The 72,089-nt window shown below is 46.9% G+C and overlaps 1 protein-coding gene and 1 long non-coding RNA gene across 2 annotated transcripts in view; both read right to left on the bottom strand.

Annotated features, from left to right (window-relative positions):
• Positions 1 to 23,438: 23,438 nt before the first annotated feature.
• LOC144166982 (uncharacterized) lies at positions 23,439 to 28,027 on the bottom strand. The gene is made up of 3 exons (XM_077696406.1): positions 27,930 to 28,027; positions 25,777 to 26,188; positions 23,439 to 23,617 (listed from the first exon to the last, which is right to left on the bottom strand). Exons 1-3 carry the CDS (start codon positions 28,009 to 28,011, stop codon positions 23,491 to 23,493), a joined length of 621 nt encoding a protein of 206 aa, XP_077552532.1. The 5' UTR covers positions 28,012 to 28,027; the 3' UTR covers positions 23,439 to 23,490.
• Positions 28,028 to 65,304: 37,277 nt separating this feature from the next.
• Positions 65,305 to 72,089, bottom strand: part of LOC144168740 (uncharacterized) — a 13,321-nt gene continuing 6,536 nt past the window's right edge. Inside the window, exon 3 of the long non-coding RNA XR_013322217.1 lies at positions 65,305 to 67,963. This is a non-coding gene — a long non-coding RNA (uncharacterized LOC144168740). The remainder of the gene's footprint in view (positions 67,964 to 72,089) is intronic.

Here is a 72,089-nt window from a genome sequence, read left to right as displayed (position 1 = left end):
TGGGAGGCAGGTGCAAGCAACCAGCGCACCGACGACATGCTGAGCTCATTTCATTTCATTTTCATTTAATTTCATTTATTGAAGCCTTAAAGGCCCGGAGGTATTACATTAGGTGGGGGCAAACAATATATGAGGGACTCTTCATCACACAAATGGCCGAAAAAAGAAAGAAAAGACGATGAAAGGGAAGAGAAACATCGCTCAGAAAGGAAACAAGATGAAGCGTATTCTAATTTAGGCCGAAGGTATGTCTGATATGCAAGTTTTTTAATAGCTGGCGATGCAGATCTGAGATTGCGGCGCTAAAAGCCAAGTGTGCGTGAGGCGTGTGCGCATATTCTTTCAATGTGAGTGACCCATGGTAATGACGATGTCAAGTGAACGCCTAGATACTTATAGCAGACTGTTCGAGTTCATTCGAACTGATATGGCATGCGTGATTTGTGACGCTGCGTTTGTGACGCTACAAGACATGGATTGCCACTTATTAAGGTTAAGAGGCATGAGCCATTTTTCACACCATGCAACGATAGTGTCAATGTCTTCCTGAAGATCAGTGGAATCGCTAGGGTTACGAATGACATTGTAGATGGCGCAGTCATCCGCAAAATGTTGAAGTCTCGTTTTTGTGTTATATGGCAGGTCGTTGACGTAGATTAAAATTAATAGGGGGGATAAGCATGCTCTCTGGGGGACACCGGATTTAACACTAGAAATTTGCGAGTCATGACAGTTAGCAGTTGTGTATTGTACGCGTCCTTTTAAGAAATGTTCTCTCCAAGTAATCAGTTTTGAAGAGTAGATAATTTTGCAAGTAGCCGATTGTGTGGGACACGGTCGAAGGCCTTCGAGAAGTCAAGGAAGATGGCGTCAATTTGTAGGCGATCGTCCATATGTTGCAAGATATCGTCGGTGAATTCTGAGAGCTGAGTTCTAAAACCATGCCGATGCGTATAAAAAAAGTTAATTGATTCGAGATAGTTCATTAAATTGGTTGGTATAATGTCTTCTAGCAGTTTGGATGGTATGCTGGTTAGGGAAATCGGACGATAATTAGGTGCTTTTGATTTGTGCCTTTTTCCAATCGTGGAGAACTTCACCAGTGGGTAGCGATTGTTGGAAGAGCAAGGTTAGTATTGCGCTTGGAAGGAAAATTGTGTTTTTTGTGCTGTTGTGCTGCTGATTTGATCGCAACCGGCCGAGGGCGATAATTCGAGAGAGTTTATTAACTTAGCCATTCCGCAAACGTTAATCTGGTCGGCGAGTGGTGTGGTAAAGCTTTGAGCAGGTGAAAATACTGACGTAAAGAAGTCGTTAAGGGCTGTAGGACATTTTTTCAGTTTCGATTAATTCGTTGTCTGCGCTTGATAGCTGGAGCTGCGTTTGACGATCTGGAGGGGAGATAATTTGAAAGATTTTACGAGGGTTAGACTGTAGGATTGATTTAGAAGAATTTGTCGTTGGAGGCTTTCAGTTCTTTAATACATTCATTAGCAATCAATTTGTACTGATCCCAAACCATGGGGTTATTAAGAAGCTTTGCTTTCCGATAAAGGCGTTTTTTCTTGTTAAGTAGTCGTTTTAGACGTTGCGTAAACCACTGGTTATTTTTGTCTGTATTTACAAGGATAGTGGGAATATGTCTGTTTTTTAAATGCAGAGCATTTCAGTAACTCACGATGTCACCCGCGTTGGCGTCCGTAGTCCGCGTCCGCATCGCTCCCCCTACACTATATAAAAAAATAGTACTTGCCGGCGCAGGTTTCGATCCTACGACTCTGCGGGCGGAACGCAAGGTGCACGGTACTCTACCAACTGAGCCACAAAGCCGACACAGAACGGAAGGTTACGAACGTGCCTTATATCCTTGACTCATTCAACCGTCGGCCAGAGGTGCGCCCTCTCCCCCGCGTCCTCCTCGCCTTCTCTCCGCTCTCAACGCCCTCTCTCGCCGCGTTCGGTTCGGGCGCACAACAGGTGGGGACGTGCGCAACACCCTCTCTCGCCGCGTTAGGTTCGCGAGCAAGACCAGGTGGGGCGCTCGCATCGCGCTCTCTCGCCGCGGTCGGTTCGCGCTTAAACCACATATGTCGTTCGCGCGCGCTGCGGTCGCTAACATCTGTGGCGTGATCGTGACGTCAGCATCACGCGTTCGCGTGGTGGCGATTTCGGCGCTATAACACTCTCGCGAGGGGCATTGGATTGGATTCGATTGGATTGGCTTGGATTGGCTTGGATTTTGATTGGATTGGATTAAAGTGGATTGTGTTGGATTGTGTTGCGTCATAGCCGCGCCACGTTGCGTCATAGCCGCTCCACGTTGCGTCATAGCCGCGGCAGGGGGTTCACGGCACGTTTCACCATCGACTTCATCGACAATGTCTACGCTGGAAGACAACAATTACAACAACAACCAATACATAATCCATACGACTTGCAGGCGCCCCCCCCCCCCCCGCAGAAATGCTCTGCATTTGATCGTGCCCCTCGCGAGGGGGATGTTTTTACGCCACTCCGTTGGTTGTGCGCATGTTCCGGGTTGTTTGCGCACTACACGTATTTGTACCATCTCACTGTTCATAACACACGCGCGCACGGGCTCACGACGCACTGACGCCACTCTCGCTCTTCGACGCGCGCACTTCACAGTAATCACCCTGCGCGGGCGCTCGTAGGGGCTGCGTCCCTACAAGCTTCATCTCTGAAACTGACGGAAGCGTTAAGATCCTTGGCTGTCAGACCGTTTTGGAGTAGTTTGGCGCAATTTTTGCAATTTTAAAGCTTTTGGAGCAGCCTGGCGCAGGAAAACAAAGTTTTACGCACCCCTGTGACATGAAAAATTTTGGGTGGGGAAGGAGTGCATGTACCCGTTTTTTTTTTTCCTCCCTGGCTATGCCCCTGTTGCAGTTGCACATCCTATTCGATGCAGCGTTCAAACACAAACACAAGATCAACCTCAAACACAACGAGAAACCACCACCAATGTACGAAGGAATAACTTTGCGCAGAAGACGAGGACGAAGAGACGAAAGGACAGGACGGGCGCAACTTCTAACTTTATTTTGCGTGAAAAAGCACGACACAATATATACCCCCACCGGTGTCCCCCTCTTTCCTATCACCATTTGCACCACCCGATAAGGCGTAACAAAAATCTCAAATCAAACACAACAAACAAAACAAACCTATAAAAGGGCGTAACATAACAGCACCAGATAACAGATACGACTTTGTACGTCTTCCAAAAACCGTGACGCACTTTAAAACAAAGATGATCGGGTAAAATTAGAGCCAAAAGGGCATAAAACCTCTAAGAATAGATGACATGAAAAACACGGGTATAAGAATCGAAGTTAAGAGCAACACAGCTCGCGTTTGCTAGACTTATGAGCAGTTAAAACAAATCAAACTTCGAGTTTGCACACGCTGTTTTGTATTAACATGTATCCACCCTAAAACAAGCATGAAATAATAAAAGCATAAAATCGGAGCCAATAGGCATAAAAACGCTAAAAATAGAATAACAACGATTATCAACGAATAGAATAACAACGAATAGAGTAACGACTGCTGATACTGACCTTCCAAAACGGGCTAGCGATATTGTCAAGCATTTTATTAAGTTTAGCATTGTGTTTTTATATAATTCCCAATTGGTGACGAGCGAGCGAGCAAAGTATAACCGTCGAAAATCGTCGTAGAAGAGTGCAAGTTCACGCTTAAATGCGTCGAACTGAACTTTTTTGTGATTAATTTTTGCGTCTGGGAGTCCTTTTTTATAGGCAATGAAATGCTGATATGAAGTAGGCTGTGGTCGCTGAGGCCAGGGAGCAAAGTCACATTTTTTATGTTATCAGGGCTAGATGTTAATAAGAGATCTAGGGTGTTGTCGCCCCTTGTAGGGCATGTTACGGTTTGGTGCAGATAGGCTAGGCTCGTCCACAGTAAATTCAAGAAACTGCTTCGGTTCGCTATATGGTGATTTGTTGGCGGCCAATTTATGCTGGGATGATTAAAATCTCCGGAAAGGAAGATTGGTGCCTCAGGTATATCTTTTTTTATTTGTTCTAGGCAAAACGTAAGTTATCGCAAAAGGAGGGGCTACTATCTGGTGGACGGTAACAGATTCCAAACGCTATTTTGCCAATGATTGTATACCCATGTTAGTTCAATGTTGTCGTCGTGAGTCATTAGTGACGATGATAAGCGGTCTCTAACGGCAATCAGTACTCCTCCCCCTCGTCTGTCATGGCGGTCACGTCGATATACTGTTAAACTGGGGTTGGGTGGAAAAACTTCACAGTCCCCGACGTCCTTGTTCAGCCACGTTTCGGTTAACAAGACGATATCGGCTGCGGTATCATCTTTCGAGTTCGTCACGCTTTGGGATGTTGGTGGGAATGAGTCAGGTCGGTTTTTGGAGGAAGACAGGGCAGCATTTCTTGTTCGTCACTGGGGTGGGTCAGATACGGTATCTCTAGGGGCTGTTAGTGTATTGCTGTTTGGTGCTGTGGGGTGTTCAATAACGCTATCGGATGCAGCGTCGTAAGAGTAACATCAGCTACCTGCGTGTAGTTTTTCCAGGCTAAGCTTAAACGCGCATTTTTGGGGCTTGATGAATTTTAACAATTCAGAGCGTGCAAAGCGCGTACTCGGGGCAAAATCTTCTCTTATTGCGAAACATGCATCTTTCAGCTTACGCCCGCAAGCCAATATGTTTTCTTTGTCTTGAAGTGAGCCAGTTTTACTATTATAGGGCGTTTTCTGTTGCAGAAAATTTTCCAAGGCGGTGTGCACGCTCTTTTTGCACAGGTCTAGAGTTTTGTCCTCTGTATCGCTCCAAGGTTCTTTATCGGAATCATCAATGCCAAAGAAAACAAGGTTGTCTCGGCGCATACGGTTATCACCAATGCCAAAGAAAACAAGGTTGTCTCGGCGCACACAGTTGTTGGTGTCAATGTTTGCGGCTTTTAGGGTAGTGATGGCATGCTCCAGTCGGTCGATAGTGTTTACAGCAGCCGAGATACTTTGGTTTCGTCTAATGTGTTAGAGCGGCTCAGAATCTCAGCTATAAGGTTTTCTTGGGCAGTCTGTGTTGATTTGATTTGTTCAAGATCTATGCGAATTGCGGCTTGAACACTCTCTATTCGTTTGATAGCGTCAAGGATAGGTAAAAGTTCAGCACTAGGGGAGGGTCGGGGTCCGGGCTCAACATCACCGGATAGTAATAACTAACTTTCGCACAACAAATGGAGGACAAACGCATCGCGACACAACGGTACCACTCCGTGACACTTCAAGTCGTAGGGGCACGACACTGCCACTATACATCTGTCATCACTTCTGAATTCTTTTGAGCAGATGAGGTAAAAAACCTGGAATTGTAGAAGCGCTGTGAGCATCGTAGATGTCGCGGTGTTGGTGCCCCGAGCAGTCGGCGATTCCTGGCTGTTTATGTAGCGCTCGATCCGGTCCCGTGGTTGCTGACGTCGGAGAGGGCCAAGGTTGCCAGGCGGTGGGCTAGGCTCGTACTAAAAGCGGTTGGCGGGTGGAGAACTTTCTTTGTGCAGGTAGGTGGTTCCGGAGGGACTTTGGACGGTGACCTAAGGGCAAGCGGCTCCAGGTACCAGGCACGTCAGCACCTGGAATTGTAGAAGCGCTGTGAGCATCGTAGATGTGGCGTTGTTGTGCCCCCGCCACAAATGGGTCACATTTTTTTTCAAATGTGGGCCATTTTTCACATTGTTTGCAAATGGCTCACATTTTTTTTGTCGATGAATGTTGTAGTAGATAAAGTTCTTACCAAGATACCTTGTGTTCTCGATGTAGGTGTCTTGTGTTTTTATTGTGTTGTTGACGTGTTCACACGTATTTACGTAATTTCTATGCAATAAATTATGCAGAAAACAAACTTTTCAGGCTTTGCAATTCAACGTTTGAGGCGGAAAAAAAAATTACGTAATCCTAAACGAAAACTGAAAATGCGGCCCTACAGCGCTTATATCAAGCGCACAAAAACAAAAAAAAATTCCCCCGCATTTCCCCGAGGGGGAGAATGTGAAAGTGCGAATGCACGGTTGTCGGCCCGCTTGCGGCGCTTGCGCTCGGCCCCCGCAGCCCACCGCCTCGCCGCCTTCTCTTCCATCTCTTCCATCGGGTTTGTAGTATCACGTGTACACCACGCAGTTATCAAGCCGCTATAACGCCGCTGAGTCGCCAACGCACGCCGCTGACGACGTAGTTTGAATGTGTTAAAGATATAAAGCGCGTTACTAACAATGATATCAGCGTCGCGTCGGTGGCTTACGTCTCTCGTACCCTCAAGGCATGAGATGAGAGACGTGAGATTCACACATTTTCAGGGGTGCAGCCACGCACGGCTAGATAGGTTTTATTTTTCGCTAAATTTAATCCAACAATGTCATGGCTATGATGTACAGCCGATTTCTTTCTCGGACCACTGTTTGGTTAAATGCAGACTGGGTAGGAAAAAACAGAACACCCCTTTCTCGTGGGATCTGTGGAAACTGAATGAAAAGCTGTTACATGACGAAATGTTCATGGGTTTTGTAGTAGAAAAAATTACGGAAATAGCTGAAGGCCACAACGGTAAAATCGGGGAGAAGTGGGAGCTGTATAAGCAAGACGTTAAAATAAAAGCCATAGAAAGGTCTAGCTGTATAAAATATGAGGAAAAAAGAAAAGAAAACCTGTTGCGAGCGAACCTACAAAAGTTGATTGCGTTGGAGAACAAAAATCCAGGAATGTTCAAAGGCGACATAGGGCAGATTAAGCACAAACTCGAAGTCATTGACCAAGACCGCTATCGCGGAGCGCTAGTACGGGCGAGGGCGGAACATTGGACGTTCGGGGAGGCACCCACAAAACGGGCGTTAGGAATAGAAAAGACGCAAGCCCGGCGGAATATGATTAAAGAAATAGAAACCAACGGTTATGTAACTTCGGAAAAAGAGGAAGTGGAACGCGCATTTTTCGATTACTATAAGGCACTGTTCGCGTGCAGAGAAACCGACATAGAAAAATACAAGCGAGATTTTATCGGTGCGTTGCCACGCTTGGATGACGAAACAAAGGAATGGCTCGAACAACCCTTCTCGGCCGAGGAAGTTAAGTGTGCCATCGAAAACCTGAATCCGGGCAAGTCACCAGGTCCTGACGGGCTTAGTGCGGCGTTCTATAAACATCTGAAATCTTTGATATCTCCTGTTCTTGCCGACATGTACAATCAAGGCTACGAAATTGAAGCGCTTCCTCCATCTTTTTCTACCTCCCATACAATACTAATTCCGAAAACAGACGACAGGCAAAAATTAAGGGATGTTAAAGCATACCGACCAATCTCACTGACAAACGTTGATTACAAAATTTTTATGAAGGTTCTGGGGAAAAGGTTACAAATGGTAATCCAGAAAATTGTAGGTCCACATCAGACGTGTGGCATCAGGGGTCGTAACATATTTACGAATATCCACAAGGCGAGGAGCGTACTGGAATGTTGCGATGCAATGGGCTCGGGCGTGGCGATTCTCCAGCTCGACCTGGAGAAAGCCTTTGACTGCGTCTCCCACAAGATCCTGTTTTATGTTTTAGAGCACATCAACCTTGGTTCTGTCATTGTACGGGGAGTGGCGATGGCGTACCGGAACTGCACTACACGGTTGATAGTGAATAAGGAATTGGGAGCGGTCATCGAGGTGCAGCGTTCGGTGCGCCAGGGTTGCCCCCTAAGTCCTTTATTGTTTTGTGTATACATAGAAGCGCTGTGCCTCAGCATCATTCATAGTGCTAAAATAAGCGGATTTAAATTACAGGAGACAGAGGTCAAACTTCTCGCCTATGCTGACGACATTGCCGTTGTTTGCTCGAACAAAGAAAGCGTGATGTTCGCCGTGGAAACAGTGAAGCATTTTGGGGAGGTCACGGGGAGTCTGGTAAATTGGGGAAAATGCCTGGGGTTTTGGCACGGTGAATGGAGGTCAACGCCAGCGATCTTTGCTAATGTAGCTTGGGTAACCACCCCAGTAAAGTACTTGGGAACCCCTCTGGAATACTATCGCGACAGTGAGCCCTACTGGCGGGGGCAGGTGCAATCACTGAAAGAGAAAGCGGAAAAAATGAAAGCAACTGGGCTGTCAGTGTTCGCGAGAGCCACGACTTGTAATATTTTCTTCGTGGCAAAGCTTTGGTTCGTTATGCAAGTGCTGCATTGTTCGCGTTTGAATGTCCAGAAGCTGCATCGCGTATTTGCTGTTTTTGTGTGGGGGTCCACGTGGGAAAGGAGCAGTAGGACGAATTTGTTTCGGCGAATCCGTGAAGGCGGATTAGGACTGACTCATCTGTATGTACGGCAACTCGTAAATCGATTTTTATTTCTACGCGATGTACACGACCCTTTTCTACGCACTGTAATCCAAGTTCGGTTAATGCGTGCTTTGCCAGAATTTGTGGCTTCTTCAAGTTGCATGCCAGGTGGTGTCCATGGATATTTTAAAGAAATTGTTTTGTGATTCCGATTTTTAACAACGCGTTTTTCGATGCAATATCTGGCCAGTGTAACTAGGAAAAAATTATATAAGGATGTATGTGACGTAGTCTTCCCAGTGCCACTGTATAGAGCTCTGTACAGCAATGGTCCAGGACAAGATGTGTTAAAAAGAGTCAAGCGAATGGAAGTGTCACCTGGGGCAAAGACTTTCTTTTTTAAATTGCACACGGGTACACTTTCAGTCGCTACTTGGATGAATGAAAGGGGGCTCTCGGTTCCATGGGGTACCGACTGCCCCATTTGCAAACAACCCGAAACTGTGGAGCATGTTTTTCTTCATTGTTGGGCCGCAGTGTTCCTTTGGGATGTCCTCCAACGGTCACTCCAGAAAGATTTTCCACTTAGTCCACACGGTATTCGTTTTTTGTGCATTGATAGAGAGGATGGTGTACCATTTGACAGTGTCATGTTGTTAGGTCTGCACAGCATTTGGCGTTCTCGCATGGCTTGGCTGCATTGCGATGTCGACGCGCGACCAACCAGACAGTATTTTAGGGAAAGTGTGTCACAGTTTGTTGAAGTTCAGAGAGCGAAGAACTCTCCGCCAGAGTGGTTGTCAAAAATTGAACCCCTTACTACGCTTAGGGAATTTTAAATGACAACACCGGCCCTGGGGGGCATGGCGGCATTACTGTGATTTTTTTCTTTGTCATTGTACCTGGTACCTTGTGTTGCTGTCCGAGATGGGCAATAAAGAAAAAAAAAAAAAAAGCGTCGGTGGCTTAGTCGGTGGAGCGTCGCGCTGCGGCCGCAAAGTCCTCGGATCGAAACCTGGCGCCGGATGCTGATTTTTTTTTTTCAGTGCCGCGGCCTGTAGGGGCGCCACTGAAATCCTCCTAGCGGCCCGTTTCGAAAGCAGGCGCGGGAGTCGCCGTCCCGCTCCCCAGTGTCGCCGCTGCTTTTGCGGCATGTTCACGACTGAGATTTAGCGTTTGCGGGCGTTGGAAATCCATGTTTATGTGGAGCAGTCACTCTGTTCGCAAATGGGATGTGTTTACGAGAGTGTAAATGTTTCTGACGCGATCTTAGTGTGGTATATTCGGTCTGCATTCGGTCTGCATATTCGGTCTGCACAGGCCAGCATCGCGGAACCGGCGTATCATGGAGCCGATTGTAGTTACACTGCCCCGAATTTACTAGCAGTGTCTCCGTAACCACCGGTTCCTCAGATGTTCATGCTACGGCTGTATACACTGCGATGTAGCGCTTACATATTCAGCGGAACACTGATACCTGACGGCACGCCAGTTACGTTTGCCAATATCATACCTCATATATTGATCTCCACCATTTACCAGCCAATGTGCGTTAATTTCGGGAATATTCAACGTAAATACGACGGATAATGCAGAATTACAATCGGGGATCACCACACGACAAAAAGTCATCTTGTCGTGAGGTGAGCGCCCGCAAACATTCATCTGCTACGTACATCCTCTGCGAGCAGCGCGCAGACGGTCTTAGAATATAATCGGCGTCCGCGACTTAACGCTTCTTCGAAATATCGTCACATGGCACAGGGAGCCTGCAGAATAAAGGAGAAACTGAAATCAGATGGCCTTATGACACTCTTCCAACGACACCTTTCATCGCTTGTGAACTTCCAAAATGCGTCCGCCGAACGATCAGCTGTTCGTTGAAGTCGAAAAACAAAACGACAGTGAACGCGAGGTTTGTGTGTGTGATTACTAAAACGTCCATTGCTTGATTCCGCTTTGCATTTGTACACAGCGTCCCCCTCCCTTACCCCCCCCCCCATATGTCTCGCGATATAGCAGTGCATTTTGCGTATTGTTGGTCTGGTGAGCCCTACCTGGCTCAAGTTGGTGAGCCCTGGTGAGCCCTACCTGAGCCCTACCTGGCTCAGCTGCACTGTGTTTTTTTTTTCATTTCCGTTAGAGATGTTTCTTCCGCACTTGCGCAGCATGTATTTTTCCGTGGTCTCATATTAGATTGCCTTGGAACTTTCTATAAGGCATGTGTGGGCACATATTTAGCGAAGTACAGGCTTGGAATATACTTAACATTTTCGCATGGTTTATATTCTTATAAAAGGCATAATGTATTGTCCGGGATTGGTTGATCACATCCCCGAAAGATATTTTTCTGCGACGTATATATTCGAAACGAAGCCGCATTCGTTGTCCACGCTGCAAAATGAAGCCAACCTCTCCCTGTGCAGTATCAGGTCTAAACGAGGCGACACTAGAATTCATTTGTGCCTGATATATTTGGAGGTGACAGGGGTGATATGTTGCTGCCGCCGCCGACGCCCGGAAGAGCGGCGACGATGCGCGCAGAACCGCGTCCCCGCGGGTGGCTCTTGCAGGCGATCGCGTGCTCTACGAAGACGCAGCTGCCTTTTAAGTGACCTAAACGTACTCTTTGCTTATAGACGTCATCATAACAAGTTTTGTTTAGGGCGCCTAAAGGCGAAAAAAAGCGAAACAGAACCAAAACACTGCACGAGCCCCTATCAGCCACGCAGCACAGATGCCGTCAACGCCGCGGAGAAGCGGCGGCAGGCGGCGCAGCGATCGCGAAGCTCGAGGCGTATAGAGAGGAGGACTGCGGACGCCGCCGCCGCCGCCGGCGGTGGGAGGTTTGGGGTCGCTTATCAAGTGCATTCGCACTTAAAAAAACCTCGAATGCAGGCCAACACTGCTCCCAACGCGCCCCCTGAAAACTCCCAGTTGGAGGAAACAATGGTACCCCTGGAAAGTGGCAGTAAAGTGAAACTCCCATATGCTACTGAAAAAAACTGCGGAAATAATAGGAGTAAGGCGAAACACCCATTGGAAGAAGTTTTGAAAACTCCGAATTGATCTGTTGCAAATATTTTATTTTGTACTTTGATTCTTGCTTTCGCCCATGTTGCAGACACGTACATTCTGGTGTCCACTTTTTTTTACTACGGTTCATTTTTGTTGCTGCTATTCTGGGTGTATGTAGGACGGAAGTTATTTTTGTTGTAACCATTTAGATCGACTTTTTTTTTCGATTGTCACCTGTAAAAATGATTTGGAAATACAGCACGCAACACCACGATCGTATTGTCACTGCGCATTTAATTGGAAGATACGAGCACCCTCGGATAATTTTTTAAAGTGTCAGAAAATATGCGTCCGTTAGCTAAGTTGTCTTCGAATATCAGAAGTAGAGCGGATGCAGTCGCCTTGTGCTCGATAGGTCTTTGCTACTTCGGGCATCGCCCGATTGCGCTACAACGGATGCTGCTGTGTCCTCAATGAAGGACATCTAGGGGCCAAGGTAATACGAAATCCACCGGGGGATGTTCATTAAGATGACCTTCCTGAAGCGACGTCGAGATTGACCGCAACAACAGCCCCCATGGTAGAGCACTGCACGGGCCCGGGCCAGCCCGACCCGGCCCGCGGGCCGGGCCGGGCCGCCCGAAGTCGATTATCGTCGGGCCCGGGCCGGGCCCGATCTCAGTGCCACGGGCCCGGGCTGGGCTCGGGCTCAGTTCCGCGGGCCCGGGCCGGGCTCGGGCTCGACGCCACGGGCCCGGGTCGGGCTCGGGCCGGCCGGTTATAGTTCCGACGTGAAGTGTAGAAAATAGCATAAAATTGAATATTCTGAGTATACTTTTACGCGCTTCTTGATGTTAGTTGTACACATTGCTTTAAAAACGTGTTTTGCTACTGTAACTTTAATGACATTTCATGTACTGCATCAAGCTTTTATATTTTGGTGTACAACATATCAAAGATTACAAGGAATGCCCTAGCGGGGAAGGAATTAATTAGGCCACCCTGGAGCTGTGCACATGTGTCTATGTACGTGTGTTTTAGATGTCGAACCAATTTAAATGCGGCTGCCGTGGCTGGAAATCAAACTCGCGTGCTAGAGAAGCGCCGCCGCTTAACAATCACTCCAGGGAAAATATTTCAACGCGCGCACATACTCGTGGGTTCAAATGGAGAGCAAGAAATTTCATTAATACCAACTTGTGACCGAAACAACCCCATGAAGTTGCCAAGTCTGGTGATCAAATGTGATGGTGTCTCTCGTGTAAGAATACGAGCTATTATTTCGCCCATATGGCGTGAACTGCAGACGGTGTGAGCTAAACTACGTGTACTTTTAAACCCTTATTTTTTGCGTTGCAATAGACCCTATGCAAAATGCGCCCCGCCATCTCACGTCGACTCCGGTAACTAGGTCCGCCATTTTGGTACGGTCGTTTGAAACCGAAACCAATTAGCAAAACATAGAAGGCGGGCATTGACCGCTCTTGGTGATGGACTACAATGCCGGAGCATTGCTTCGTGCCGCAGAGCACGCAATGCGGAAATACCGGTTCAAATGGAGAAAAGGTACGTGAAGTTCCACGCTTTTGAACAAACTTTGTGACGCGAACTGTGCCGGCGCGAGCAACCTTTGTGACACGCTGGGCGCGGTGCGCTTGGAGCGAATATTTGTCGTTGGTTCGCTAAGCGCGGGGTTCCGTATGTCGCTGTCGGTATGAAAAATACAGCTGTGTTGAAGTTCTGTTGTCCAGCCTTTTTATTCTAAATGAAGACTGAGCGTGCGCCGCCTATTCACGCGACTGACAGCGGCGCTCGACCGGGAAAACAGTACCACACGTTGCCAAAATTAGGCTGTTTCTTTACTCGCCCGCTTCATTTCATTGTTAAATGGCACCGCTTAGCCCTTACCTAGGGCTGTAAACAAACTTTTCTTGCCGCACTACACCGTCACGGCGCGGTTGAAAATTTCCTCTGTGGCGGGCGCGCACGGTATGGGAGTGTGTTGTTGGTTTCTTTACGTTGCATTTAGCCGCGTGTCGTTGCAGAAGTGGCGAACACTGTTTTATGATGATCTGACGGTGGAAAATTTGAGCTTTTGCACTTGGTTCCCGATTTTCCGGGCTGAAAGGTTTGTTGTTAAGTCAAGTTAACTTGGTGCCCATTCCAGCAACGATGTATTTACTGTCGAATATTTTGCGACTAAAATACACACTGACTCCTCTAGTTTGTCACATGCTGCATGCATGCCTCCGACGTAATGATAGTGGCCATTGATGTAAGTAGCTGAGACAATTTTCAAGTTTTATTCAAAAAGAAAAAAGACAACGGCCACAGTTGCATCAGGCCGCCGCGCATCAGCTTGAGTGCTTTTGCGTTTTTGTGGATATAACTGTGGATATAAATGGAACAAAAAGAAGCATTCGCGCACCCCTGCATGTCGCGGTCTAGTAAACACGACGTTGCCCAGCCTCTGCGTGCTTGCGAGATGAACACGGCGAAAAATACTGGTAGCTCATAGGTGACCCTTCAGGTGCCATGCCAGTTCTTGTTTCTGTCACCGGGAGGGGGGGGGGGGGGGGAGGAGCGGGAGGCCAGCACAACTGGGGCAAAAAACTCATTCCCAAGGCTACCAAGTTTTCTCCCAAGCGCCTGCACGGCACTTTGTTGCTGCTCGCATTGCTCCTGTACTCGACGTGCATCGAACAGATGCATTGGCAAGGGAAGGGAGGGGCCATTTTATCGCGGGGTTCTTGATGCTGGCTTGACTCGCTGGCTTGATGCCCTGCTGTCTCGGACGTCCCCACTGTTGTGGCAGCTCAGTGCACGCAAGCTCCGGTGGCGCCTCTTAAAACCTTCGGCTTGCAAGAGGGCGAGTAGGTGCACAGCAGCCAGGATGTGACTCCATGCTCCACTGCAACCCGCCGGGCACTCGCACGATGCCTCCCCAATCGCCCCACTGTCCGTCTCAAAGGTGAGGCACACAACATAGGGCCGGCCACTTTTCTTCTGGGAGCGAAAGCAGCTGCTGAGCTCATGGATGAGGCCCAACCTGCAAGAACAGAGAGAGTATCAGTAAATAACACTCAGGGAAGAACAGGACTAGTCCGCTACAGTTTATGGTAAAGGGACAGAGCAGAGAGAAGTGGCCGAAAGGAACAGACTCAAAATGACCAGATTTTGTGTCTTGCTTAACACTGTTGCAAGGGCAATAATCTACACCTCAAACAGGAATGATGTCAAAATTGTTTGTCAAGTTCGAGCGTGCAAGTATCTCTGCATGCTTTGTTAATGCATTTTTCAAGAGAAGGAAGTTTAACATTTAAAAAATTCCCCCGCATTTCCCCGAGGGGGAGAATGCGAAAGTGCGAATGCACGGTTGTCGGCCCGCTTGCGGCGCTTGCGCTCGGCCCCCGCAGCCCACCGCCTCGCCGCCTTCTCTTCCATCTCTTCCATCGGGTTTGTAGTATCACGTGTACACCACGCAGTTATCAAGCCGCTATAACGCCGCTGAGTCGCCAACGCACGCCGCTGACGACGTAGTTTGAATGCGTTAAAGATATAAGGCGCGTCACTAACACTGATATCACCGTCGCGTCCGTGGCTTGGTCGGTAGAGCGTCGCGCTGCGGCCGCAAAGTCCTCGGATCGAAACCTGGCGCCGGATGCTGTTTCTTTTTTAAATATAGAGGAGCACTGCGGACGCCGCCGCCGCCGCCGGCGGTGGATGGTTTGGGGTCGCTTATAAAGTGAAACCTCAGCGTGGGTAATGATACCGGTACCCGCATAATCGTGTTCGTCATAACTTAAGCAAGCAATAATATGATTATCTGGAACTCACTTCCAGAATCTTTCGAGATAAACAGGTAAACATTCGGGCTATTCCGATGACCCATCGAATTAAAAAAAAATCTTCTAGTTCAGTTCGAGCTAACGAAGTTTTACTGTATTATCTATTCGTGCACACCAAAAACATGCGCTTTAGAAACAAACACAACCACCCCACCGCCAAAAAAGGAGAAGAAAGACACACAAACAGATTTTTGCGCAGAACATGCGCAATAAATAATGAACACAGACAAAAAAAGAAAATTCAAGGCGTATGTGCGCTTTTGTAGTTGACTTCGCCGCAAAGCACGATTGCTTTGCGGCAAACGCGCGGGCGGACGACCGTCACGGAAAACGGCCGCAAACTTTCCGTAAACATCGTCGCCAAAAATCACCCTGTAAATTCCATGTACAGCATTTGAAAATACCTAATCCACCCACTAGCGGTACGGTCTGGCGATTGTCGCTCTCCTCTTTCATACTGCAACAGGGTCGCCGCTACGCATTTGCGTGGTAAACAACGATGAACAAAGTGCTCTACAAATGCTCATACCGATTAACTCGCGTCAAGTAAAAACAAAGAAGGATTTACTTACTGCGAGTCGCACGTGTTTGTCCGCACCGATGAAGGCGAGCAATGCGCCTCGGTATGCCCTGGCGGCATGCCCTGCTCCGCTGCCGCTCGGATGGGTCTTTGGCGCGGCACCACGAGTGGTATGAGTCTTCAGACACAATCGGCAGCGCAGGCAAGTCCTTCGTCCACAATCCGCGGTCGAGAGCCGGAAAGCACCGTCCAGTTTGAGCCATACCGCGTTACCGTCATCTACTCTTCCACAGTAAACAATACGAGACTTCCCGGTCGGCGCCCGTACCAATATGGCCGACGGTCTCGTTTACATCAGTGTTGCTAGATCACCAAGCAATTTCGCATAGGGTCTATTAATGGCGTGCTTGTACAGACTACATGCTCCGTCTGATTTCCCGCTACGAAGACACTCGACCAAATATAATAAACAAATTTTCTTCAACATCTAAGACCAGGCCTGGTCACAGACATGCGGGCCCTCCCTAGGCTCAAAAAAAAAAATAGACCGTGCCCGGGCTGGGCGTGGGCTTGAGGCGACGGGCCCGGGCCGGGCCTGGGCTCGGTGTTACGGGCCCGGGTCGGGCTCGGGCTTCACAAAGCGGGCTCGTTCCCGATTCTCCCAGCGCCATAAAAAATGAGAAAAATGCTGATTATCTGTGAACAGCATGCTTACCGCACGCGAGCGTGACATCCTTTTTCTTTCTCTCGAGGTACAATCTTAAGGCACGAGTCAAAAGAACTTGCGGCTTCCCAACGGTGCGCGCCGTTGCGGAACAGACGAAATTTCCCCGCCGCCGCGGACTAGCAAAGCGGGCCGCCTTAGCGGTGACTGCTCCGTGCACCGCGAGATGGCACTGCGTGATGGTGTTGCCTAAGGTCCCTGAAAGAACTAAGGTAGCGCCAACTGCTCCCTCCTTCTCCGCTGCCCTCCTCTTTTTTCTCTCCCCTCACCCGCGGCGCCGCCGTCCCTTTAACTCCGCGGCGGGGCCGCCATATTTGTTGGCCACTTGAGAGCAGACGCCCTCGCTACGCTTCAGGGCGCTCGCTGCAGTTTGCTCTTGTTTTCGCGCCGAAATCGCTCTTTGGTAGCATTTATAGGATTTCTAGAGCCCCGTTAATTTCTAGAGGATAGGATTTCTAGAGCCCCGTCTAGAGTTAATTAATCATGCAATACGTTTTTTCACCGGGCGCGGTCGTTTACAGCCGTTATTAATGGAGGCGCCTGGACAGAATTGTTTTGTGCTGGGATATATTCTGGCAGATTTGTACATTGCACTAACACAGGGATACACCCGAAAGAAATTCGAAAGAGGACCAATGTCACGATGATTATCAAGAGAAAACAATAAATCACAAAAATGAATTGGTGCCAGCAAATAGATATTTTATTGGAACAAACGTCCGTAATGACGTCGTGCAGGTGGCTTGTGCTGCTGACGTGGCTTCCCGTGAGAAAAAAGTTTTTTTAACGCCAAGCTTCTCCAATATCCGTTGCTCAAATTGATCCGTGAAATAATCCTATTGAGAAGGGAAAAAAAAATGTCGCCACCGAGTTTGAGATGCGCCACAAACACTCCGCAAATATAGGCAATAATGCATTGCAGGTGACTGTTCTACCGTAGCATGGTCAAATTCGTGTTCGCGCATCTGCTCAGTGCCGCGTCCGCTCAACTCGCTACACTAAACCCGTTTAGCAAGCGCTTTGCTGGACAAAAATACGTCTGCTGAAAATAATATAGTCGCCCAGTGTGTTTTGGTTCAAATCGCAATGACTGAATACGCTGCGCCATTGACTACTAAGATGAAGTAAGCGCGCACACTGCAAATGTACGGCATCGCGTGTAATGCAAACGTAAGTCGTAATTAACGTTCCTCTGTGCATACACGGAAGAAAGGGCGTACAGCCGTTACGGTGTGAATATGCATTTGAAGTGCTCATTCAAACGTGCGCGAATTTAATAAAGCGATAACAGAAATTGCGCATCAAACGTACGTCAACGGCGCGGTCACTATATTAGCTGACCTTAAATTGTTTTACCTAGCCGCAATTTTTTTTTTCTCGCAACAGCCTCAATTTGCGCCGCACCGACCAAGCCCATATTACGCAGCAAATCACTCCGATGTCATAACAACGGAATTATAATACCACCCGGGTAGCTAACACACAAAACATGACTTCACGCCAAAAAGAGCGTACACGCACTTGGAACGCACACGATACATGGTCAAACGCAAGCTGCCGTCGGCCAAAACAAGCATGAATTCAGGTGAACAATTCTCGCGTCACGAAAACCTTACGACAACTGACTGAACATGCTACGCCGCTGATATTGATGCTGGAAGTTAAGTGCGCACATGACAAATACACGGCCTCTTATCCAAACCAAAGCTTACGACGGGACGAACTCGGCGCTGCGCGCAATGCCTACTCAGAACAAAGCGTGGACGACGGTCGCGAAGGGAATACGCATTTCTTCGTAAGTGACCGCTCAAGCTCGCGCAGAAATTAACAGAGCAAGAACAAGCATTCAGAAACTTACCTCGCAAAAGAGTGATGGTAGCGTCGGCCTGAAGTATGCCCGTTCAAATCTATGCAACCAAACTTTTCTCCTTTCTGCGTCGCGTTTCCCGGACGGAATAACGAAGTCTTGTGCCCTGCCTGACGATATTCGCGCTGCCTAAGGCACAACACATCGACACCGAGAAGCAACCTAAAACGACACCGGTGCGACATTTTTTCGAAACGAGCAGCTAATTCTTACTTTGCTATTAGCTGGCGCCTACGATAAAGCCGGTACTGAAGCACGGTGGCGACGGTGGCTCGGAAGCCAGCAATGGCGTCGCAGCGGCGGCGTTGCGCAATGTCCCAGCCGGCGAGGCGACCCGGCGGCGGAGCAAAAAAAACAAAACCACGTGACTTTTCCCTTGGCCAATGGCGCGCGGCGTTCGCCGGCGAAAAAGAAAATGGCAAAAAACGAAGTAAGAGAGGAGCGCGGGCGAGGGCGAAAGGCGGCGAGATCTAAAGATGGCGCTACCTTAGTAATTTTAGGGACCTTAGTGTTGCCGGCAGATAATGTGGAAGTCCTTCAAAAACTGGCCGACATTTTTGGTGATAAGGCAACTTACCTAGACATACATTTTAACCCACAGAAATCTGGAGTCATGGTGTTAACGAGGAAGCTCATGCAGCACCAATAAGGATTAAACATTAGTAAATAAGTACAAATATTTACAAATTTGCACATTTGTACAAATTTTTTTTTTTATTTACAGGATACTGCAGGCATGAAGCCCAAGCAGGAGTGGTACAGGCAATAAACAGGAAAAAAAGAATATGAAAAGGCATCGAGCCTAACAACACATACATACAACAACCAATTAAGCGGGATTACACGACTTTCATTTTGCAAAAAAAAAAGGGGGGGGGGAAGAGAAACGTGGCACTGAAGTAAAGCAATGCAACAACACAATGAAACAGTGGATAAGACAAAAGCAAATCATTTTCACGTCCCCAGGAAGACATGCTCGTCGATAGTATCTGTCGAAAGAAGGGCGGCAAGCGGTAGCGTGTTCCACTCACTGATCGTGCGTGGAAAAAACGAAAATTTGAAAAGATTAGTTTTGGCGAAATATGGAGTTAAGGCAAGAGCATGTGAATTACGACCGCGCCGTGTTGCCAGGAGACTAATGTAGGGGCTGGAATCAAATAAGAGCTTCCGGTTAACTAACTGATAGAGCAATTTTAGCCGAACTGATTTACGTCGGGATTCTAATGTTGGGATAGCATGTCTTTCCATGAGGGCCGAAACGGAGTCTGTTCGCCCGTACATACCATAAATAAAGCGGATGGCTCTTCTTTGAATTCTCTCGAGGCAATCGATATTGGTTTTCGTGTGAGGATCCCAAATAACGCAAGCATATTCGAGTTTCGGTCTAATTATTGAAGTATACGCTAAGTATTTAACTTGAGATGGAGCATCCTTGAGTTTGTGTCGTAATAAACAAAGTTTACGGAAAGCTGCAGCGCATATGTTAGTAATGTGAGAGTTCCAACTTAAGGTACTGGTTAATGTTACGCCGAGATATTTGTGTTCATATACTTGCTTTAGCGGTTGGTCACTAGTACAATAAGTAAATTCCAAAGGGTGTTTCTTTCTAGTCATTCGGAGGTATACTGTTTTGTCATGGTTTAGTTGCATGTTAGAAGTTTTGCTCCAAGAAGCAACATTTTCTAACGCTGAGTTTAACGCAAGTTGATCCTCGATGCTATTAATTTCGTTAAAAAGGATGCAATCGTCTGCAAAAAGACGTATTTGGACCGGATTATTTATAACATTAACAATGTCGTTACAAAAAATAAGAAAAAGTAAAGGCCCTAGCACACTTCCTTGCGGTACGCCAGATGTAACGGGGAGAGCGTCAGAGGTGCTTCCATTTATGTCGACGTACTGGCTGCGGTTAGTTAAATAGGCAGTTACCCAAGAAACTATAAACGGTGGAAGCCCAATTTGAAGTAATTTCTTGATTAATTTGTCGTGTGGAACGCGATCAAATGCCTTACTGAAGTCTAAGAGAATGAGGTCAACCTGTCCTCTCTTATCTAGAATTGAAGAAGCGTGGTGAACAACTGTAAGTAATTGAGTGATGGTCGAGAATCCCTTGCGAAACCCGTGCTGAAATGGCGAGAGGATTTTATGGGTATCTAAAAATTCCGTTATGAACGTAGCAACGACGTGCTCAAGTAGCTTACAGGCAGATGATAACATAGATATGGGTCTGTAGCTAGGAATTAAGAGTGGGTCTCCTTTTTTGGGAATAGGTACGATACGGGCTATTTTAAAATCAGAAGGTAGCGTGGCTGAATGAAGAGAAGATTCAAAAATAAGGACAAGGAATTTCGTCACAGTTTCCGCATAACGCCGCAGAAATGCGTTGGGTATGCAATCGGGCCCTGGCGTCGATTTGTTTTTTAATCGGAGTAACATATTTAAGACACCATTGTGCAAAACTATATTAACATCAGGATAGGAAGCTACCGTATTACTCTCTTTCAACTCAGAGTGTGAAAATACGCTATGAAAATACAAATTAAAGTGATTCGCGATGACTCGAGGATTGGTCAATTTAGAGCCGTTGGAGGAAATTTCAGTGACGTTTTCTTTGCGCTGTCTAATAAAGTTCCAGAATTTCTGTGGTTCCTCTCTTATGAAGTTCGGTAAAGTAGTGTTAAAGTAGAAACTCTTGGCACGAGTAATAGCATTGGAGAGGGCAGTACGAATTTCGGAGAGCTGTTGAGGTGCTGTGCGTTTTTTTCGCAAGCGCTTGGCTTTGCGTTTAAGGTGAATTATGGATCTAGATACCCAGGGCGTATATTTGGCGGTCTTCTTAACTTTATCGGGTACAAAATTTCGCAAGCAGAATAAACACATATGTTTAAATTTATTCCAAAGGACCTCAACATCATAATCAGCGAAATTAGACCAGTTATTTTCGAAATACTCAATAACTGCTGTGTCATTAGCTTTCGCAAAGTTTTTCACATTTCTGAGAACTGGGGAACTTGTTACATTTCTATAAAAAAGAAAAATTGACACAAAGACAATTTTGTGATCTGAGAAACCGTGTTCGACAGAGACGTCGTACTTTTCGAAAGATCTGGGCAGAAAAACGAGGTCAAGTATAGAGGATGAATTTCCACAAACTCGTGTTGGTTGCTTAACTACTTGGACAAGGTTGTGTGTAAGCATTATGTCAAAAATATCATCACTGTGACAAGCATCGGGTTTTGTTCTCAAGCGGTCCCAGTCCCAGTTGGGCAGATTAAAATCCCCAAGGACGAGAAGCTTATTGTTACTAAAAGAGGCCATATGGGATCGCAGGTTCACAAGAAAATCGGGACCAGAATCAGGTGGTCTGTACACAGCGATAACAATGATAACTCTGTTCCCGAAAGAAACCCTTAAGCATAGGCTTTCAGTGTCCGGCGATTGCGCAAGAAGGGAGGCTTTAATACCAGTCTTTAAGATTACTGCTACACCGCCACCTCTAGTTGGCCGGTCCCTTCGAAATATTTTGTAACCTGGCGGCACTAAGTTCTCATCTGGTATCTCGCTGTGAAGCCACGTTTCCGTAACAACGGTCAAGTGTGGGCTGTGACATAACAAAAGGGCTTCAAGCTGTCCAGTTTTGTTAGCGAGACTGAGGGCATTTAGGTTAACGACCCTGATGGTATTCTCGGATGGCTGTCACAGAGCGGACGAATCAGAATTGTTTCCACTACCATCAGGTGACGTGTCTGAAATATCTACCGCGAGCGTGTCGCTGCTAATCCCTCCACTGGACTGCGAAGGCGTGTGCCGTTTATCAGAATGAGTGGAAATTATTTGCCGCTGATTAGAGTTTGCGTTCCAGATAAAAGTATCGCCGTCGACGTGCAGTTTATCATGGACGAATTTTTGCACATATATGGACGAATATTTGCACAATATGGACAATTGAATATTTATATGGACGAATATTTGCACAAATGTACAAATAAGTACATTTGTGCAAATAAGTACAAATGGAGGGAAAGGCTACCTGAATGCTCATGAAGAGCATCTCAAACTGAAAGGGAGAAGAAATGCAGCAGTAATAAAGCACTTTGGGGATGCAATAAGTGCGATGTAGTGCGAGGCTTCTGGGTAATGGTGCCGGCGCTCACGTTCTCTAATGACGTATTATGCTTAAAGTCAGGTATCCTAGCGGGACTGGAGGTTAACCAAAAGGCAGTTGGCAGGCGAGGGAAGCTAAAAGTAAAATACGTTTTGAGGAGCGGCTTAGTGTGGATGCCCAATGGCGGAAGAGGACGCGAAAGCTGGCGACTAAATATAACTGGACCGCGGTAAAGGAAACAGGAAAAAGCAAGTAAAGGAAACAGAGACGCTCATGTGGAAAGGAATCTCTGGGAAGGGATCGCTGGGAAACTACAAAGCAAGCAAACAAGAGATCCGGAAAGAGAACTTTTACGACAACAACACAGGTAGTGCGTTGCTCTTTGATGCGCGGGCTGGCTGTTTGAGAACTCGAACTTACATGAGAAAATATTCGCCCCGGGGCACAATCGGAGAAATAAAGTTTGAGCTAGTTTGATAAACACCCACTGGGTGTTGAGCGAAGTTCTCTTCGCAGGCGCGGCACCTGGGTGCCATTTCTTTCGTCTCCGCCGCATTTTTCGGCGCGCCCGGGACCTAGTTTATGCATTCTCCTCTCCCTCGAGAGCTGTTCCTTCGAGTTAATTGTAGTAGTGTTTGCATCCTGTTTTGCCGACATAGTTTTTCCGCAAGGTGGGGATATGCGACGCCCTCAACGCAGTTTACAAAAAAAATGTACATGTAGAGATGAGTGGCTGCACTGTCGAATCTTCCACGAAAAAAAAAACACAAAATAACTAGAGAAACTGGAGAAATCATTGCGGCCGCAGAAATAGAGCGCCCAAAAATTGTCAGTAACCGCTCGCTCTCCAAAAGATTAATTTGCTGGCCTTGTTCCCTTTTTCTTCGTCCCTTTTCCCTTTCCCTTTGTTTTTTGTTTTTTTCATCCCTTTCAGAAGTTCCTTTTTCTTCATCTCCGGCATCGCGCGTTCTTTACGGTGAAACCGCCCACTGCAGGCAAATGAAGAAAGGCGAGGCGCGTATTTACACTTTTATTGCACGCATGGTCATAAATATTGATATATGTACAGTGGCCCAGGCCGGCTGCTCAGAGGAAGGCGCCGAAGCGCCGGAAAGGAGACGCCGGGCAGCCCGGGTAGAGGGCGTCGCAGTCGCTGTTCCGCGCACCTTGCACAAGGTTGTCCGAGTACTTGGTGCCCCGCAAGACGTGGTCGCTGCGATTGGGATGAAACGGAGCAAAAAACACGAGACCAATTGAGGTTCGCAGTCGTCCACAAAATGCTCGCGCATTTCCTGTGTTGTAAGCATTGTTGTAAAGCACTGCCTGTTGTAAGCCGAAGGCGATGAAAAAGCCACTTTTTCCGCCGTTCTCCCGCGCCCTAGCCTTCGCGCGGACAAAAACTGTCCATGGGGTCGCTCCTACGTGTTTTTCTTGGTGTCTGCCTGTCAAGCAGAAATTTATCGGGTAATCCCGAGACCGGCGCCATCTAGACCGGCCACTGCACGCAACCAATGGCGCCAGTCGGCTGCAGGTGATGTTTGCGCGCGGAGTTTGCGTGCGTGAGGTGGCGTTTGCGCACTGGCGTACAAACTTTTGAAATGCCCTGGCGTACGCTCAGCGTACCTTTTTCGCTCAGTCGATGCAGTGCAGGTGGCGGTACGAGACACGGCGCGAGTCACCCACTTCCTCCCACTTCCTCCTCCCCTCATTCTCCTCCCGCAACGCCGAGATCGAACTGAAAATTAATGGGAACTAGAGTCGACCCCATGGCTGCTTCGCAGCCTACTCAGGGTTCCGCTGTTCCGCTGAAAGATGATTTTCTTTTTTGAATTTTTGTATTGTGTTTTTCAGTATTCAGTTCGGCCCTATACGCCATGGCATTTGTAACTTTCGCGAACTTTGAGGTCGTTACACGGTCCTGGTGGTGGGTTTACTCGGAAAAGAATGCCACGCATTAAAACCGCTGGCCACACGTCCGCAAGCTACCAGTAAATGACCGAGAATGGCAGTTATTTTCAAAGTACCTGTTTGATGGTATCATCAGTACAACAAATGAAAAACAACTTACAAAAGAAAACGTTGCAATGAAGTTGCAATAGACGGCGTGCGGGCAGGATAGTGAGCGCGGGAAAATAAATAGGCTTAACGCATGAAAGTTGGGGGAAGCGAGAGGTTAAGCGGTGGCAGGCGAAGAGACTTTTGCAGCCAAGTAAGCTAGTTTTTACAGACACCTAAACGCGGTCCGCCTGTCCGCTTTCCTTTCCGTCGAATCTAAGTACCTAGGTGTACCTAGGTGTACATTTTGATGGGGATCTTTCATGGAACACACACATGGCTCACATATGCAAAAAGCTTAGAACAACTGCCTGTATGCTGTAAAACATAAAGGTGTTTCTGCCTTTCTCTGTTCGAAAAATACTAGCTCAAACTTTTGGTTATGGCATGTGCTGTTTTTTCAACAGCTCGGCCACATGGAAAAAGTATTTTACATGGAAACAGTATTTTAGCCACATGGAAAGCCACATGGAAACAGTATTTTAAAAAAACATAGCAAAGAGTGTTCTTTATAAGTCACACATGCCGGATTCGGACAGTATATTTAAGTCAAGTCACTCGATCATTCGATACGTTGTTTAAGCAAATCGTCGTGCTAAAATATTCCTGGTGTACGGAGTACCGAACTCCCAATGTTAAACCTATACCTCTGCGGCACATACCTCGATATATGACGCCAAGGGTCCGTACCCATTATTGAATGGCTGCGCGCCCATATTATGTTCCTGCTATCTTCGGCGAATTGCCTGACGAATTGTTCTCTTCAACAACACGGAAACACTTGCGTGCTGCTATGCTGGCATTAGAAATACGCTGAAGTATGTATGTGTGATTGGTAGCTATTTCTTTGTTCTTTAATTCTTTTCTTGTGATGGAAAATGCCACCCATGTGGCTGAAACCCATGATTTATCGTATCTTTGTTTGTCTATTTGTCTTCGTCTCTTCTGTTTGTTGGTTGTTTGCTTTCCTTTTTTCTTTCCTCCCTCCGGGGGGAAAGAAAATTACTGAGCTGTTGAGTTTATACTTCTCAGTGAGGTGGCACGAGATGCTTCGTCAAGATGCCCCCATGTCTTCTATGCTGCGAGATGCATATTTTGCCCCCTGGATCACATTTCGGTCATAATCGGGGGGCAGAAAGGTACACTTATCCAACTAGAACTGCGTCGGAGTAGAACTTTTGTCTTGGATTTACACTTCCCTCCAAAGACGACCATGGTCCTCCTCCTTGACGCCTTGACATCGTTTACGCAAATTTATGTTTGAATTTTTCGCGTGAACCTTTTTCCGCGGTCCAGGTCAGGGACAACGCCACGCACCTGAACAGGTCGACCACCTTGGCGACCGTCGGGTGCGACCGGGCGAGCCACTGGCCAACCTCGCAGGCGGCCCGGCGGCGGCACTCGCCCTCGTGCACGTCGATGGCCTCAAAGCCCCTCTCCAGGGCGGGCTCGATGCGCCTGCCCACGCTCTCCAGGTTCAGGGCCTCCCGCAGCCCGATCGACGTCAGGTAGGGCACCAGGCGCGCCTTGAGCCCCAGCACCGAGATGATGGTGGGCAGCGCCGAGGGCAGGAAGCTGAACAGGTAGTAGGCTGCCCCCAGGAACATCAGCGGGCCCGCCACGGGCGCCAGCAGAGAGGGCACCGTGCGCAGCGCCGACACCGGCGACGACGACGATAGCGCCCCAGACTCCTCTTTCCCTGCCGGCGCAGACCGCAGCATTCGGTGCACTGCAACGACAACCGGGTTGCGGAACAGATGAACTGCGGGAACGCCCTGCTGCGATGCTTTGAGGAGGTGCGGCTTCGGGGAAACACACGAGCGGAGAGGGACACGTATCCGCATACGTATTCGCGCTTTGGAAACCGGTCCAGAGCGGTGGCCAGCAGCACACTACGGGACCGGTTTGGCAGAACACGGCGCTCCCCGCTCGTGCGTCCCCCGCTTTGGACGTGTCCTGGAGGTCCGCCTAGCAAAAGCGACGGGGGAACGTACGATGAACTGCGTTGCAACTAAAGTGTCCCACATTTGTATTCAATGCCTGCATTTGTGTCTGACTTTTAGGCTGATACGTGTTATATTGTCGCGGCGCTCCCTGCAAAAAGCCAACGTTAAAACATGTCATACCCTGAGGTACGGTACAAATTAAACGTAAAAATCATGCAGCCCGTTCCACTGTCACCAAGGTTTGGCAAAAAGGACAAAGGAATGTGACGAGGGGAATTTCGGGGCCCCCTGAAACGCCGTCACAGATCCTCCGTGTTCCGCGGACCCTGCCTGGGAACTGCTACTCTGGAACGTTCCCGGAGGGCCACAGTTCCCTTCGGCCTCACGAAACGTTGGCTATGGGCGGAGGCTGCCCCGTCGAAGGTTTATATGCCAGTCTTGCTCGCGCTCAAGTTTTTTCTTCGCTGAAGAGAACAAAGTAGCTAATGCCAAACTGATTGACAGCACATGTAAAAAAACACTGGCTTAGACGCGTACGGAGGAACTATAGCTTGTTCAAGGGAGCTTGTTCAGTTTGTTCATGGGAGCAATGCTGCAAGGATTCCCATGCATGGAAGGAGAAATTCGGTGGAGACCAGTTGCTTTCTAGCATACCTGCGCAGAAGAAACACTGCAGCCAGCAGGTGACCTTTGCTAAAAAGCGCAAAGGCTCATGGGCACGTCGTCTACTCCCGCAACTTCCGGTTCGAGTTCTACGGGCTTCCCGTACGCTGGCGGCTTTCACGCGCGTGTCCGTGCGTGTGTGCGTGCGACAGTGTGCAGCTTTCAGAGTAAGATTGATCGTTTCATTGAATGCGCGTGCTTAAGCGTTTTTCTTTCGGTGGAAACAGATAAACAAGACGCCTAAAAGCCACCGGCGTACGGGAGGCCAGGAGAACTCTTCAATCGTAAATGGCGGGAGCAGACGACGTACCCAAGAGCCTTAGCGCTTTTTACCGGTCACCTACTGATTCTTAGCCCTCAGCCATTAACCACCATTATTCGTTCGTTTATCTATCACCAGAGTGCAGGATCACCACGCTACGTGTCACTTAGCCAGTGTGTGCCATCAGTTGCGTTTCATATCGATCGTGCGTGAACCGTCAATGCTTACAGCGGCGCTAGACAACGTAAGGGCAAAGTGCAACAGGTCATCTCAGTTGCCTCCATGCTTCCGCAGATACTTTACGATCTTGCCTGGGGTGGTATTCTGAGTTGTGTCCGTTTCGAAAATGTCGATTTCGCGTCCTTTTCAATCAAGGAGTTGGTGCACTTGCCAACTACGTCACACTTGGTCATCTGCTTTCAGCCAGTCAGGGCTCGCTCGATACGGCCACTTTGAAACGGGCATGAAAAGGGTAAAACTGAGAATTCCGCCCTTGCAAAGAAATCAGTTTTCCTTCACACGACGCAGACGGACCGGGGACGCCGCACCAAGGATGGTTTCCGGCTGGTGCGTGGTCGCTCTTGCTGGGCGTCACTCACCGATGGGGTCGGCGATAGCGGTGTGCGAGTACAGAACCACGGCCATGTAGACCATGAACAGCGAGCGCACCGCTGAGGGCATCTTGCTTCTGCGAGGAGAGAAACGAGCCTCGGTTACCAGCCGGCCTGTTTAAAAAAATCACCTCCCTGGACGAAGAACGTCACAGCAGGATACAATTACGATGCAACTAATGCGGACTCACGTGATTAATTTTGAGATCTGCAACAGGCTTTTCAGCTTGCATCATGCATCACCTCTCCGATGTGGCTTGTTCATCGGTGCAATGTCGACGGTAGAACGAACTCGCAGAGCTCGTTTTCAATGTAAAGGTTGAAATAACCCAAAGATGACCCAGTTTCCGGAAAGGTAGGCGTCGAGATGTGCTTGACAGTTCGGAGAACAACTGCGTCACGCTATGCGTGTCACACGGTGCAGGGCGGCGCTACAGCTGTATCGTATTACGGCTAAATAATGATAATAAATAATTGAAATGTAATAAATAAATGAAAATAAATAAATAAAAAATAATAAATAATGATATGACGGATACCCGTATGAAGACAAAATTTGCGCTTCGATGGAGAGTAGCATCGTGGCTAAACGTCACGTCACGAAACTGCGGAGAATCCTATTCCCGGGCAGAACCCTGCTTCTCTGACAGGGCGCCAGAATGTCCAAATCAACCTATGCAGCTGTAGTGTACGAACCTCTAGCTTTACTTATTGTTGTATACATTTTTAATGCTTTTGAACGGTTTTTGAAGGCAAAAGACGCCCATAAATAGACAGGAGGAACTACGGTGGGCCTCCGCACACGTGTAGTTTCGGCGCGTTAAACATTCAGAATTTGAAATTTGCAAATTTCGTGCTTCTGTCGCGTGGCGTCGACAGAGTCGCACGTGCTACTGTAAAATGTTCTGTAGCTCGCAACCTAACGTAGGTGTCAGAGAAAAAAGATTGCTGAAATTGCCCACCAAGGCGACGTTGTAATTACGCAGACTTTCATTTACTTCGTTAGTTCTCCGTGAAATTGTAAACGTTGCAGAACGTGTGACTGCTGTCAGTACATGGCCGTCTACGGTGGCGATATGGTTACAGAAAACCGCTGTTTTATTGAGTCTTCCGCGAAAAACGAATTATTGAACATTCATTTTAAGGAAACTGTCTTCGATCAATACAGCAAGTCACCATAGATAACTCTATAGCTATCCACTAATGCAGCATCGCTGACCTTCCATCTTCATAGTAGCAGAAGGGCTCTATCTTTTTTTGTTTTTTGCTGGTATGGCCTTACAAGATTCACGATCCAGAATATGAAAACCCAAATACATTACTGATACTAGCGGTGGTCTCTTAATTAGAACTAGAAATAGAAATAGCGCAATTTTCGCCACAGCGAACAAAAAAACACGTCAAAACAATCACCATCATCATAACCCTACTCTGGTCCACTGCAGAACGAAGGCCTGTCCCGCTGACCTCCAACCGCTCCTGTGCTGCGCCGGCCGGGTCTGGTTCACCCCTGAATTTCTCTTTCCTCCCTCCATCGGAACATGCATCCGAAGCGAAATGTGCACAGAAGAGAGGCCAGGGGGGCTAGCCTACTCCTGATCTACGATGGGAATCAGAGCTTCGTCGACGAGTGAACAAACGTTTCAGCAGTTGCAGTAGCTGCTAGGTTTGCAGGTCACATGACGGGACACATATTGTCGTGTCAGGTTTCGACACTATCAACCGCCACCTTTGCGCTTTCAGGAAGTTTGCTGCCAAATTAAAATTATTTCCGCCAATTTTTTTATAAATTGCTTGTGGTTACCGGGCTTGTGGTTGCCGGGCACTGGCTTTCATGTGAGCTAGATAACATGTACGCGACAAAAATCGGTTGTCCGTCCATTTATTGAAAAACATTTTTCCGGCATTTCCACTACTGGCGTTCCACCTGTCTTTTGTTGCTGAGTTGGGCTGGGCGCTCGAAATACAATCTGGACACTTGAGCACGAGCCCTTTTGAATTTGATTCACTAACACGATGGAGGGATGGAGGGATGGATGAAAAACTTGGTCCTGCAAGTAGTGATAATTAACCACTAATTAACCACTAAGAGGAAGGCGTTTACCGTAGTTGTCGTGGATAATGAGGGCATGGTCGTCAACGCTGCTTCCGTTCGGACGGATAGACGGGAGGTCGCCGAGCATGCGGCTATTGCGTTTGCCCTGGTTGAAAGGAGCAGGCCTTTTGTGCATAGTGACTCAAAGTCCGCCGTTAGGGCTTTCGAGAAGGGCTCGGTGGCTAAGGTTGCTTTAAGAATTTAATTATGCAGACCTGTGAGATCTTTCGGCACTACTTTTGTTGCTTTCCTGCTCACCTTGGGGTGATTGAAGCAGCCCCTCTGAACCTCAACGAGTCTGCTCATGCGGCAGCGCGAGATCTTACCCTCCGCTCTGCCCCGCGCATCGGCGTGACGGTACTTCAGAGACTTCCCTTCCACCTACAATGAGGTAACTAAGTACTATCTTAACCGCAGGATTTACGGTTAGCCGCATCCTAAACAGGGCCCCGGCTCTTAGACTACGATTACTGCTGACTGGCACCTATCCTTGCCCGCGGAGGCTCAACATGTTTTATCCTGAGACGTATGGACTGCATAGACTGGTGCTTTAGCCACAAGGGGACACATGCTCTGGTCTTGCGAGTGAATTGAAGACCCGGCTATCAAGGACGCGTCCAGGTGGGAGGCTGCACTTCGCAGTCCGGACCTGGACGAAATGTTGCCAGCATTATTTTTGGGAGGACACATACGTCTCGTAGATCTAAAAATTTCGATTTAAAAAGTTCTGGGGCGTTATCAGCAAAACCGCTCCTCGCTAAGGTGCTTTAAGTGGGGCCCTTTCATTTGGGATGGAAAATATATATACTCGAGAAAAATCGGTTGTCTGTCCCTTTGCAAACCTCGATTTCGTTTGGCATGGGAGCACGGAGAAAATTGGAGAACAGCGTTGGAGGAGGAACAGTTTCGTGGCAGCGGCGGCAAGAGACTGCAGTCTTTCAATGAAAATTCCAGCATACTTCAAGGGTCCAGTTATTGGGGTTATACGTTGTGCTGCCACCTACGAGGGCGCTAAGACACTTCAAAGCGGTCGCTAGTCGCTTTTCGCCTCAGGGACTTTGAGGTAAAGTGATTTGATTCAATTCGATTGATTTTATTTGATTTTATTTGATTTTATCATATTTCAACCTTTCTGAAAGCACACAAACTTCTGAATCCCGGTCGGTGCAGCTGCAGGAAAGGCTGGCCATTTGTGGGAATTTCGCAAAAGCCTTTGATGAAGTTTCGCATTACAAACTACTGTTTTAACTTCACAATAGAGAGTTTTAGTATAGCGGAAAGCACCACTTTAGCGCGCCCATAGCGTTAGCGGACACGCTAACCGTAGCATAACGAGGCGCTATCCGTTCGCGATTGCGGCCCGCAAAACGTTAACGCTACAGCTAAAACGCTATACTAAAACTCCCTAATGCCATGGTTAGTCGCAACGAGTTCGCTCCAAACTTTAATACGCATGCGTCAGTTGGCGTGCCGTCTTCCCGTACTAAACTTTGTAGCAATTCATTCAAACCAAGCACAAGCAAAGAATGAAACCACCTTCCCGCCACCGTCGCCGCCATCCTGGATACCGACACCTTCAAAACCAACAGTCATGAAACGCCGTGTCGAAAGATTTCTTGTACCTTGCACAGTTTTTGCGTGTGTGTTTATTCGCCCACTCCTTTCTGTAATACCTTCGTGCATTGAAAGTATGTGAAATAAGTAAATAAGTAAATAAATAAATAAAAATGAATAAATAAATAAATAAATAAATATTTAAATAAATAAATGAATGAATAAATAAATAAATAAACCTGTGCGTCGAGGTGAGTGCGGATCTTAATCACTTAAAGAACCATCCTGCAGGGCTGATTGTTGGAAACTTTCTTGTTTTTAGTCCACATAAATGGTATCCACAAGCAATCGACTGAGCCCTTTCTTGAATGTTCCAGTGAACTTCTAGTGAATGTTCCAATGGACTAGTGAAGGCGTAATATCAGTCACCTTGGAATCACTGTCGCATCCTGAATGTCTTGTCGGAAATTTTGTAACGAGCGAAAGAAATTGGGGACCATATGAAAAACGTCACGCCGACTGCCTATAAACCATTCATTAGTGCAAATGTTATAAGGCGTCAAAATATCTGATCAGAAGGTTTCAGAGAATTCAGAGGGGAGCAGGGCGTGTTCTTTTTGTATTCAATACCGTACAGCACGCCTAAATTGGGCTGACTATGTTTGTTACATGGAATTAACCAGACCCAAGAATAAGCCAGCCCCTTCACTCAGTGAAGGGGCTGGCTGCCAATAACAGATATGTTTGCCGTCCCTTGCTAAGTCGTGCTTGGTGCAAGGGCTCACACCACTAGACTCATTTAGCGGCGTGATAGGAATTTGGGAAGAGGTTGTAGAAGCTTCCAGGCTGTGGTAGGCAAGGCTGAGCGCTCCGTACATCTTTGTTGCAGGGATAAATGTGTTTGCCTTGTGTACCGGAACCTCCTATGGTGTTTCCTGCAGTTTTCGTCTGTGGTGGCATCCGTATATAAATACGAACAGTAAAGTGACGCGTTCTACTCTTGTAGATTCTAAAGCTCTAGACACATGTGCGACGGGCGCACGCAATTCGCATGCGACTGATCGTTACGACTTAAGCGCTGGACACATGTACGACTAGTGCACGCGATTCGCATGCGACTGCTCGTTACGATTGATCGTTAGGACCCGTTTTGGCGTCGATCGCTGGTCGGAGGAGGCTCACGACGTGCGACTGGCAAGCCAGATGCAGTCGTGCCATCGTCGCCGTCGTCGTGAGGCCACAGCCAATGAGAGCCCGCTGAGCCCGCAACCGGCTTGCGTTGCTCTGGTCGGCTCGGGTGTTGAGAACTATAGGCTTAGCGTCCTGGCGAATATTTGATCGCCACTACCTGTGCAACTGCGAATGACAATCCGTAACACAACTTTTCACCACACTATCATCCCTTTTCTCGCATAAGCTACTTCTTTTTAGCGATCAGATTGATTCAGAAGAGCAGCGACAAGCGCGGTTGCTACCGTGGTCTGCGCCGGTTCGAGCCGCTGAGTGTGCCGAGCTGGCAGGCGCGACCGGCGTGTGCGCGGACTGTTTCCGAAGGCAGAAAACACTTCGCGATTGCCTGCTTTATCAATTTCTTGCGAACAAACGCGCGGAATCTACAAATTCAGCTCAGCGATCGTCGTAGTTGAACATCTGCGTAGCCTGTTTCGATGCTTCCGCGCAGGTATTGCCATCTCTCGACCGGTCGGCGCACCGCCCGCCGCGCGCCGCGGGGGCCGGTCAGCGTATACGCTTGCATCGCGGCAGATATCTGATCGCCGCTTTTAAAATAAGCCCTGATAACAATCCCAAGCACAATTTTTCACCACACTAACACCTACTTTCTCGCACGTGGAACTTCATTTTTACGATCAGATTGATTCAGAAGAGCAGCGACAAGCGGTTGCTACCGTGGTCTGCGCCGGTTCGAGCCGCTGAGTGTCCGAGCTGGCAGGCGCGGCCGGCGTGTGCGCGAACTGTTTCCGAAGGCAGGAAACGCTTCACGATTGCCTGCTTTATCCATTTTTTGCGATTAAACGCGCGGAATCTACAAATTCAGCTCAGCGATAGTCGTAGTTGACCATGGAGCAAAAACGGTGGGCGGAGCGACGCCGACGGCGCATCGCATGCACGCATCGGGTCATGTGTCTCAAATTCACGCATACGACTAGTCGTGGTGACAGTCGTAACGATCAGTCGCATGCGAATCGCGTGTACAAATCGTACGTGTGTCCAGCGCTTTATTGTTAGGAGCGGTTTTGGCGGATCCTAACAATAAGTCGTAACGATCAGTCGCATGCGAATAGTAGATGTGTCTAGCGCTTAAGTCATTATTGTACGGATAAATAAGAAAAGAGGCAAGCTTCATGAGAGCAACTTATCAAGCGTAACTTTCATTCGGCTTGTGTTCCGTAACCTGTTTTGAGAATTCTCAAGCGCATTTTTTTTTTTTGGCATTCGCCCGTAGTTCGCACGAACGTGCGCAAAATGGAACGTCTGACGCACGTTCTGACACACCTACGACATTAGGTAACGTTGCGGTATAATATTAAGCCAAGTCTCGTGAGATTAGATAGGGCAAAGTGCCTTAAGAGCAAAACTAGCTTTAGATGAGGCTTGGGGGTTCATCTCAAGTTAAATCGCATTAGATAAGCCTCACCAAGCCACTGTAACAGTACTTAGGTATACAGACCAGAACTCTGAGAATAAGGACATCCCTGGCGCGGTGGCTACTCTTCTCATGGAGGCAGACAGCGAAACCACCCGTGTGTGGATATTTCGGCGCACCCAGAATCCGGAGTGCTCCACTACGGCGAGCCGATAGCTCAGGCACTGCCGCGCGATTGAAACTAGGTCCGGCCTACCGATTCGCGTGCCGGCAATGGGCAGGCGCGTGACAGCAGAGTTGTCAGTTGGCGCCGCTACTTTCGGCAGGGGCGCCACACATCGGTGAAGGCTCCCGTGGCCCTCGCTTCGGGGCGCCTACGGAATATCGACGATCTCCGTTCCTTTAAACATCGTTCACCCGCGTTCTAACACACGTATCTGGAAAATAATAACACCCCAATTTACGGCAAAGGTCTAAGAATTTCATCTGTTTGATGGCGGAAAGTAATTCTTGTTCGCGGTTTAAAACGACGAGTGCGATGCGGCCGTTCCCGCAACCCAGTTCCCGCGATGTTCGGTAATATGAATGTACAACATGTTACAATGCTAATTCGGTTTAAACACTGCAGGCTGTTTGTGCTGGAAAATAAAACTCAATTAATGCTGTCATTCACCATGCTAATTGGAGCACAATTTTAAAAAGGCCGTGTTTTAATTTTGCCAAACGCAGGTCAGCAGCCCCAGGACTGCCTTACGTTTGAATTCAGGCACGGTACTTTTACTCCCAACCAAATGTCGCCCAATTGCCGAGAAATTGTATTAGGTCACATTCGTTAAACAGGAACGAAAAATGGTTAGATGCGCTGCGAACCTGATTGCTTTGCGTGACCCAGCTGAAAAAAACCATTGGCCGACCGATTGGTCCAATTCGCAACCCAATGGGTCCAAATGGAAACCCAATGGGCCGAATCGGAAGCGCAATCCGTCCAATTGGGCCTGTTGGAGCAATCCTAATTGGTCCCATTGGCTCGAATAGGATGACCAAATGGCCAAATTTGACCCATTGGCTCGAACATGACCAAATTGGGGAGCCATTTTGGATAGTATTTGGGTAGTACACAATTACGAGAGACCGTTTGCTAAAAGTTAATTCTTTCTCTCAACCTTCATTTGAAACCTTCACAAATGTTCGAAACCTCAACCTTTACATGTTCATAGTTTATAGTTTATGAAGCAATAAATTTTGAAGATATACAATCAAGCACAATTCAAAATAATGATCTCAAAAAAAAACATGATAACAAGCAAATACTAAAGAAAACTTTGAGACGAGTAGAAAATTGTTTCCAAATACAACGGCGATCCGATCCAATCGAATCCAATCCACAGACGTACAGTGGATAAGTTATATTCAACGTGGTGTTGGCGGTGTAGGCGTGTTGGTCGATTGCACACGCAGTCTTCTCTGACTGTACATTGCATTGGAAATATAAGGCGGTCTGCAAGAGCGTGAGAAGTGGTGATGATGATGCCCTACACTCCTAGCAGATGCATCTTTACACTGAACGCCGCTAAGGCTCGCACAGAAGGAAGACAGTTCCTGTTTATGCGAGTAGTCTAGCTGGTTAATTTTCCCTCTCCATTTTCACTCCTCGTAGCGTGAGCGGTATTATTAAGAATTAATTTGTCTGCCTAAATATACTTCAGGGCCGTTCATGTTCAGGGCCGACTGGCGGGTTCATGACATCACCGCGCAGCGCAGTTCGCCATGCATGGGACGTTGTTGAAGAGGTGAGCTCACGCCACTGAACATTTCAGTGTCTCGTTTTAATGCGCGAAACTGCGGTTTATTCTAAACTTAACGTATTGTTCGCTTTTGCCGCTCACTTTATGAAGGTCCAGTCAGCCTGCAGCGAGCGGAGCACGGCACGGAGAGTGGCCAGTGAAAAATTGCTTAAACGACGAAGTGTCTGCATGCCCTGTATACAAACAGAGCAATAAGCACAGCAATTCCAGGAATTCTATTTGTGATACATGCAATCAACGAACTGCAGCAGCAACTCAGATGGAGTGGCTGAGGCAATGGGATAGAAGCAACTAAAAGTGCAAAAAGTTGGCGGCCAATGGGAAGTCCAATGGGGCCTCCAATGGGAAGACCTATTGCCGTTCCAAAGGGGTGTCCAAAGGTCGCCCATTTGGCCGGCCAATGGGAACGACAATGGGTGCCTTGCGTAACCGGCCGGCCAATAGGCCGACCCATTGGAATTCTAATAGGTCCGCCAATGTTTTTTTTTCGGCTGGTACCGATACCACCTGCGTGTATCGGTAATGTGTTTGTGATTAGCTTTCTTACTTTCCGTATTTCGTTTAAGCGTGGTTTGATTTCATATGTGCGGTGGAGTTTTCCTTATGTGTGAAATCTAATGTGTATTCATAGATTTAGTAAAAACTGTTTGAGAGTGAGAACTTGTGTATTTTTCCGTGATTCTATGTTATCCGCTTGCCGTTTTTCATAATGAACAGCACTGAATTGGCTCAGCTTCCAATTTTTTTCGTAATCTGTACATGTTAACTTCGGGAGGGCGGAACTGGAATTAACGCGGGCAAGCAACACATTTGGAAGGATTAAGGCGGCTTGCAGCATCGCGCGTCGGCGACGGGCAAGGGCATGGCGGCGGTTGCCGCTTGTACTCGCGGTGGGGCGCCACGTATCGGCGCAGACTCCGATTTGGGGGCGAAAAGCAGCAGCGGCGGGAGTATCGAAGCTCGCGTGAGCGCTTCGAGCTTTTCGTTTCGCAGAATTCCGCGCACTGCGTGTGTGATATAGCATACTAGCGTTCTTCTGTCTATATGAAATGCCCAAGAACTGCTCCGTGCCGCGCTGCAAGCACGATTCCTCGAAAACCCCGTACGTCTTCTACCATGAGTTGCCAGCCAAAGAGCGACTTCGAGACGCCTGGCTGCACAACATCTCCCGTCCAGGGATCGACAAGCGCAGCCAATGGAAGCCAAGCTCCACATCGGTCGTTTGCTCGCTGCACTTCAAAAAGTATCACTACAAGGTGGGATTGAAGCGCAAGTTGTTGCGGCCAACAGCTTTGCCCCAGTTAAAGCAAAGTTTGAAAATATCCAGTCACATTTGTCAAACGCGCTATGAGAAATGGGCGTGTACGACACAGCATGAAACATTAGGCAGTTTTAGCATATCGTTACCGTGTTACCGTTAATTCGCGGTAACTCTCGCGCTGAGCAGTCTACTCCCGCAAACACGGTAAACGGTAACGTAAACACGGTAACGGTATGCTAAAACTGCCTATTTATATGATTTTTACGTACGCGCAAGTTATCACCTGGTACGTAATAAATGTGAATGCGGTTGCTCAGAAGAGCTTGCCACGCCAAATATTATTCTTGAAAGCCTTCGGAAAGCCTCTATAAAGAAATCCGCCTATTGCGCTCGACGTTAGCAATGCGCCACATGCTAACGTCGCGTGCGATGCGCTAAAAGGAAAACAAATGCAGCGCTGTGCTATACTTCGGAAATACTAGTTAGTCCGCGACGCCACTATTGTGAGTTTCCGTTTCACGCATCACCGCACCATATTACAAATTATGAAGATACCGACTTCGGCCGTCGCTGCACTCATGAACAACTCACACCGCATTGAAACCTTGACCACGGCCGGCAGCCGCCGCTCTTCTGATGATGATGCTTATTGGCTTCCCTTTGTAACGGGGTGGCGTTGCACAGCGGCCTTAGTCGCAACGCCACTGTACAATCACCTCGCCAAAAAATACAAACAAAACAACTAAAAAATAATATCAAAGTAAAAAGAAAATACTTTTACGAAATTATTGTGCTAGTCTGACTTCTTTGTTCGTCTGTCTTTCCAGATTGTTCTCTGCTCTTTTCCCACCAACATTCTAACCTTCTTTTACTAACCTCTACTGCTGTCCAATTCACTTTTCCGCTAACCTTGAAGCCAGGGGCTTCCGGAAGCTGGATGGCTCCATCACTGAGGACTGGACCGATACTTTTGCACTCCGTTACAATATGTCGCAGGGTTTCTGGCTCATTTCCGCAGCCTGCGCATAGTTGTTCCTGTACCGGCTCGCGGATAAGAGTTCGTCCGCAAGCAACCCGCTCGGGCTTCAAAAAGCAATGCACTCCCTTTGAATTGAATAATTTTTCCCTTATGATCTCCTGCTTCCCGATCCTGTAGATATCTAAGGACTTCTCCGCATCCATCCTCTTTTTTCAGGTCGTTGTTTCTGTTTCCTTCACTTCATTTTTTATTGCCTTGGTCGTTTCCCCTGCACTTCCAGGTTTCATATACTTTTTCCTGAGCCTTCTGGTTCTTTTCCTCCACTGTCTGTCCACGCTTTTCATGTAAAGATACCGTAACGCTTTGGCCGCCCATCTCTGATCATCTATATTTCTAAGTCGTTCTTCAAAACATATTTTGCTCTGTGCTTCTCTCATTTCGAAGGATGCCCATCCCATGTCTCCCTGCACTGCCTCATTTGTCGTTTTACTTGGTGCTACTAATGCCAATCGATCTACGGCCCTCTCATTTACTTCTAGCCCTGATTGAATCTCTGATTTGACACACACTACTGCGTTTGAAAAGGTGAGTGCTGGTGCCATTACTCCCTTCCAGATTCCTCTCACTACTTCATATTTTTCATATCCCCACAGTACTCTGTGCTTCATGATAGAGGCGTTTCTTCTGCCTTTCATTCTTAAATGCTGCTCATGAGTTTTTAGAAACGCCTGACCTTCGTTTAACCATATGACCAGATATTTGTATTCCCTTACCCACAGTATTGCTGCTTTTTGAACGAATATCGATTCGTTACGGGCATTGTCATTAAAAACTAGAACTCCCGACTTTGCTGTGCTAAACTCTAACCCCAGTTCAGTGGCTTCTTCCCCGCAGAGATCTGTGAGCTGTTGCAGACACTGTTTGCTATCTGCAAGTAGTACTATGTCATCTGCATGTATCAGTCTCGGGATATGTTGTTCCACTTCCGGTCCTTTGCGGCTATAATATAGATTGAAACCTATTTTACTGCCTTCAAGCTTTCTTTCTAGACTAGCCATGTACAGCATGAACAGCAATGGCGACAGAGGACAACCCTGCTTTAAACCTCTATTTGTGACTACCGGTTCCGTGCACTTGTGGTCCTCCCAGGTAATTTGCACCTCGCTCTCATTGTAAATTCCCTGTAACAGCTGTATAAAGTCCTGGCCTAATCCCTCCCACTCAAGTATGCTCCATAGAAGTTCTCTATCTACGTTGTCGTAGGCTCCCTTTATATCGAGAAATGCTATCCACAGTGGTCGCTCCTGAGCCATTGACACCTCTATGCATTGGGTTAGGACAAATAAATTGTCCTCTAAGCGTCTGTCTCGTCTGAAACAATTTTGCAGTTCTTCCAGTATGCTGTTCCCCTCTATCCACGCCTGTAGTTCTGCTTTTATGGCTTGCATTGCCAACCTGTATGTCACTGAGGTAACTAATAGGCCAGTACGAATTGGTATCAGCCCTGTCTCCTTTACTTTTATATATCATCTTCATCCTGCTCTTACGCCAATTATCCGGTACTTGCTTAGTTTTTATCACTTTTCGGTTCTTAGAATCACTTGTGCCTTGCTTTTTGGACCCAGTAGGTTGACCAGCCGTATAGGAATTTCATCCGCCCCTGTTGCCGTATTTGCTGGAACATTTTCTTCGGCTTTTTTCCAGTTTAGATTCTCCAACTTCATCTCTCTATCATTTGCCCCACTCCCTAAATGCTGTAGCCCTCTCTCCGTTCTTCTGAACTTGTATTGTATCATTGAGCGTATATGAAATACCGCTTCTCCTTTTAGTACCCGGCCTTCACCGTTTATGGCATGACTTTGTACTTCTTTCGGTCTTTTTCCTTTGCTCCTATACATGATTCCAAAACTTTCTCGGCGCCCCTTTATCCTTTGCCCGTATATTCGAGACACATCGCTTACTTTCTCGTTTAAGTTGTTGCTGTACACGTTTTTGTACTTCCAGCTTCTTAAGGCGGTACCAATTCTACTTCAAAGTTATTTCCTCTGTTTGCATTTCCACTCGCTTGGCCTCCCTGTGCTCTCTCGATGCTTGCTGCCTTTGTGTTATAGCTTCCTTGATTTCCTTGTTCCACCAGCTTCTAGGTTTTCTTTTTCCTTTTCAGTAGTTGCGTTGAATGAAACCAATCAGTTCGCTGTATTCCCAATCTTTCGTAGGTTGTCTCTCGATTTCCGTCTCCAGGCTTTTGGCAATATTAGCCATTTGCTGATCGTTTAATTTCAAGTCGTGTACCACCGTTTTCTGGTTTTGACCTTCCATTTTTCCAAAAGTCAAAGTTATCCGTTTATGGTCACTTCCTAAGCTGTGGGCACCTATTTCATCTATTTCCATTAGAGTCAACCTTTCATACACTCCTTCTGAAAGGAGGCTGTAGTCTATGCTGGACTGCTTTTCCCCTCGTTCCCAAGTAATTTGTCCGTCACATTTATTCTCTCTGTTTACTGCAATGAGAATATGTTCTTCACAGATATCTAGTACGAGTTTGCCAGGTCCTCAATGTGGGCATTAATGTCTCGCACTAGAATCACTTCTCCCGATTTTCTTAACTGATCGAGGTCCCGCTTAATGCAGCCTACCAGTTTTTCATTCTTTTCTCTAACCTCCCTGTCATCCCCTGACCACAGATAGGCGACTCCCAACAGTGTTTCTCTTCCCGCTATCGTGCCCTTAACCCACATATGTTCTTCGCTCTTTTCGTTTACTCTGTGCCAATTGGCTCCCTGTTTAATAAGCATGCCGACCCCTCCCCCCCTTCTCGTACCTACAGTTCTGTTACAGCCTTGCCATATATATTCATGCATTGCTGGGGGAATTTCTAAATCTCGAAGAAAAGTTTCTGTAAAGGCATATACTCAAGTTTTTTTTATTTTTCTAGTTGACCGCGAACCTATAACCATTTTTCCCGTGATCTGCCACCGTGCATGTTTATGTAGGTAATCTTAGTCACCCCGCGCTTTTTCTTTCGGTTAATTGTTTACCGATGTTTAGGATAAGAGTCGGTCACCGGGGGGACGTTGCTTGCCTCCTCACTGCCTGCATTGCTACCTCATGCCCCTTTCCAAGCTTTTGTGCGCCCTGTGTGCTACCTTTGGTACTTTCCTTGGCTCTATACATTCGACCTCGAACACAGTCGCTTGTCCCTGCCGCATTTTCACTTGCCTCTTATTTAGTCCAGCTTCTGGGATACTCTTGGCCCCCCCACTGACGCTGCGCTGCGACTGACGCTGCGGCGGAAAGGGAAACTAACGCGTCAGAGCGCGGTCGGCAGGCCAGACCTAGTTTCCATCGAGCGGCCGTGGCTCAGGTGTAGCTTCGGCTCGTTAAAGAATTTATTTATTTATTTATTTATTTATTTATTTATTTATTTATTTATTTATTTATTTATTTATTTAAAAAGTACTGCGTACCACAGCTGAGTCTAAGCAGGAGTTATGGCGTTACATTGTGTTAAAACCAATTACACAATTTCTAGCGGGTAAACATGGCGTGAACACGGCAGTACAATTTGGCAATAGACGGTGGCCACGGTGCAAGCAAGAGGTAAATACGGTCAGCGGTTATTTGGTTTGGTCACTGGCCTCGTACGTTTCCCCGCCCCCCCAAAATAACCCGGAAATTGTAAGAGTGGGAAGGGGGTAGGGGGCGGCGGTAGACTCGCCGTGTGTACGTCAGTGCTACATTATGGTAAGCTTCATTATGGTGGGCCGCTACGGCAATTCATTCGATTTCTGTAGTTTTACCTTTGGGTTTAATCACTAGAGAGCGGATTTTTGGGCACTAAAAAAGCGCCTCGTGCCAATGACAGTTTGGTAAAACAACGTTTCAGGCCTCCGACGCCGTAAATATAGGCACCACAAATTTTTCTATAAGTGCAAATCATTTTAACGACAGGACAAACAAGAAATGATACTGTTCATGATGGCACCAACTTCCACCAAGGAATTAGCAGTAGAACGTCACCTTTCAATTGTCCCACCGAACGGCTGGAATAATGGCAATCAATTGTCGCAATCAACAAGCGCATTTCTCGCGTTCACGTCCAATGACCACTTTCACTCGCTGGAGCGCCGCACATTGTGAAACAGGAATAAAAATAATACTTGAAAGCTAGGAATACGGTATAAAAAAGGGCTGTTTTATGCTTTCGTAATGTAACGGAACAAAACTAGTCACAAATAAATGCAAGAGAGGCGATTTATTAAGGAATTAACATGTTCTTGGGAGAGGATGGTTATGTAGAACTCTGGCAAATTTCTCATGTAGAATGACATTATCTGAATGCTACGAGCAAGACGCCCAAACTCAGCCAGATACACTTGCACACATTTGAATTGTGTTTTTAAGAAGGCGGTTAGCAATCGAAGAGATTTTTGACAGAAAATTGCAACTTAAAGCCCGTCGGCCGTGCGAATTTTCAGGCGTTAAGAAATGCAGCTCCTCAGTGATGTCTCGCCGTTGCCGCTTCCACATAGGGGTGTTTCGATAACAAAGGCGTGTTCGATACGCAACTGTAGTGTTGAAACTACAGTTAGGCTTAAATATCCTCTAGAAATTGGGGTAAAATTACAGATGTTTGAACAAATATGGTTGGATGGCAGGCGGAACTGTACACCACTTAATAATTGTGGAATCAATGGCAAATTACTAGTCTCGAGATTTTCGGATTCAAAATTGTGCCTTTTTTCACTGCAAATAAGCGTCCCATATCACTGCTGCTAGCTGTGTCACGGGAGTTGGTTGAAACAGAGGACTAGGTTAAACCCCATAGAGTTCAGAGCAATGGATGCTGCCCGGTAACATCAATAACAATCTCAAACTGCACTCGAAAGCGAAACTTCAGGCTGATACAGGCGCCGATTTAGAAAAAAATGTATTAATAGCACTTAGGCTCAAACGCCAAAATAAGCATTTATAGGCACTGTATATACAGGGTGATCAAAGTCAATCGACAGGTTTTTTTTTTTAATTGGCGCATAGATTTACGGGAAGTCGACCTCTACAGTGAGGTTATGCGCTCAGGGGGAAACAAATAGGCGGTAAGTATTGATTTCGGAGGCTTAATTAACTAAAATTTATAAACTAACGTTTTAGTGGCTACAGTAACCAGGCATCTTCGTATTGGAAAGTTAGACGCAATCTTGTTTCTCCGCAGTTTCAATTAACAGAATTCTTCTAGCGCATCCCTAGTCCCACATATCAGACAGCGAAGTTTAATTGCCGTTCGCATGACTACGCATGCAAGACAGCCTGCACCGGCGCAAAGCTCCTTCCTTCTGCGACGTGCCTGCTGTGTACAATGTTTAGTTCTACAAAGGGGCGGAGGCAGAGGAAAAAGTGATAACTGGCACCCATTCGGGTGGGTATACAGCTGTGGGAAGGCGCTACCAAGTACACAGTTAACACCAACAAAGCCAATTTAATTTAACGCCCTGCATTCCCACAAAACTGCAGATTTGGCGGAAGTTCCACCTTTAGTCCTTATAATAGCGAAAATGGACATAATTGGTCATACAGAAGTTTTAAAAACCACAAGAATAAAAAATAGGAGAAATGGAATTTTCATAGTATTGATCTGACAAAGTCAAAAATACCCATCTTATACATCTCTCCAAAAAACCACAGAATAAACAAAAAATGGCCGCAAACGAATAGTACAAATACGAAGAAAAATGACGTAAACGCCTCGGCAGTACGCCTTGCATCTTCGGAAAAAGAAAACATAATTAGCGAAGTAAAGGCCCTTCATCACTATAATGGTACAAATTTACATCGGCGAAAAGAAAGAAAAAAAAACTTATAAAAGAATAGAATAATGCAATGTCTCATTAAGCGACTCGCACCAATATTTGGCTGTACACAACTCACACTCTGGAAAAGCGACAGAGGAATGACACGACAATTCTGAATTTATGCAGATTTTTTTTGTTTGCAGCAATCGTTGGCCTCATCATAATGCTGTCTAGGAAATTCAAATGGCAAACACGCATGTAATTCGTCTCCAAAAATTCTGATATTGCGAACGATGTTTTAAAAGTTAGCTGCAATGAGCATATTCTGGGCGTTACGTTATGATTTACATGAAGTTCTCCAATTAAATTTTTCATAGCTCTAACGTTAACAGCCCATAAAGTTAATTTAAAGTTTCTTGGTCAGTAGCACAATTAGTCTTCTCTAGAACGCGAATCCCTGTACTTTATACACTCCAAAATAATGGCTCGTCACTAATGCTTCAAGCAAGAGATTGACTTGGCCTGGAAGCGCTCTGAAGGTTCCACAGGGAGATAAGAATACGCCCTCTTACAGACCTGCCAACCAGCCTGATTACCATTGTGACCATGACCCTGGTACGCTCTGTCTCCTCGCGTTCACCAGCCCTTGCAACTCGTGGCTATTCTTCCTCGCAGTGCGATCATTCTCGGCGGGGTTAGGACCCTCCCCCGTCTACACCCTTCCCGCTGGCGGTCGCGGCAAGGTTGTTTCGGAAGCGGGGGGAGATTTAAAAAAGGGGGAAAGGTCGGGCGTGAATAGGCACGGTTGAACCGGAACGGAGGTGTTCGGATTGGGTTGAAACGTGCACCACCCTTTTGAAATAAATGAAAAATTTCTACTGTTAACAAGGTAGAACTTCGGGCTGATTGGTGCATTTTTAAAGAAAGCAGAAACAGCGCAATAGACGGGACAGGGCATCATCGCGTTCTCCTTCTTGGTGCCGTCAATTGCACTGCTTCGGCTGTCTTTGTTTATGTTGATTGATTTCTTGAAAGTGGGCGTACTTTACAATACAATAAAAAAAATCAATCTATTCGAGTCCTCACATCTACTTGGTACACCGCGAATGCTGATTCATTCCAAAACAAATATGCTGTCAGTTTCAAACATTAAAACTTATAACGCAGGTATTTGTTCGCATGCGCTTAACACTCAATTTCTCTTTTTCGGTCACTGGTCTTGTCAACACCAGCGCCACCAGGTTTGCTTCTGAGAATTTCATTTTACCGGGAGTAAAAACTAAGTACGGTTAAGGGAGAGTTCAGGTCCTGACAATATGATCATCGAGTTTTATACCATATACGATTAAGTCTTTCAACACATTACACAAGTTCAAAAACGACTAAAGTGCTTCGTCATGTTGCAACGACGCAACGAAGGCGATAAGGCGCGCTGTAGTGGAGGGCTGCAGATTAATTTTGACCACCTGGGGATCTTTAACGTGCGCCGACATCTCGAACACACGGGCGTTTTCGCTTTTCGCCTCCATCAGAAAAGCGGCCGGCACGGCCTCGTGCTCAGCCGTAACCAAGATTGTTTCTGAAGCTCTGTTCAGTGTCTTTCTAAGTATAGTTACTGTTCACATGCGCTTCTACTTATTGAGTCTGCTTTACACCATCCCTGTACACATCGCCATTTGTTGCTGCAATTAATCAGTGTATGTCAAGTCGTTGTGACCTCAGTTTGTATTTAACCCGCAGGTATGATTTTCAGAAACAAATTAAATTGATTTATAATTGATTCATTGAATGCGGAATATTTGAAATTAAAATACAAGCACTTTTACAACAAAATCCGAGCGGTATTTTAGACAATCCAGAGACCATATTATGCAAAACTAGTCCCCATTCTGCAAAGCTTCTTCAGCGATCCTAGTTGTTACTTTTGTTTTTCAACAGGAGACTTTTGGCGGTATTGATTGATTCTTTTAAGCCAGGGTGATCCCACGATAAGGATGGCAGTTTAGAGTTTTCACGCGCAATTCAAATACAGGGCTAACCAAGGGCGCCACAAATTGTGGTTCTACAAACTTGTCCATGACGAAATAACTCCCGGAAGGCGGCCAAGGGAGCAAGCCTCCTTTTTTTTTTTTTTTAACAGAAAATGTATTGTGTTAAAAACACGGGTGGTTAAGCTAGCGAAATTATTACGTATATCTCGGCACTTTAATAGAGAGTTTTAGTATAGCGTTTTAGATGTAGCGTTAACGTTTTGCGGGCCGCAATCGCGAACGGATAGCGCCTCGTTATGCTACGGTTAGCGTGCCCGCTAACGCTATGGGCGCGCTAAAGTGGTGCTTTCCGCTATACTAAAACTCCCTAATTACGGCCCTATCACGCTATTTCAGCGTTGAGTTAGCGGAACTCGAGATGTGACTTTTTTTGGTTGAGTAAAGCTTAGTTGAGCGAGCCCCCGTCCGCCTAGATCGTGCACTTGCCTACTCCCAGGGAGCCCTCGTCGGCCGCACCCTTTAGCGCGCGCAGTTCCCTCCTGCTCCAAGCATCCCCGATGAGCCCGAAGAGACATGACTCACCTTGCTGTCTGGACGCTGAGCAGCTGTGCGAGGGCGCCGACGATGGACAGCTCTGCTATAGGCTCGGGAGCTGCTCGGGTTGCGCTCTTTTATAAGCTCTGTGCTCAACACAGGCAGCTTGTACTCTCTCTCCCTCTTTCTCGGCGTGCTTTCATGCGCGCGTTCGTGTGTTTAGTGCATTCATGTTACTGGTGAGAGGTTCCTCAATGAGGCTAGTTACGGAGAAAAACAAGTATTGTTGACCACAGAGAGACTACCATGTTTGAGTCACTCATTGCGCGTGGTTTAGGGCAAGCCTAAAATAAGTTGACAAAGAGGGACAAGCCCTGTGCTGCCCCTCGTCCCGTGCCCGAGAGTCGTTCCCGAGAATTCGGAGGCGACGTGCGATGCGAAGGCGTGCACATTCACACTGTTGGAGGAACAGCGCGCCGCGGCCGGTGCTGCTGGGGGTGGGGGAAGGGGGGGAGAGTGGGCGAGGCGCTGTCCCTCGCCCATCCTCCGAGAACTTTCACGGACCTGCTTTAATGCTGCTGCAGCCCCCCGCGTTAGCCTGGATGTTAGACCCTTTGTCTGACACGATTTGTGCCAGACCCGTCACCTGGAAGGGAGTGGCGTCGCGAGAAAAAGGCACATAAGGCACCATCGACGGACGTCTTTGTTCCGCTGCCCGAACCCCCGTTTGTGCACCTGCTGTTCAGTTTTGTTTGCAGCAAGCAAAGTACCAGGATCTCATGCCTTGACAATTGCAAAGGAGTTCTTGAATACGGCCTCGAAAATTCGCGCGAACCGCCAACGAAGGCTCCGTGCTGCTGTTACACGGGAACGAGAAAAACAGTAAAGGAAACACGCAGAGCGCTTGGTCAGGCTTTTCCCGAGGTTATTCCGCAGCGTGACGCATCATTTCAAAGGTTGCAGTTTCCATCTCGGCAGTGGAGCTCGATGGGACGCTGTGGCAAGGAAAGCTAGGGCCTGCTTCTTTTCATGCGTCAGCATCCTCTGGCCAGGGCACCCACAGCCCCACCCGCGCAGTGACCGGCATTCGCGCAAAAATGCGTAATTAGCGAAGTCAACACATGTAATCCCATGACGATAGTATAAACGGAGGTAATTAATCGAAGGAAATTTTAAACGGCCATAATAAAAAACTGAGAAATGAGCGAAGGATATTTAAAAAAGTGTATCTTTTCGTTAAAGTGTAACGATATTTAAAACTTGTACCGCCCTTAAAAACGAAGACAAACAGCGCCGCAAAGACGAACTGAAACGTGAATAAAAAAATTTGAAAATGAAACCACCCTGTACTGCCCGGAGTTTGCACAAAAGTGCAAATTCTAAAATTTTACGCCAGTAATCTTTATTATAGCGCAAACAGGAATAATTGGTTGAACATAGTGTTAATAAACTGGGAATAGAAAGACAAAAATCAGAAAATTATGATAATAAATAGAACTAAATGAAGTTAAAAAATCACTAGTTAGAAAAAAAGAAGCCCCGAAAGGACAAACTGAAACACGAACAAAAAAATTCCTCTGCTTATTTAAGTCGGCTTACGTGCTTTGAAGGCTAAAATCCCGGCGATACTTATTGTTAACTCACGTTTATAAAATGGAGCACGAATATATATATAGAAAGACAGAGGTGCGTAATTGTTATTTGTCTTTGATTTTGTTTATTCGTCTTTCGGCACTAGTTACAGCAACCGGCTTTCTTTTCTGCCGCACCGTGCTTGCGGCTCTGTCGTTGCAATCGTTTAATTGTTTTGACAGTGCCAATTACTTCAGCAAGGGGGCTAACTAGCACACGTCGCCTGCAGCTTCCCAAGAATCTGGCTTCCGCTCGGCCGCTGTGCACATGTTATACCCACGTGACATCGCGTTCAAGTGTCACGTGACACGCACTATTCTGCTTTCGCGTTTCCAATCACATTTTGCGAATGGACCCATCCCGGGGAATGCACGCGATGGCCGTGACGTCACGGCGAGCGCACGTTCGGGAGGGTGGTTGGCCAAGCATTCGGACCGGCGCGCGCCGCGCGGCTGCATTAGACGTGCGGAAGAGTGGATCACGTGTTGCCGTTTCTGATGCCGGTGGGTTACTGTGCTCTCGGCTACGCAAATCGTAAAGATCAGAGGAATCAGGCTCTTCCGCGTCGGGTATCGTGGATGCGCGCAATGCGCCGGAGGTGCTGACAGCCAAAGCAGCGGCACGGTCTGCATAGCAGCATTTCCCATTCTCGAAATTCTGCTGTTCTTGAAAGCGCAGTAATAACGTCTCTTTGGCCGTCCGCGCTGATTAGAGCCATGAAACGATGGTGTTTGTCAACCATCTGCTATCATGCAAGCACCAGCATAAATTTGGCCCAGTGAAATAGTGCCGGCGGTGTGGGTGGGGCGCACATTTTGACGAGGCAGAGGACTGTTTTAAAAATACAATGAATGCCTAACTTGTCAGGCGACGCGAAATAAATGTTTCGCGATAGCCGCCTGTCGCCAGATCGACCACGGCAAGTTTGGTCGTAAGGGGGGGGAGCTGTTCAAGACGAACGATTATATTATGCCTTGAGGATGCGGCGAAACAGAGATGCTTGCCATGGGTGGGCCACGAAACAACCCGAACGCGTTTTGCCTGTCACAAAATTCCACTCTCAAAAGAAACTGGCCATTTCCCCTCGTGTTCAAAATCGCTCCTCTCATATGCGCATGTTAGCAATTGCCCCTCTCGTGTCCCCCCGACCTCCTCACTCTCCTCAGCGAAAACAAAGGTTGGGTCGGCTTTTGTTGCCGCCAAAACGAACAAACGGGCAGAGGCTGCCGTGGGCCGCACAGCGTACAATGCGTGTACAATGAGTGCGCCCCTGCTGTACCTGTAGGGGTAACGCGCGGGTAACTTCGCGCAGGAGGGACCCGCCACCGCGGTGGCTCAGTGGCTAAGGCGTTGCGCTGCTGAGCACGAGGTCGCGGGTTCGATTCCCGGCCGCGGCGGCCGCTTTTCTGATGGAGGCGAAAAGCAAAAACGCCCGTGTGTTCGAGATTTCGGTGCACGTTTAAAGATCCCCAGGTGGTCAAAATTAATCTGGAGCCCTCCACTACGGCGCGCCTCATCGCCTGCGTTGCGTCGGCGCGTTAAACCCCACAAGCAATCAATCAACTTCGCGCAGGAAAATTCGAAAAAAAAAAGTGACACTGACGGTACTGCGCAGATGGAAAAGACATGACACCACGTACCTGGAAGAGGGAGATTTTATTTGGCATGCAGCTCTGGGGCCCTATTCTCGACTGCACAAATTGCCGGCAATTCAGGCAATTTTCCGGAAGTCTTTTCTGATTGGCTTTTAATTTTGGTCACGTGCTTCCGGTTGACAAAGCGGTTGTGTGTGCTGTCGTCATTTTGACGTTTCATGTCGTTTACGGACACCAGTTCTAAGGTTCGCCTTATTTCTCGTTACTAAAGGCGCATAATTCTTGGCCGGCAATGAAAAACCAGACTAAATGCAGCGGACATGACAACGTAAGCCTGTCTTTGCTATTCAACAACAATACTGCCTGTAATACACACCCCCTCTGTGACTGGCTGAGGAGGCATGACGTAATTTAAGCAGTTGGCGGGAACGATTACGTCATGCATCGGCAACTTCAGCCTGCGTAACAGTGACGTAATGCTACGTAACAGCTTGAAAATGGCGGCTGGTTTTGTCGCAAAAGACAAGCAAAATAGGGCAAAAAATTGCCCCAGCTTAGGGCGCCGCGAAATGTGCGGCAATTTGCAGCAGGCGCAGTTTCGCATGCGCGCTGTTTAAAGCATGTTTCCTACCGAAACAAATTATAGTTTCAACTGCTTCCAAGTCAGTGATCATGGAACATACAAATAACATGCAGTATTTTGCTTTTATGTTTGGCAATAAAATAAAAATTATTTGTTTGGCGTAACCGCAACATTATACCCCTGTCACACGGGCACTTTCAATCGCGATTGAAGTGAATCGCGACCGAGTTTTCGAGCGCGCTCGGCGTACTGCCGCTGCTACACGGCACGTTTCAATCGCGATTGAGAAGTTGCACGGGTTGCGCTCGTGTTCGCCAGATGGCGCTAACCATGTACTTGCGGCCGGCGTCTGGTAACTTCGCGCGGTCGTAGGTATACGTAACTATGTAAATATTACCTCGCGCTTATTTGGGTCAAGTTATTTGACACAATTTGTGGCGTTAGTTGAAGTTCTCACATTTCGGTGCCATTACTGAGCGGGGACGAGAGTATCGCCGCTTTCGTTCGATCGCGCTTGGAAGCATCGATCGCGCTTGAGAAACCAGGATTGAGTTCGAGCGGGATCGAGCTCGATCGCTATTGAAACTGCCATGTAGCAGGTGCCCGATCCGGATTGAGCTCGATCCGGATCGACTCAATCGCGATTGAAAGTGCCCGTGTGACAGTGGTATAAGGGCATCGTCCCACTACGGCGGACAGTCGCATTACGGCTAAGAGTGCATTACGGCTGAACGTCGCATCACGGCGGAGAGTCTCACTACGGCTGAAAGTGCATTACGGCTGAACGTCGCAACACGGCGGAGAGTCTCACTACGGCTAAATGTGCGTTACGGCTGAACGTCGCAACACGGCGGAGAGTCTCACTACGGCTAAAAGTGCGTTACGGCTGAACGTCGCAACACGGCGGAGAGTCTCACTACGGCTAAATGTGCGTTACGGCTGAACGTCGCAACACGGCGGAAGGGGGACCCTTTCAGCCGATCAGCCGTTCAAATGATCTGCAGCTAGTTGCGTTCAGCATTGTCGCAGCTGGGCGTTACGGGCAAGAGCCTGGATATATATTTCTGCGTGTCTTTCCCGCATTTTCACTGTTTTCTGCGGCTTGTTTTATTTTTTGTTTGTTAATTAATAGCTCTCCAACGTATATAAGATTATTTGTTAAATTAAAATGAGCAATGGGCCCAAGATCGAGCCTTGTGGAACTCCTCTTGTAACTGTGACAGGGTATGATATTCCTGTAGAATATAATGTCTGTTGCATGATTAGTAGACGGCTTCGTATCAAGTTATGGCAGGACCTGTTACCCCATAACGCTCAAGCGAAATGAAAAGAACGTCATGGTCCCTTGTGTCGAATGCTGCCGAGAACTCTAAGAAAACCCAGCAGCAGCGTCACAGCGGTCAATGAACGATTTAATTTTGTCTGTTAGGCACACAGTCATAACGTTAGTCCATAGGACAGCACGAAAACCTAACTGAGAAAGGGGGAGCAAGCGGATGTTTTTAAAATGGCGAAAAAGGCTGGTTTCAATTAGTTTTTTTTAAACCTTATCTGAGAAGAAAAGAATAGATTTGGGGCGATAATTATGCATAAACCCCGCGAGACCTTTTTTGAATTCATGCTGAATTTTTGCGCAGCGTAAGACTAGGACAGATAGAACAAGCATGAATTCTGAGTACCAACTAGCCCGCCTAACAGTGTTATTACCTTTTTTGAGTAAAGGAATATTGTTCGATACTTCAAATTCGTCTATAAATAATACGTATTTAAAAATTAAACGCGTATTTAGCCGTACCACTACTTCAGCCGTAAAAAATAAACACGCGAAATACGCAAGAAATAAAACAAGTGCCGGAAAACAATGAAAATGCGGGAAAGACACGCAAAAATATATATCCAGGCTCTTGCCCGTAACGCCCAGCTGCGACAATGCTGAACGCAACTAGCTGCAGATCATTTGAAGGGCTGATCGCCTGAAAGGGTCCCCCTTCCGCCGTGTTGCGACGTTCAGCCGTAACACACATTTAGCCGTAGTGAGACTCTCCGCCGTGTTGCAACGTTCAGCCGTAACGCACTTTTACCCGTAGTGAGACTCTCCGCCGTGTTGCGACGTTCAGCCGTAACGCACTTTCAGCCGTAGTGAGACTGTCCGCCGTGTTGCGACGTTCAGCCGTAATGCACTTTCAGCCGTAGTGAGACTCTCCGCCGTGTTGCGACGTTCAGCCGTAATGCACTCTTAGCCGTAATGCGACTGTCCGCCGTAGTGAGATAGAACCGGTATAAGAGGGCAGTACAAGCCTCTCCATGACAAAGAAAGCCCAATGCATGGCATTTGTCCATACTTGTCCTAGTAAGCTGTTGGATCACATGATCGAACTCAAGAGAAAAATAACAATGAAAAGTGACTATTTAGTTCATTACAGCGCTGATTGCAGTCGAGCTTGACGAATGAGTGAATCGGCGACATCCGTGCGCTCCGCGGTTATCAGGCGTAGCGCTTCGCTGCTGTTATGTGTCATAGAAGCGATGGTCGCGGCCGTCTTTTTCTGTGATCACGCCATAAACTTGTAACATAGCAGCAGACGATGGCGTGGCGGCGGTGGCGGCAGGGAAGGTGATAACGCAACAAAGCTTGCATTGAAGCTGAGAGCCCAGCTATGTTACTAAAAGCGATTTAAAGAAATACATACACACGGTAAAAAAACTTTGATGTTCTTTGGCTCGACATCCGCCTTTCGCTCGCTTTTGGGTCAAAGTTACTCGATCGCTTTGTGATGTTGACGCCAAATTTGACCTCCTTAAATGTGTTTTTCTTGTCAGCCTCAGCTACCGTCTTAATTTTTATAGTACATGCAAAGTGTTTTTATGTCTTTCTTGCACAATATTTGATACCTTGGTAGCGATCTTTATGAGTGACTCGTCAAATTACACTGCATGTCGTCATAGCTATAGGTGCAGCACGTCACTGATTGCTTACGTCGTGTTACGCAAAAAAACATGGGCGAAATGCCCGCAATTTGTGCAGTCGAGAATAGGGCCCCTGGAAGCCAAAAATGAATAGTGCTTCACAAGGTTGCTTATCCAGCTGCTGCTGGAAATAAGTTATAGCGGGGAACACTGAAGTTGCTTGCGACTTCAAGTGCCTTGATCTTCATAATTCTAAGCGTTAGGGGCTAAGCAGCAGCACAAAAAAATGTGCAACAGCTGACCAGGGTATGCGGCATGCCATTGAGGAATCAGTGCGCCGAAATTCACTCACGTGGTGTTGACGGATTGTTTTTATTGGATTGAGTTGGATTTTGCGGGTACTTCGTGTCCGTTGCGCATGGCAATGCTGCTGGTCGCTTTAAAGCCTATTTCGGTTTTGAGCCCGATTTTAACGTGCACACAAATATTAAAGGGGCCCTAAATAGGCTGCCAAATGTTACGATTTTGCGTGCGCACTCACTGGAGTACTATCCAAGGAACGTCATCCCGCAAAAATTGTTTAAATGCGTTAAGTATTAGCCGAGTTATCGCTCATTAAAAGGGGCCACCCATAAGGCCTGGGGCTCTCCTCCTCTAATAGCTCCTCCGAAGCACTGTGGAAGCCGCGACGTCATCGACCCGGCGCAAGACCACCGAGAGAAACAGGGCAATCCATCACCCTCCTTGATGTACGTGCAGTCATTGGCTGCGCCAAGCCCTGCGCGCGCTTTTTTTTTTAGCACTCGACGCGCATGCTCCGCCCACCAGATTCCGGTTGCACGGTGAGCGCTGTCGCTGTGGTTCGCGTTCGCGGCGCCGCACTGGGCAGTGTCTCGTGCGTCATAGAGGCGCGTCAGAGCCGGAAAGAACTGCGTCAGAGCGCGCAAGTGTGGAGGCAAGGTATGGTTGGTGAGCCAGGGGAGGAAGTGAAATCTTTTTTTCGTGTTTGTGCGGCCCCTGCTTTACGCAGAGGTGTAATATTTGGTACACGTTGTCGTGAAGGGGTACTCTCGCGATTGCGCGATTGAAATGGCGACATTCGGAAGCCTATTTAGGGCCCCTTTAAGCTACGTTTTAGCAAAGGAGGGTGCGCGTTAGAATCGTGAAAATACGGTAGCCCCTTTTCCGTGAACCCCGCTGCTCCCCTCACCTCGATTCTTTGGACGGGGTTCATATAAACTCGGACGCGTCGAGGTAAGCTGAACCCGCCACTCAACTCACCCCGCCGCCGTCGCGTCCATGTACACGGGGCTAGGGAGGATCGCTTTCACTGATGAGGCGTCCCTGCATTTACCTCCATCTTAAGCCGCGGAAACACCGGAAACGCAGGCGTCAAAGAGTGCCGTGCAGATGAAGAGCAGAAGGGCCGAAATAATTACCAACAATAGTGTCAAAAGAAAGGCGGAGTAAAAACAAACATATCATACCATGCCATTGCAACATTAAGGATGAAATGCCGTAATATTTATTTATTTATTTAATTATTTAAAGTTCTCGACAACAGCGCAAGGGTCTTCTCGAGTGATGCACTGTGTACATGAATATAAGGCATACAAAAGACAACATAAGGAAGAGAAATAGTAATTCAAAAACAAGGTAAAAACAAATGCGTAGATATCAGTGTGTCGAGCCGAAAAAAATACCGGTTCGGTTACGGTTCTGGTTCAGGCGAAATCATTTCGTCCCGGTTCAGTTCCGTTTCGACAAAATCACGTACCGTACCGGTTCGTGAACCAGATCGAGGAGTTGAATTATCACTGAAATTAGAAAAAAACCAGTAGTTTAAAACGAATGTCAAATCAAAATACAAACAAAAATTCAAAATTCTACTATTTTCCAGGGGAAGCGGCGGACTTGCAAAGCAATCTTTAAACAAGTACGATATTTTAGAAAAACAGATGAAGCGGCGACGATTTACTGCCTACTCTCTCACCCAGACTTTATGTTGTCCTAGCGACTATTCCTACAGCCACGGCGAAGAGATATGACAGTGGGATATATTTTCTGTCCTTTCCTTTTTTGTTGAAATCGCAATCGTCGCTATGGAATCTCCCATTACGTTAACCTTGAAGCCTTAAATTTAGGCCTGCGTACTGGCGCGTTCAAATATCAGCGCTTATTTTCAGGCGAAACCAACAGTTTCGCCTGGAAATCTTACAGGCCTGGCGGAGTTCACGGTCTCCGAAGTGTCATCCCAGTGATGCATGAAAAAGCTTTACATTCGCTATGAGTTTACAAAACCTCTATGATGTGCAACAAAGAGCCACCGAAAAAAGCCCCTGAGGACACAGTGGCCAGTATCGTTGGCGCCTGTCGTTCCCATCGAGGAACAAGCTTGCTGGTTTTCACCCTTCCGTGCGGCGCGGTCATACCGACGGCGCCCCTCTCCAGGAATCGCTCTTTCTTCGCCTTCGGTCGCCCCATCGGCAATTAACTCTTCAAGTCGCGCATATCATGGACACACCAGACATACCTTGCTTGCTTCTATTATTCGCCGCGAGCTCGACATGTAGGTGGCGACAGCGTCGCGCTGCTAGTGTGGATGCTCCGTTGAGCGGCCCGTAAGAATGCACACTGTGGGCGCGCTTCGTGCCTTTTTCTCGCCGTATGTGCGCACGGAAGGTGCAAACAAGAGTGGTATGCTGTCGTTCGGTTCCTCAACGTTCAATGTATAGCATGGAAGCGGCAGTCAGTTTTCATTACGCAAAAAAAAAAAAAAAGCGACGACTCATCGGGATTCTCAGAATGGCCGTAATTGTGACAATGAACTTGTACGCTGTGGCTCGTAGCAACCTCGATCTTTCTACTATGGCTTTGAGCCTTCAATAAAAGCATAAATAGAAACAAATCAGGAAGCCTCGATCTCTGAAATTTAGTTTACAACGGCAATCTCAATCGCTTTCACTGGTAGCATGACGCATTCTTGCATTTGTGGGATGTCCTGAAATGGTAACACTACTTAACTGCCCGAAATTCTTTCTAAGAGCTTACGATATTTTTTGTGTTCAAAAGGCAACATAAGATTACTGAATGTTTATCAGTGCAGAGATATAAATGTAACCGCTCTAACGGGTCTTTTAAATGAAACTTTAGCGACTCTGAAGGAAAGTTTGATGAATAACGGTTTCGGATCACTTATTTACGGCTTTCGTCGCAAGTGAACTTGCGAATGGAATTGTCAGCGCACGCAGTGCAATCATCATCTCATGTTTAGCTAGGTTTTCGCAAAGTGACAAGCAGGTTTACAGTGTGCAAACCAAGCTTCTGGGACCTCACAGTGAGCACAAATTTTCTGTTACGGCTGCTCTGTTCCTTTTAAAATCTTTTCCTTTTTTCCTTTTCCTTTTAAAATCCTTTTAAATCCTTTTAAAATCCTTTTTCCTTTTAAAATCTTTTCCTTTAAAATCTTTTCCTCTGTTCCTTTTAAAATCTAACAGGGCCCTGCAACAGCGAGATGTGTTTGCATTCTTGCGTATAAGGTCGCTTACGAAACATAAAGACGGCAATAAATGAAGTTGCGCTGTTGCAGATGTAATAAAACATTTCCTTTTTATTTCTCATTGAGAATCAGCGCAACGGGTTCCCGGTAACTAGTGTGTTTTGTAAACTGAATATCGCCTTTGTCTTGGCATTTACTTCTTGAGGATTGGTTAAAAAATAAAATTCTGTGCATTTCGTTTTTTTTTTTTCAGGAAGGGGGGGGGGGGGGGCGGGTCCTGGCAACGTTGCAAGAGCAGCGAGAAGAGAACGCATGTAACGCGAAAAGCCAAACTATGGTTATCACTATAGCTTACAATCGAAACTACACTAGGCGTCGTGTTCTGTAGCGGTGAAAAAGCAGTACTTTAACACGTATTTTCAAAACTGATTAACCCCCTTTTCGTCCGAGATTGTCCAGGTATTGTGGCTCGCCTTTTTCAAAATTGTATTGAAAGCAAGCATTGTGGGAAAAAAAAAAAAAAAAAACAGCGAGTCATGGCACACACCCTTCACACATGTGGGCAACAACGTGCATTATATTACGCGTTTTGTCCTCTTTCTTTAAACTCAGGTCCACCTTGAAAGGTTAAGACATGACCATATTAGGCATTTGGTTATGCTGAGTGAGACACGTTTCTGGACAAGGTGATTCATGTCGGATTTGAAAATGATATATATAAAAATGACACACGGAATGCCACATGACAGACACAATTTTACCGAAAAATGCCCCGTAAATACTCTTTCGCATCCATAGAAACGTATTTTAAATATTACGTAAAATTAGCAACTCAATACACTTGTATAAATGTTTATTCCTTCTCCTTAGTATAAACAACGACTGTCCAAAAATGGTATTTATTTTAGAAGAGGTACGGGAAGGACACGATCACACAGGCGCTTGCGGGTGTAAAATACGTGTCTGGTAATGTATGGGCGATAGCGCACGGGTCGTGTGCAGCGTAAATGTTTTTGTTTGTTTCTTCTTTCTATAAGGACACAGTGCAATTTTACAAGGGTGTGGAATTTGCACGCGTATGCACAGGTCTTGTCGCTGCTTACCCGTTTCGCGTACTAAACTTTTATCCTTTAAATAATCCCCACGCCACCTTTAAAAAGCACCCTTCGACGTTCCCGAAACGGCAGGCGACTGCACTCAGAAAAGTGCAATGTGTGGAAGCAATGTTTATAACACGTTTCACACTGAAGCGGTGACCACGGCGAAGATGTTTCGTGGAATTAAACCAGCGCATTAAACCGCAACGGCCGCTGATTATCGCGTTTCTAGAGGAAATGCGCAAGCAGAGGTAACTATGTCATTGCTTACTGCCAAACGAGCACACATATTGGTTGTTTTGTTGTGTGCAGCGCGCGTTTTGCGCCGCACGCAACGTGAAAAAGCAGACGACGCGAGAGCGGCATCCACATAAGGAGCGGTTCGTCCCGCCGCCGCCGCCAGGGGCCGACTGTGTTCGCGCTCGGGGCGAATAGGCTCCGTGCGCTGGTATGGTGGCGAGTCTGGCGACACAAGCGCGTTAACAACTAGCGCCATCTACGGCCACTGGAGGCATTTATCGGATGTTGTGGTCGTCGCTTGCGACCTCGCTCCGATGACTGATTGCTCAAACCAGCGCGCTTGTTTTAACGGTTTTAGAGAGGTGGGAGATAATAGCTCGTTTTCTCTTTTGTCTAAAAAAAACTCAAAACGCGGTCGCCAGCTACACGCCGCAAACGATGTTTACTGCGTCCGGGAGGAGCTACCGAACGCAACGGACCCGTCCGGTATTTCCAGCAATGGCGTTGGGCACATAACAGGCGTGACCCTGGGCTGCGACTTTTAGTTAAAGGCGGGTACAGTGAATGGAGTTCTGTTGTAAACACGCGGCTCACGCATCTCTGCACTTTATTATGAGTTCAGTGAGTCTAAGCGAGGTAGGCGGGGGAAGCTGCATGCGCAAGGCCGGGTGCCACGTGACGCGTATACATGCTGATGCAGTAGCTATGTTCGTCAACTCATAACGGTGAGCACTAGGTAGCTATTGCCAAATTTTAGCGCCGGTATCAACGGCAGTGTTCCAGCTCTGTAAGAATCAGCGTAATGTTAGTTGGCCGCGATATCTGCGTCAAAGCAGCGGCCGAGGCCGCACGGGCAGAAGCTCCGCGCGTACACCTAGGAAAGGGTAAGCAGCAATGAGCACCATAATACAGAAGAGGAATAAACGATACAGACTGCTAAAGCATAAGCAACACGTAATGCTAAAATGCCGGGGAGGCATAAGCTCAGCGACAAAAAAAAAAACAACAACAAAAAAAAAACAGGAAATGACCGACACCGTCACTGCTTCAAGATGATTGACGCGCATATTAATGGACCATTCGTTTAGCTGCGGAGGTTGCCAGTGCGATCACTGCAGCTTCGTGTCAACCGTTACGCTGCGTCATATTGCGTAGCACTCAGGTAAGATTGCTGGGGTGTGTGCTGGCGCGCTGAATTGTTCCCGATGAAGTTCGCGTTGCCTATGCAAGTTTCTCCGGGCGCCGGGCTGTCGCAGGTCTCCCTGCAGTTGACAGCGGGTGTGCACAGAAACAAGATCCCAGGGTATAAACCACATTCACACAAAACAGCAAAACGAACGCTTATGGCCACAAGTCGATCGGCGTTGTTTACATTGCTCGTCGCACTGCGCGGGTTCATCGCTATCGCCTTTCCGCTTCATTTCAAGGGAACCGAGATAAACTATTTTTTCGTCAGCCTACTCGCGACCTTTTTAAAATGTTGCGGGAGCCGTAGACCCAGCAATACATAGAGAAATACGCACTACTAGCTCGACTTTTTCACAACGACTGCGGAATCTCCGCCCGGTACAGCCGCTCCTTCGGGCTGACCAACATCCGATTTCTGACGGCGCCGCTGCTCGGCGGCGCTGCGGTCGTGCTCGAAACACCAGCGCACGGAGCCTATAAGAAAAAAACAAATTGAATAATCTGGTTTGACGAGAGCTGCAACAGTCGTCTTCAAGCCATCGACATCCAGTTTACACATTGGAAAAACAAGTGACATGCCTCTCTCTCTACCAAGGTGGCTGGTAGTTGGTAGTGCTCAGCGCCCCTCCCCCTCCTTTAGCAACGCCTCTGTAAGTGCGATCGTTGGTTAGTTTTTAAGTAGAACCAACACTGAATGCAGCGAATACGAGATTCATTGAGAAAATAATGGAAAGAGAATGCACACGCGCTTAAGCTGGCTCGTTTCCTTCCCGTCATATTTCTTCCCTTACATATTTACTTGTTCCTGCCATACTTTGTTGGTTGATCGCCTTAGTTTTATTAGGAAAACGATGATGTCTGAATTTCTCAAAAAGAAAGTCGTTCTCATAGCCTACCAAGCCATGCTGGCTCTTGGACGACGGGTACCGCCAATGAGAATGCCCGCGCAAAGAAAAGTTCAAGGGGTCATGTGAAAAATTTCAATGCCATTATATCGGAGAAACGCCGAACTTCTCAACATGACTCCGAAAACACCAAAACGTTCTCCGATGTGCGGCTTATACTGCTGCGAACATTACTGAACACGCACTCCCCTTCCCACTTTCGTCTTTCGAAAATGGTATGTGATTGCCACTAAATTACCTCAAAAGAGCCCCCGGCGTCAAGAGGCGTCAAGGCGACGCCTTGACGCCTCTGTGTCTACGGCACTTAAAAGGCGGGTGTTTTCACAAAGAACGGCAGGTGCTGGCACAAGGCAGGAAATCACGCGAAAATCTCGAGCACGTTGAACCAGACGCCGTGCTAACCGCGTTGCCCTTTGTTTGATGCAAAACAGATTCCCTCCGCTTTCCCTCCGAAGGGGTGAACAGAAGGGTAAACGGCAGCGCCGGCTAAGAAAGCAAGTTGACACAATGCGCATTCTGGTCTGAACGAAAATATGAGCCGCGCGGGCTATTAAGGTTCGAATGACACCGGGGCTTCTCGTCAACAAAGAAAGGAGGGAGTACTCCCCGCTTGTTTAGGGTGCTTCGATGCGAAGCGACTAAAACCCGCCCGCCGACCGGACGTTGTTGCCAGCATACTCGAGAAACGCGTGCTGGCAACACTGATTTGTTCCGACCGCGACCGACGCTGGACGCTGCCCCTCATGGCTATGCTGGCAACACTTGCAACGCGCCCGGAACAACGACCGTGTTGCGGGCGGGTTTTAGTGGTTTTAGCACGACCGGCTCCGGTCGTGGGTTTTAGTCGCTGCGGTCTGCTGTGATGCTGCCTAGCACGGCCCAGCTTTACAGAACCTAGAAGCGGGTATCGCGCATCAGCCGATCTACAGAAGAAGCCGATCTCCACTGTGCAGCGCCGGAAATGTGCCCATCTTGCTGGTTGCTTTCATCAAACTGCTGCTGAGTGTTCTCCGTGCGATCCTTGTGTGAAGTTGGCTCACCTTGGTGCATTTGGTGCAGCACCGTCACCCGTTTGTGCCAATGAATCGGAGAGTGGAAGGCGAGCTTTACGCTCCCTGCAAGCTTTCGACATTGGTGCCTGTGCTTCTTCGTGTATTAGCCGGCGTGCTTCCGGCCGTCACTTTTATCTCGTAGTTGTGATGGAATATGCCTAGTGACTAATTACTCAGGACTTCTATGAATAACCTCATTCTAATAGAGCCTGCAAGCTCCGCTTCGGTATGTTTGGAGTGTATCAGCTTGTCAAGTCTGTTTGAATTTGTAGTGTATTCTAGCCTGTGGGATCTTTAGTCGTTGCATAATTTGACGTGTGCCAGCATTTGTGTTCCGTTTAGAAGAATCTAAAAAAGCATGTAATCTTAAGTTAGTGCGAAGGGTGAACAAGGAAACGGACAAGGCATTTTAACTGTACATAGAAGCTCTAGTTACTGCATGTGGCTTGTGCTACCCACTATGATGCCTGCATCGCTTATTAATTTAAGCAAGGTAGGTACAAAGACATACACAGCAGAAAAGTGCCGCGCTGTTTTATGCTTGTATTTGGCGTTAGGATGAGGCGCTGTTTTATACCAAATCACCCAGGATTGAACTAACAGGACGTACGCTACTTGCAACTGATTTATTTAGGGTATGTCCATCATGTATGAGAGAAGCAATAACAAAAGGCCACAAGCATTCGACCAGAGCACACACAAAAAGAACTTATCTAAGAAGGCACATTCTTTAGAGTAGATTGATAAAGAGGGTTCTCACATATTATTCTCCTTCATTTGATACAAACTTAATGTGCCATTACACCACAGCTTCCTTCTGCTATTTTTGTTTATCAATTTGGGTACACAATTACAGCCTTTGCAATGAAACAGCCTGGGTAATTTTTTACCGAAAGTGCACGTTTTCAAATGGTCTCTAATACTTTAGGTCATTTGGCTGATGTAAACTTGTCAAGTCAAGGGTGTCTCATCACACACTTAACAACGAGCTTAGCATGCTTCTTACGACAAACTGTGTGCAAGTGTGCTGAAGAATGGCACGTGCCCACTCGAGGATTGGCAAGGGCAGGGTATTATTAGTGCACACGCACTAGGGAGGCTGACCACGAGATATTCATGCAAGTGTCTGGTGCCTCAAAAGCCGAACCCCTCCGACGGGAACGCTTGAGTTTGTGCAAAGCATTTCCAAATTGGCCATTTAAAGAAAAAAAAAAACCAAAGGAAGAGCAACTTATGCTGCGTCTCATTCACACGCTAAAGACAAGCGGGTTCCATCTGGGCCCACTTAGTAAGGGCTGTAGCTGCACAGGATACACAGAGAACGACAGTAAGGAGAGCAGGGTAGAGCATATATACAGTAGACGCTCGTTAAGACAAACTCGAAGAAACCGTAAAAATATGTATTACCAGAAATTTGTTTTAAGCTGAGGTTTTTGCGTTGTGGATGTTGCAAACAAGCAAAAGTGTTGTTCATCCTATTCATGGAGTTCGTCTTAACTGGAGTAGAGGCGTGAAGGTTTGGGAAAAGAGAGCTGAGCACAACCAGTGGTCAATTTACTAAGACAGCAAAGAGGACAGCCGCCGACTGTGAGAAGCGGGGAGCTCAAGCTTAGTTTTCTTACAATATATATATATCCGGGTTCCGGCCTTTGCGGCTTTATTGCCTCGTACTCGTGCAGTGCATTGGCTCTGCAAGCGAAATAGTCTCACGGGTGGACAGGCAAAGTATTTCAACTGATATCAATGCTCAGTGTCACACTCGTCAGTCTGAACAAAAAAAAAATCAGAACGATAATCAAACTGTGCTTCCCCCGCTCAAGCGCTACTACTCACACACTGAAGTCAAACGACTGCCAAATTCTTTTTTTCTATAATGGAGGGTATGTAATTTACAGAAAAAGCATGCTGTGTGCGCTGCTTCAGATTGGGGAAAAAAAAACTTCCACTTCCTTCAAAGAAATTAGATTTACTACTCCTGCGATACGCCTTTTTGCAGGGGTGTACAAATATCAAATTTTGTGCCGCAAATCACACACGAATACAAAAAGTGACTGCAGATGGAATAAAATATGTTCGACTGAATATCATGGATTTAGCGTGTTTACAGCTTTGAAAGCAGAGCTCAAAGAGAGAGAAAAGATAAATCGGTTAATCACAACCTGACATGTAGAGTTTGTGCACTGATTTAGAAATGGTAGAGAAAAAAAAAGGTGAATAAGAGACTGGAGCAGTGAAAAAAGTTTGGCACACATTTTCTTGGAAACATGTGGGTTCTTCAACATGCTCTGAATAGAAGTATATTTGACGGGCTGCAGCCCCTCCAGTCATTGAAATAAGGCCCTTGCTATGCATGCCTACTAGGACCAGTATGCTACCGAGGCATAGCCAACAAGTAATAACTCATTTTCTCGTTCATGCCATCCAATTGGCCGGACACTTCTTTCCGGCTTATTAACTTTGCACAGGTAACATTCCACTTCAGTTACTGTACAGCAGAGTTACCACTCTGGCTTTGCTCAAGGTGTTGCTTGCATTAGGCTTTCTTGCAAGGCTTAGTTGTCGTGCAGAAAAGCCACAAAACCACAACGAACAGGCGTTCGTTGTGGTGAAGCTTGAAGGATTACATGTTGTATGGCAGAGCAAACTTTTATAGCTCTGTTCGTAAATTTTGAATACCTAGAACGGTAAAATTGCACTTCGGATAGAAGCGCACAGCATAAATCTGCCATTTGCTCTCTATAGTAGCAAAATAGCGTTAACTGAGGTATACATGCGTGGCACCTGTGATATCCAGCCGGACGTCAGTTGCAAGCTGGCTTTCCTGACTAAATGTGGCCCTGCCTGAGGCATAATCAAAATAGGAAAAACACAGCATAATTTACGCTAGGTCACTCACTTTAGAGGTGCTGTTAGAAGTTTCTAGGCTATTGCGTTCATGTGTTCCAGGGTATCGCATTTTCTCACTACTTACATTTTGAAAGCTCGGTCCATATAAGTTTGGATAACACATTTGCCTTAATCGTGGGTCTCTATTTTGCGATCTTCTGAACAACGTCTTCAGGATCTGCCATGTGTTCTATCGCTTGATACAACTTAAGGAGCTGTGCGTTCTGTAGGGAACCTTAGCAGGTATTTTGATGCAAGCAAAAATTACCAAAAGCACTTTTTGTTCTGTTTTAAATTACGTTTCTGCTAAAAAGAAATAGATCCAGTTTAAATTAAAACCATTATGTACTACCCACTGTAACGGCCCAGCAGCTAGGATGTTTCACTGCCATGATCGAAGATGTGGGTTCAATCCCAGCCATGGCAGCCATTTTTCTGGTAGAGGCAAAAAAGAAAACCGTTGTGTAGAGATTTTGCTGCACATTTCAAGGTCCCCAAGTAGTCAAAATTGATCCATAGCCCCCAATATGGTGTGCTTCGAGGTGCATGTGCAGCTTCGGCACACAAGTTGAACAAAGCCTCTCCCCCCCCACCCACACACACAAAAAGGGTATAAGTTTCAGCTGTCGGGGTTGCTCAATTACATAGACCAATATAGGACCTTTACTTTCAGATTTTATAATATTAAGACTCAAAAATTTAGTGCTGCTTTGAAAGGCCAGTGTTATTTTATTGCAGCCTTTCAGAATTCGGGGTATTGTTTTCAACAGTGAGCAAACCATAGTGTACACCAGATATTGCCTTTTCAGACAAAAATAGCAGACAGGTAGGCAACGCTCTTGCTAGCAGTGCAAAGTTGTGCCACCTCTGTAACATTTCGGTCGAGTTGTTGTCCCAGTCATGTTACGAATGGGAGCTCCTTCAATTTGTAATACTTCCATGGAGGCCTTTCCGGCCAGCTAGTGTACAGACCAATAGACAGTTCTTCGGTGAAAATTTTCTGTATGCACTCAGTGAAAAATAAAGTAGGTTTGATGACTTGCTTCGCTGCCATATTTTCATTTTAATCTGTTAGGCAGGACCTGGCGATGAAGGTTACTCGTAGGACTGACACTTGGACAAGTAGATACAAACTATATTGAAAAGGTGCAACACAAGAAAAGGAATCGCACTTGTAAATAAATTTTATTTACACAAATGCACTGTACACGCCATTTGTGTGGTTACAATGAGGTGTACAAAACAAAACTATAGGCACCAGAAAGAATAGCAATGGCCATGAGAGGTAAACATGTACCCATTCAAAATTATATCCTGGCATGCTGCAACTGCACTTCAACAACAATACACATATAATCCATGTGGATTATGTGTATGGTCAGGTGAAGAGGATGAATGAAAGGATCTTTCCTTCTGCGCTTTTTTTTTTACTGCGCTGCGGCTAAAACCAGGCTGGCTTCATAGATAGCGACCTTCCCATGGCAGCCGGCGACAATGAGGGCCAACGTGCTGAAAATTGCTGGGTAGGGACGGCGCACTCCATCAGGTGGTGGTAAATAATCTCCAACCTCACCAGCTTCACTTTGCTCACAGAGTGACTGTTGGCACGAAATGCAGTGCCTGTACCAATAACAACCGACCGTTCTAGTTAGTATGTATATCACCGGTTAGCACCTAGAATACAATGGCTCGTCCAGACCTGACTCTCACCAATGGAAAAGTCAACGTATACAACTAAACCACACGGGTACCAGACTTTCTGGCTCGACTACCATTATTAATTTTTGAGCATTCCCATTCATTCAAACATTCATAACCTTTACTAACCTTGGCTCTACATGGAGAAGCTTTCTTTTGGCGTGACGGTCATTTGTGCACATGTGAAATTTGACAGGAAACGCTTGAGTTTGTGCAAACCATTTCCAAATTGGCCATTTAAAGCAGGGAAATGCCGTCATTCTTGCGCGGGAGCATAGCAATTTTCCAGCTGCAGGAGCACTAGTTGATCCTAACTTCTTCAGGGGCTGCGGCTCTTTCACATAAACTGTGCCACTCATGTAGCACAGTCCTCAAGGTGGCTCGCCAGCCCTACAAATGGCAAAGTTGGGTATACGAGAGTTGGCCCTGGTCAGGGCCAGCGATGAGAACCGTACACATAGTTATCTTCATGATATCTTTTTGAGCCATGCCCGTATACCAAAGCGATAAGAACCAAACAAAAAGAAAATGCTTTTGCCATGCCGCTGCTGGCCTTGCTCAGCTGTATGCAACAGTAAACCATCGGGTTGACTCAAAGTGCAACGCAAGAAAATTGCACAGGATCTCATCATATTCTAACAGGATGAGAGCGCGACAGCGTCTTTTATGGCTCGGTTTGTTGTCGAGCGTTCCGCCAATGCCGCCTATAGCCTACAATCCTGACAGTGCACTCGGTGCAGCCACTCATTACAGAATCACTATCCATGCTGCTGCGGCACTGCCTCGACTGAAGCAGAGGGCCAACAAAGACTGCGGGAGCAATTTATTTGAATGCACATTTATTATTGTGTTGCACGTCTTACGGAGCGTGTTGCAAGGAAATCGGAATTGACCAAGTGCCAAATGTTTCTTTTTCTGCAGCAGTATATGCACCAGTGCACACCAAGTGCTTCTTGTTTATTTCTTCCTGGTCCACACCATGGAACAACCATCCATGGAATTCCATGGATGTGCGCACCATTCTGTGACGTGGAATGTTAGGAATGCATTAGGAAATTGTCAGCTGTTGTGGACGCTTTTTGCAGACAATATCCGAATGTGCATTCTGTGGACACCGACCGGGTGCAAGCGTTTCGCAACATAGCAAGTAATATTTTCGCATTTAGAAAGCGATTCACTGAAGCACACTGTCGAGCCCACAGATGTACTTGGTGCAGTGTCAATGAGCCTATAATAAGTGCAACAAACTGAGGAGGAGGCGAAATACCATTGACAACAGGCCGGACAAATAGCTCACAATGCTTCAATGGGGATCACAAGCAGCACAAGCTGGTGCACTGGCATAGGAAAGAACTAAAAAAGGCCAAACAAGGAGAAAAAAAACATTTGGCATCAGCGAGCATGGGAGGTCACTGTATATAAAGTCGGTCGGAGCAAAACTGTTTTTCATAAACCCCCTCTCAATTTTTTTTAAACTCATTCCTCACTCCGCCGCTGCCATTAAAACAGTTGCACGAGGTGTGCATTTCTAGAGCAGTCGTTTTTCTTATGAAGGCAAACAAAATTGCCTTCGTGCACAAAGTCTTAGACAACATTAATGCACCAACTGGTTTAATTAGCTGATAGTCTGCAACTATGGTATGCATTACAGCTCAAGTATGGCTTCCGTGCATTAACCTACAAATTTTAACTGCTGTACGGAAAAGAAAGCAAGCTTCATTAAATATATGTGCTGACAGCAATATAAACTTAAAATTCCTTATAACAGAGCTAGAAATTCTTTCAGAGCTAAAATGATAAAATGCAGTGCTGAATGATGCAAGGCACCACGAAGTACTGCCATATGTACACGCAAAGAAAAAAGTTTAGCAGTGTCAGTAACTCTTCGTAAAACTTTTCTTTGTGCCCTTTGGCAGGGCATCAGCAACAAAATGTCACTGAATTGCTCCACAACAATCGCTTTCTTCTTGTTGCTCTGCAAGTGCCATGGCTCCAGTCCACTGCTCAAACAGATGAGACACTCTACCCCGCTGACCACGAACAGAAGTTCTTGGCTCGCTCCAGGGACACAACACCAGTGGTACCAATCTGCACCAAGTTTGTTGCTACCTGGCTTGTGGCTCCCTGCTGGCAAAAGAAAAAAAAATGTGCAGTGAGAGTTAGACAAGGGATTGCAGGGGAAAAAAAATCAATTTCTCCTTTTAAAGGATTGCCGGACACACTGCGATTTCACGTATGCATTAGCAAACACACATGCACTCCTTAATGGAGGCTTCATGTCAATGAGGCATGGGTGACATAACATTGCCCCTTTGGAAGGGAGGTGTGTTCTCTTCATCTTGCTGGATGGCATGGCCAGCATGACAAGGATGGCAAGACCCGAGGGAAGGAATGATGATGTGGAACAGAAACAGCGGCATTCTACTTATTCGTAACTGTCGCACATAAGAAGCTGCACCACTTCATGACTCTTACATTAGTGAGGTCCACATCTTCTTGTGAGCACAGTCGTGATCCCGCCCATTGTTCCCCACCCTTTCCTTAGCGGGGTGCGGCTCTTCCCCCGAGTCAGTGGCGGCTTTGAGGGTGTGTAGTGATGCAAGTAGTACGGATAAATTTTAGCCCAAGCTTGGTAGGTGCCCTACCTTATCGAATCGCATCTGTTATTTTGTCAAACTGTGGAGTCAATGGGCATGGAACAAAAAAGTGACGTGCAAGACAGAAAAAAAGAGAGTAACAATGTTAGACCAAACAGAAAACACAGTGCAGTAGAAACAAAGGACAAGGTGAGGCTGGGGCAAGAGCTAACTTTCAACAAATGCTTTATTGCAGGACCTGCGCTTATAAAAACATCTGGCTCATAATGGGAGAGAAAGAAAGGAAAACATCAAAACGAACAACGAAAGATGAGACAAAAACCACCACACGCCGCCTACGCCAAGAAATAAATCTCTAGCTTTCATAAAGCCATAGATGGTCTATTGATGTGTTGATCACCGGAACATGCCATCTCAGCTGCTTCCACAAGTTCTTTCGTCAGTCCAGACTGGTGGTAATGCAAAGCAATCATCTCGTCGTGCAGGGGATAACACGGGTATACCGATACGCACTTTTTGCAATGGGCAGCCCGCTGGCCGTCAGTGGCAACGCTGCTTACTTTATTCTTGTACTCTTAAATGGACATTCAAATATCTGCTTGTTTGGCCAGTATAGTACTTGCCACATGAGAGTGAAATTTTGTAGACAGCATGATGCCCACAGCGTACCAGCTTAGAGCAGACAGGTTTCTGTGCACGCGTTAGGCAGGTTAACCTGCACAAGCCCAAAAGCCTGTTCGGGGCTGTGAACAAGACATTGATCCCACTAACAGCCACCTGGCTGCCCATTGTAAAATGTGTGTATCGGGAAACCTTTATTATCCCATGTACGACCAGACAATTGTTTTGCATTAACACTGCTCTGGGCTGACGAGAAACTTGTGGAAGCAAGTGAGATAGCATGTTCTGGTGATCAGTGTGTCCGTAGACTGTCTGTGGCTTTATCAAAGCCAGAGCTTGATTTCCTGGTGTAGGCGGCATGTGGCGGGTTTCGTCTCATCTTTTGTTGTTTATTTATTTTTTATTTTCTCCTCTTACGAGCCAGATGTCTTTATATGTGCTGGCCCTGCAATAAAGCATTTGTTAAAACCTTGCACTTGTCCCATCCTCAACTTATTCTGTTTTTACTGCGCTATGTTTCTCGTGAGAGTATGAACCAACACGCCCAAACATTTTCCCTTCTGTTAGACCGCATCCAGGGCATAACAAAAGTTCACAGAGCGAAAGAATGTTAAGTGAGCAAACGAGCTTTTCTAGGCAATGCCCAGGGGCGTCGGGTATGCTAGGTACAGCAGTTGCTGCAAGAACCAAAGGAGAGTGCAGTAACTGCACAGAGACGGCAGTAAGAGGAGGAGGCTAGGGTATATATAGTCAGGATCCAGCTCACATGGCCTTATCGTCTGGTGGTAGGGCAGCGTATATCACCTTCCAATAGTTTCAGGGAGAGAGGCCATGTAATTCAGCTGATATTAGTGCTCATTATCACGCTTTTAGAACTTCGCAGAGCAAACAATGCCAAGGTCATCATGAAGTGTTGAACCCAGAATAGTGGCTCAACTAGTCGCACAAAACAAGATAAGTAACAGTCACTAAGCACTGCTTAGTGACTGTTCAAGCGCTACCACATCGATTCACATTAGGTAAACACATTTTTCTCATCTGGCATGCATTGCATTCTGTAAGCATATATGCTGGTGCATGTATATATGTGTGCCAGCATATGTTGTATACATATGCACTAGTGGCATAGGCAAGATACATAAACTTGTGTATAGCTTCCTAGCCAATGCATTTTGGCCTTGGCAACTACAACACCACCTGAAGGTAAGACTAGCCAGATGAAATTGTGGTGGAGGAACTGCTGACGTTTGTACTGTGGATACAGGAAAATTTTGATAGAGTCAGGTACACATCACATTTTCTGATAAAATGTGGCACTCCCCAGCATTCAGCTGAGCGACAGTGGGGTGCTGGTACTGGATGAATTGCATGGACATTGGAACGTAATGAAACCCTGCAGTGTATGAGTATAGCATTCCAGGTTATTCCATGTGAAGTTATACGTGATAGCTTAAGCAAAAAGCTCCATATTCGTTTGGTCGTGGAAGTCAACCAATGTGTAAGCAAGGTGCTCACTGCATGTTCCAAAACATGCAAACGTCTATTGCAATCTCGTCCTGTCTATTATGTCGGCTATTATGCACGCTTTCAGTGTTTAATGAACTGCTTAATTTCGCTACACACGCCCATTGAACGTCCGCACCACAACCAGCTGCGCCACCGATGCAGTGAGCAATTTTTGCGAGTGTCTCCCTCGCCTTACCGCGGTCCAATAGGATCATACGTTAACACTAATTTACTCGTAAATTGTAACCCCATAAAAATCAGGTTTAATCAAATTTAAATGTTTAGAGAATAATATTCGATCACTGACTGATTCGCACAATCGTTACTCGCAAGACATCCAATCGTCATCGCATCGTCACTGCAAGTTCTTGATCCGAATATCGGCACATCGTAACGGTCATTCTACGTAGTTTTTAACGAAATCGATGCCACAAGGCAAGTTACACTGACTGCAAATCATGCCTGAACATCCAAGGAGTACTATAAAAACAACGGCGCAACCGCAAACAATAGGGCTCTTTGATTTCCAGTCTCGGACTCGCCGCGGACTCCCCGAGAAGCAGTCCGGCATTCGATTTTCCCATGTATCCCTATGACTTCAGGGAATCCTCGGACTACCTAACGTGACTCCGAGACTGTAAATCTAAGAGCCCCAACGAAGCAACCAAGCTACAGCCACGGGACGTGCGACAACGCCGGTAAGCAGTTCGGCCTCTTCCACTGGCTAATATTAGTACTTTACACAGGTTAACTGTACAGAACCGCTAGGCTCCGAAGCTTTTCCGGCTTCGGGTGCGTCACGTAAGCTCAAAAACAGCGTAATATAGACCGTAACTAATGAATAAGCGGTATTTGAGTTCGATAACTCAATTGCCGTAAGCATACATGGGCGCCACCATCTTGAATGTTTGTTTACATCAATGTTACCAGACCAGCATCGACATTTCACTAAATTTAGCGGCCACTTACAATTATTGCGATCTGAGTACTCGTTAAGCTTCGAAAGAAAGCAAATATGAAATGGTAATAGAGAAAGCCAAAATAGCATGGTATTAATCCACAAAAACGCGAAATCCGCTGTAGCAAATCGTGGTGCATGAATGTGCTTGTAGCAGAAGCAACAGCATGGTAGATTGGCGGCAAATTTTAAATGCATACAAGCAGATTTGTATACAGTGTTCGACCTAAACTCTTGTTAAGTATTGGTGGCAACATATTGTTAATTAGGTACGCTGTCTTTCGGTGGGTAAGCGCGCTTTTTTCTGTCATGCCGCTGCTGCTGACTGTGGCTTGCTGCTAGTTTTCTTTCAACAAAGCCCCGCATTTATACGTTCCTTTCTGTGTGACCAGCCATTGGTAACAGACACGTTTTCACTGTCTTTTTCATGTGGTGCAAGCTATGTTCCATCAGGTGTATGTGACACCTGAGGTAAGCTTCCACAAATTTCTGCATTCTCCAAACGGGTGAAATAGAACAAGCTATGAATCTGACAAAAAAAAAACAAGAAAAGCAGCGGGCAACCAAGAAT

Source organism: Haemaphysalis longicornis, unplaced genomic scaffold (genome assembly GCF_048455015.1).
Source record: "Haemaphysalis longicornis isolate Haplotype H1 unplaced genomic scaffold, Haemaphysalis longicornis Haplotype H1 scaffold_2, whole genome shotgun sequence".
In the NCBI taxonomy this organism is placed as follows: Eukaryota; Metazoa; Arthropoda; class Arachnida; order Ixodida; family Ixodidae; genus Haemaphysalis; species Haemaphysalis longicornis.
This window is presented reverse-complemented; position numbering and strand designations above follow the sequence as displayed.

Bases quoted from the DNA above. Each gene is read 5' to 3' on its own strand.
- LOC144166982 (XM_077696406.1), bottom strand. From the start codon at position 28,011: ATGCCCTCAGCGGTGCGCTCGCTGTTCATGGTCTACATGGCCGTGGTT. The intron at 26,189-27,929 runs GTGAGTGACGCC...TTGTCGTTGCAG, and splicing joins CGCTATCGCCGACCCCATCG to TGCACCGAATGCTGCGGTCT. The intron at 23,618-25,776 runs GTGCGTGGCGTT...TCCCAATCGCAG, and splicing joins AAGGTGGTCGACCTGTTCAG to CGACCACGTCTTGCGGGGCA.